This window comes from Rhinopithecus bieti, unplaced genomic scaffold (genome assembly GCF_001698545.2).
Source record: "Rhinopithecus bieti isolate Rb0 unplaced genomic scaffold, ASM169854v2 scaffold_3734, whole genome shotgun sequence".
NCBI classification, from domain to species: domain Eukaryota; kingdom Metazoa; phylum Chordata; class Mammalia; order Primates; family Cercopithecidae; genus Rhinopithecus; species Rhinopithecus bieti.
The window spans coordinates 4,198,546-4,269,263 of NW_016804423.1; the positions used below are offsets into that span (position 1 = coordinate 4,198,546).

Sequence of the window (70,718 nt, forward strand, 5' to 3'; positions counted from 1 at the left end):
TGAGGATACTAATTTTCTTACAGGTTGGTAGGATAATCATTATAAAGTTAGGATATTCGCCTTTTTTCCAGATGTGTTGCAAATATTTTTAAAAAACTGAAAACCTTTTCGAGTATAACTTTCGTAAATTTTGTGGAAAACAGTTATCTGACAAGAAAACGGCAGATTATCTTACTTGTCACTTTGGTTGAGTTGACGCCTGCGTTCATCTTGCCAGTCGCACTAGAGGCCTTTCAGGTCGGTTGTGAACTGTTGTGCGTCTCTTGACAGGCACAGCTGCTTTGGAAGAAGATGCTCAGATTCTGAAAGTCATCGAAGCGTACTGTACCAGCGCCAAAACAAGGCAAACACTCAATTCAAGTAAGTTTAACAACAATGGCCTGGAAATTGTGATGGTTTATTCTGTGTAGTTTCAAATTACAGTCTGAAGGAACCTGTTTTGGTAGGCCCCTTGCACAGCCCATCCGCCTGACCTCCCAGGAGCGATGTTTCAGTCAGGGGTGGCAGGCAGGACAGCAGCTGAGCTTCAGGTCCCTCAATTCACAGAGCTGGGTCTGAGCTGTGGGCACAATTACTATGTGGTTTTCTAGATAAAATTGTACTAGGAAATATTTAAATATAACCTATTGCCAGAATTCATAATGCTTTTGCTAAGAGAAGATGTGTTTAAAAGACAGTGGAAGATTAGTTGAGTTATTTCAGCTATTTAAGCTATTGGTGTGGTACTGGAATTTTTCATTTTTATTATTTTTTAGTTTCTTAGAAATATCCAAAATATAAACTTTGAACAAGGTTTCTTTTAGTCTTCCTAAAAAATAATTGCTTTTAAAAATTTTTTGGAAATTTACAGCTAATTTATTCAGTAGATTTCAGAACCACAGGATTTACCTGTGTCTGGTGTATGGTGTCTTAAATGAAAAACTTTTTTTGTATTAAGGTGNGGAGGCCCAGCAGCCATCCCACACACTCTCTGTGCCGCACCACTGCTGGCCTCCCCTCACCCCTACCTTATCAATCAGCCCAGTGAGGTGAGCGTGCTGGAGTGTTCATTATATTCTTGTCCTTGTCACCTGATGTCCATGGCAATATAAGTCACCATCCTGACTGTCTTCCTCCCCAGGTGGTCCAGGCCTCTGACCACCAGGGCCCCTGATGAGATGGTGAGGCCCTGGGGTCTAGCTGTTGAAGCGGAGCTGGTGCTGGACGCCTGCTCTGTTGCTTACTGGCTGTGCTGGGGCTTCTCTTTGAGCAGACTGTTCTGTGGGCCACTTCCTTCAGCAGATCCAGGGGCAGCACTGAGCTGGGCGTGGGGCCGGCTGCAGCTGAGACCATCGTTCTTGGGCGCGTGCTTCATCAGCACCGTCATGGGCTGGGCGTGAAGGATGCGGTGTGACCGAAAGAGATCCCTGTTCTCATAGAGCCTGTTTTAGTAGAAGGATACAGACAAACAAAACAAGTGAACAATGTGTGGGCCGTGGAGTGCTGCAGAGACCCAGTAGGGAGGAAAGGTGGGAGATTCGGTGCCAGGGTGCCATTTGAGCAGCTTCCTGGGGCCGAGGAAGCAGGCCATGCAGGTGTCTGGGGAGGAGCTCTCCAGGCCTGCTCGCAGAGACCCTGGGCGGGAACCCCAGGCTGTGTGCAAGGGACAGGGGCCAGAGCTCCCCTGCAGAGCGGTAGGTAACACAGCGCCCTGAGCAGCAGGCAGTCCGAGTCCGGTTCCGTAGAGATGATGATGGGGCCTGGGCTTTCACAGGACCGTGGGCAGCCGTGTGGGGAGCAGACAGGCACAGATGCCCACATCGACACTGAGAGTTGTCGGCCTTCTGTTTTGTCTGGCTGGCATGTGGAAACACGAAAATGTTTTAATTTTCATTTCTTGTTTCAGTGAGATTAGACATCTTTTCTTAGAACTCTTTGTTTTGTGACTTGCATATTCCTATCTCCTGCCCTTTTCCAATTTGAGAGTGAGGATACTAATTTTCTTACAGGTTGGTAGGATAATCATTATAAAGTTAGGATATTCGCCTTTTTTCCAGATGTGTTGCAAATATTTTAAAAAACTGAAAACCTTTTCGAGTATAACTTTCGTAAATTTTGTGGAAAACAGTTATCTGACAAGAAAACGGCAGATTATCTTACTTGTCACTTTGGTTGAGTTGACGCCTGCGTTCATCTTGCCAGTCGCACTAGAGGCCTTTCAGGTCGGTTGTGAACTGTTGTGCGTCTCTTGACAGGCACAGCTGCTTTGGAAGAAGATGCTCAGATTCTGAAAGTCATCGAAGCGTACTGTACCAGCGCCAAAACAAGGCAAACACTCAATTCAAGTAAGTTTAACAACAATGGCCTGGAAATTGTGATGGTTTATTCTGTGTAGTTTCAAATTACAGTCTGAAGGAACCTGTTTTGGTAGGCCCCTTGCACAGCCCATCCGCCTGACCTCCCAGGAGCGATGTTTCAGTCAGGGGTGGCAGGCAGGACAGCAGCTGAGCTTCAGGTCCCTCAATTCACAGAGCTGGGTCTGAGCTGTGGGCACAATTACTATGTGGTTTTCTAGATAAAATTGTACTAGGAAATATTTAAATATAACCTATTGCCAGAATTCATAATGCTTTTGCTAAGAGAAGATGTGTTTAAAAGACAGTGGAAGATTAGTTGAGTTATTTCAGCTATTTAAGCTATTGGTGTGGTACTGGAATTTTCATTTTATTATTTTTTAGTTTCTTAGAAATATCCAAAATATAAACTTTGAACAAGGTTTCTTTTAGTCTTCCTAAAAAATAATTGCTTTTAAAATTTTTTGGAAATTTACAGCTAATTTATTCAGTAGATTTCAGAACCACAGGATTTACCTGTGTCTGGTGTATGGTGTCTTAAATGAAAAACTTTTTTTGTATTAAGGTGGCTTTTTTTTTCTTTTTGGAGACGGAGTCTCACTGTCACCCAGGCTGGAGTGCAGTGGCGCAATCTCAGCTCACTGCAGCCTCTGCCTCCCTTGCTCTGTCACCCAGGCTGGAGTGCGGTAGCGCGATTTCAGCTCAGTGCAGCCTCCGCCTCCCAGGTTCAAGCAGTTCTCCTATCTCAGCCTCCCGAGTTCCTGGATTACAGGTGCGCACCACCACGCCCAGCTAATGTTTTTGTGTTTTTAGTAGAGATGGGGTTTCATCATTTTGGCCGGGCTAGTCTCGAACTCCTGACCTCGCCTCGGCCTCCCAGAGTGCTAGAATTACGGGCGTGAGACACAGTGCTCAGCCCTAAGGTGCCTTTTTTTAATTTACATTTTTCCTGTGGTGTTGCAAGTGAAGCGCAGCAGGGTGGTGGCTGAGGCAGCGTGCCTGTCATTTACCCACCCTGCTGGCACGCCGTGGCCCAGACATGATGTGCCTGCGTACGGGCCCTTGCGTGCAGGGCCTCGACCCACAGGGTGGCCGGTGGGCGCGCTGCCTATCATTTACCTGCTGGCTCTGCGGTGCCCAGACAGCTGATGTGAGCACATGGTGCAGGACCTCAGGCCTTTTGAGAACTGGATGATTCTGTATTTTCTCAGCACAGAAACTGATTTCTCCTCCATTTTAGGACTTGGTGCCCTTTCCAGCTCGACTGTCACTTATCTCACTTGTTCGTTTTGTTAGTCGCCTGCAGCATGGTGGTTCCAGTTAGTGTCATGTATTGTTTAACGCTGAGAAAAGGAAAAAGAGGGAAGAGGACTTCTCAGCTGCTTTAGCTTTTATCAAAGACTGCTACAGCTGTGAAGATAGGATGAGCAGGGTAAATCCTTTGTGGAATCTCGATTATCCAGAAGCTTCTTTTTTTCACCATTTTCAGTATTTTACTGGTATCGCACCATGTCCCATCTATGACATTAAGACTTTTTGCCAAGGGTCAGCACTGTTGTTTTTTTTTTTTTGTCCATACTTTAGTGAAAAATACCCATTCATAGTGACTGCTTCTCAGAATAGGAGAGAAACAGAGAAACAGAAAGGCCTGGGTAACCTGTCAAAAGGTGGAATAAATACATGTACAATCACACAATAATGTCTGAGTATAGATTGTTGTGATGAAAGGTACTACATTTTTATAATTCAATACTGATCATGTTTTAAGTCATAGGCTACAAAATGTGGCCATAAATTTTTGGATTTTGAATTTGAGATTTTTGTTGTCATCTCAATTTCAGTTACTTGAAATAAAATTTTAACCCAGTAGTCTCAGATGAACAGAGCAGGTTCAGTTGGCCGCCCATCTGTGTCTGTGAGTTCTGCATTTGTGAATTCAACCAACTGCAGATCAAAACTACTCAGAAAAAAAAACAGTAAAAAGTAACGATATAACAGTAAAAAAAAATACAAATAAAAAATAATTATAACAGCTATTTCTATGCTATTTACATTGTATTAGGTGCTATAAATAATTTAGAAATGACTCAGAGTATAGAGCTCTTCCCCAAAGTATACAGGAAGCTGTGTGTAGGTGAAATGGAAACACCAAGCCATCTTATATCAGGGACTGGAGGCTCTGAGGACTTTGGTATCCGAGAGGAGCCCTGCAGCCAATCCCCTGTGGATGAGGGCTGACATAGTGCCCACCTCGTTTCTTCATGACCAGGGTCCTGTGATATGCTGTGGCTTCACGGCCCCTGACTGCCTAAGGGGAGTGGCCCACAGTTCCTTTTCTTGTCACATTGCCTGTATTCTGTATTTCCATTTCTGCTGTGCAAGAAAAGCACTGAATGATACATTGATTTTTGTTTTTAATTCATATTATGGGCAGACCACTCTGGGGCTTCAGGGAGCTGATAGTCATGTACACCCTTAAACCGAACACTCAAAACTAGGGAGTAATGGGAGAAATTGCTCGTTTGTGCAGGGAAGTTGGTAGACTTAAGATGCTTGGAAATGGGATCATAATGAAAGCAGCTCTTTTTACATTAAATGCTTAGTAAAACGGGTTTTAGAAGGATAATATATTTTACCTAAAATGCAGCTCTGTTCAATACACACATCTGGATGCCAAGAAGATTTTGTAAACCAAACTTCCTTGAAACTGATTTCTAACTCCAGGAAGTAATGGCCCTCACAGCCGGTTATGACGTAGTTCTTGCAGTCTGGGAACAGAGGTCAGTTTGATAGAAGCAGGAGCAGGGAGGGGCCGGGCTACTGTGGTTTGCCTTCACTCAGCAAGGGGCACCCCTGCCTTTGCATGGAGGGAGACCCTGGCAGCCCGGCCTGCCTCTCAGCCCAGGTGCCTGGCCGTGCTCATAGTTGCCGGCCACTCATGATTATTTCTCTCCTTCCACGTTGTGCCACTTCCTCTGTCATTTTCCTTTTAACACTGGGGTATTGCCAGTTCACGTCTCTCTTCCTGACAGCAGAGGGTCTGCATTGGGGTGGCCGGCATTGCCAGCAGACCCAGCTTCCCACTGCACCCTGCCTGCGGGCTAAGCTCTGGCGTGCCCTGGGAGCAGAGGGTGGGTTCTGGGGCTGTGGGCCCTGACCAGTCCTTTTCTGCCCTCTGAGTTCTCACAGTGATTGTTGATTGATCAGGTAAGTCCAGACCCACTCTCAGATTTATGGTCTTGGCAAAGTGACAACTGAAGAAACCCGTCAGAAATCCTTTGAAATTATTTTGTGTTTGATACATCTGTTTATTGATAGGAAACAATATTTAATTAGCCATATAAATGGTACCTTTCCCAAATGATGTCCTAAATGAGACTATTTGTTAATTGAATGTGGAATAGAATTGGTTAATTACCTCATGTCTATAGAATCATCTTTTGGACATGGGTGTAATTTGTAAAAGATTTCTTAAATGGGGGCTTTAGAGCAATATCTTTTTTTAAAAGAGCAGTTTGGAAACATTGTATATTAATTAGGCTTAATTAGATAATAATCGATCTAGTTGTATTCTAAGAGTTTTGCTAAGTTTGTTATTAAAACCCAGCCATATGTAAGGAGAAACATGCATTGTTGCCAATTTTTAACAATATTTTCTCTTTTCCTTCTCTTCCCATCACCTTTTGCTTTTGTTCCATGTTTTGGTTGTGGCTCTTCCTGTCGTTCTCCTCCTCACCCCCTGCCTGTCGCGCCTGTCCCTCCGCCCGCCCGTCTTAGCATGGCAAGGCACTGACCTGATGCATAATCACGTCTTGGCTGATGATGACCAACCAAGCCTAGACTCCTTGGGTCGTCGCAGTAGCCTTTCTCGTTTGGAGCCTTCAGACCTCTCGGAAGACTCTGACTATGACAGTATATGGACAGCCCATAGTTACAGAATGGGTTCTACATCTCGTAAGAGCTGTTGCTCATATATCTCTCACCAGAACTAATGCACTTCTGAGCTTTTCTTAACAAATGCTTGTTGTATCGCAGCCTGCTTTTCTTAGATGTTTTCTTGCTGTTCCTTGTCTCTTTTATGTGATATTTTAACAACTTTTGAGAGTGTTCCTGATATTTCCCGTTGTACTTTGTGGAGGCTTAACTGCCGATGCGAGTATACATTCGAATGACTATTGGAGGGAGGTGGTGTGTTCCCGTGAGCCTGCACCCGAGGGTGCTCTTCGTAAGGGGTAGTTGTTGTTTTAGAGCTCCAAATGTTTTTTTATTCTCAGTGTAGCAACTGTTTGATTGATTTCTGGATACAGCTGTATGAACACTTTTCTATTTTATACTGAAATCACACAGGTTTGCGATCTAAGTGCCAGAACCATGGAGGAGACTCTGGCCTTATCTGTAAGGACCTAAATTTGTTAAGTACTGTGACCACTGATGAAGTAGTTGTGGAGAGATGAGAAGAATACATGCAGCAAAGGTGCTGTGAGCCCAGTTCCAACAGCTGTGTTCTGGTAATTGTGCCGAACAGCATGTGGGCTCTGGGCCTTGGCAGGTGCACAGACGGGCGGGCGTCACATGTGTTCAGAGCTTGTCTCCACCTCACGGCTCTGTGCTCTTCCGTGTGCTGCATTGTGGCCATGAAGTGGGAGCTCTCCTTTCCAAAGGCAGAGCTTACTGTCATGGCTCAGATGTTCACTCTCATCTTCACACCAAACTTCCCTGAATTGCAGTGATTTCTGTTATATGGCACTTAGCAAGCCTACACCACTCTATAGTAAAAACTCTACACTAAAAGTTTAAAGCCCAAAATCTGAAGCATTCAGCCTCTGCAAGTGTAGACTACTAGACTGTATCTGGAGAGGCATTTGGAATACTTAAAAAGTCAAGTGCTGTGGCTTCAGTCCCCCCGGCTCCCCACCCCTGACATCCATATTTAACGTTGTCTGGAAGAGCCATGGACACATCATTGTTTTCAGCAAGCAGCTGCAGTGAAACTCCGTTTACAGCAACCCCATAGTGTAAAACTGCAATGCCTCGTTGTAATGGGATATCGAAGTTCACTGAAGAATTACTAGGTTGCCATGTAGCTCACTTACTTTAAAAAAAAAAAAAAAAAACTCCCCCATTTTCCTGGGATTTGTTGTAAGGAGTTTTCACTGGCCTCACTCAGACCAATTTCTGCTTCAAAAAGAACTGAATGTGACCTGTTGCATTCAGTTGTGGCATCAAATCCACATCTAGTCATTGCTTGAGGGGCCAAACTGTGTTCTCTCCCATGCACGCTCTATTTGGTGTTAAAATGGAACCTTACGGTTGTGTTTTAAGTATTCATTGAAACCAGCTTCAGAAAACAAGATGCCATAATAAATTGAGAATAACATTTTTTCCTTCTTCAGGGTGGCTGTAATTCCAGGTGGCCGTGATTTCTTTCCTCCCCCCCGCCCACTCCTTCACCAAACCCACGTATTCAGTGTTCTGATCTTGTTTGTGCAGAGTGAACTCTCTGATGCAGCATCAGTCTTGTCCTGGGAGCCGGGTCCTGCTGCTCAAGCCCAGAGCTGCCAGGGAGCTCCTGGCAGTAGCACGTTGTTTAGAAAGTTGGGTGGCTTCATTCAGCATGGAACGAGCTAATGGCACAGGAGTCATCAGGGCAGCTGTTAATTCCAAATATTTGTCTGTTCCCAAGTAGCTACTGAAGTGCTCATGCCATCGGAAGAGTTTGTATTTTCATACCAATTAGTAAAAATAAGAATGTTGAGGAGCAGTCTTCTAAAATCAGTCAAAGCTCAGTGTTAATCTCCGGCAGAGATGGGGTTTATGTATGTTCAGCCAAATAGTAAATGGAATTTTTGGAGAAATAAGATAAGTACAAAGTTTCTATACTTACTGTAAGTGGATTTAGAGCGATTTTGGTTTTGTATTACATATGGTAGTCCTCTGAGTCTGGGAGCACCTTTTTGTTTGCCTCGACTACTCATTAGTGCATTGGCTTAGCTGCCTTTGCCTTCTCGTAGGCATGGATTGCCTGTGTCATGGGCTGTGTAGACCACAACACTCAAACACAGTTGCTGCACTCGGATTTTCCTTTAATATCAAGTATCATTTGGTTATCTTACTGGGACATTTTCTTTGATACTCTCTACACTAAAGTTTTCACATTTACTATCATTCAATTTTGTACCAGTTAAAGGCATTTTGATGATGCTTTTTCTTGATGCTAAGATCACTGCAGAAGAATAACCTGACCTTTTCTTTGCATTTGTTTTGAATGTCTAACACCATTAGCTTTTGTGACCTGGTTAAGAAGTATTAGTGCCACAAGCCCGAAAAGACAGTTCTCATGTGGCAGTGGTGATGTGGCATCCAGAGGGCCAGTGTTTCTACTTTTGTGGGACTTCAGTCATGCTGATAATAGTATCTTCTGTTCATACAATTCTGTAATATTTATGTGTACAGTTAGTATTCTAATGAAAGAATGAAGAGTCTGAACTAGAAGGTAGGTTTAAGCCATCACCAGGCCTTTGCAAATGGCCTAAATGGTGTTCCCTTTGAAATAACACTTGCCACAAGTATATAATCTATATTAATTGTGTTTTGCATAAAATTGCCAAAACACAGTAATGTGTATATAGTGGTATAAGATCTTGAAAATAATCTCTATAATTGTGCTCTTTATCTGTGAATGGGAAAAGCCATTTTTAATAGGTGACTACCATTTGAAAAACTAAATTGGATGTATATCTGAATGTTGCATTGTATTGTACAGTATGCATATTATTGTTTGTGGTTGCATATGGCAATGAAGTGTTTGTTTTATAAAAAAAAAAAACCTGTTATGTACAGTTGAAATAAATTTTGCATTTGCTAGCCCGTGGCTTTTAATATTTGTTACATGGGGGAGGGGAATAGCATAGTTTGCAGTTTAATATGATTTGGCTCTTCCACCTGAACGGAACATCTTCCAAAGGCAGGCAGGTGATAGATAGAACCCTTCTGTCTGCCCTGATGGAAAAGCTTGCACTCTCTTAAGTTAGCTGTGTTCTGGACAAGACAAAGTCACACCTTGTACGTTTCTGATTTCATCTCTTTCCCGTTTCTTAAGCTTTCGGTCACTGGCCGGTTTGTCTTCAGAAAGAAGCATTATTTTTTGTTTGTGTGCATAAATGGGAAAAAGCACAACTTTAAAATTGTTTTATTTAGACTAAGGCCAGTTTTTAATTTTTGTTTTATAAAGTGCTTGTCCAGCTAAGAAGAGAGTAATGAAGCAAAATAAAGGGAAAGGAAACGAAGTACCTGGTGGCAGGTATAGTGTTAGGACAAGGTGCAGACAGTAAGTGCAGAAAACTCTGTCAGCACAAGATGGGAGTTTTCCTAAGAAAAGGAAATTAGACCCTTAGAGCCATAAATAACAAAATGGCCTAGATGACTTTTGGAGAGATCTTACTAAATCGTTTTTCTTTAAGTGTAGTTGTAGTTTGCTCCACTGTGGATGTTACTTGATTTTCAGTTGATTAGAGATGCAGATTTTAGAAAAGATAATGAATTTAAGAAGAGGAATTATCCTGCCCATGTCCTAAATCACTGGTCAGATAGACAGGTGTTCTTTTCTGATGAACTTACCCTGTTTCTAGGCGTTTGGTACAGGCAGGCCTACACATGCATGCCTGCACACCACGCCGGTGTCTGGACTGGACAGTTGCACTGCATTACTCCTGAAGCAGTTAGTTGTGTGTCGTCAGATAAGGCCCCAGAATGGTGTCTAACAGCCAAGCATGGCAGTCGCGAGCCGGCACTCGGGGCCCCAGGGGTTGATCACCACTGTGTTGCTGCTGTGGCAAGTCGTCTCGTCTATGGAATGGAAATATTGGATTAGATCTGTGTTTCTTAAACAAAGCTCCATAGTTGTCTACAGATGTGTGACTGTTTGGGGTGGGGGTGGGTCAGTGTTCTCAGACATCCCTAAAATGTTAAGTTTTGTGCTCATGTTAACACACACTTGGACCAGGCTTCTCTGGATCACACCTCTGAGTGAGTGTTGCTGTGGGGTCCCAGTGCCCTCTGGGGTCTCCAGTCATGTGGCGCACAGCAGCCCCTGAGAGTGGAATGCTTGCTGCAGAATTTTTCAGCCCGGGGCAGGCAGACACCGAGCATCTACAGGCACATTCTTGGGTCCTTGAGTTTGAGAAGTGCTGGATTGGTATTAAGTATAAATTATTTCATTATATTCATGTTTTTCTTATTCCCACCTCCATATGGAAATAACCAACCAGCTGTTCTCTGTGTGTGGTTATGGAAACAGACAGATTATAAGCTGATCTAGCACTTCTCAAAATGTTAGCCACAAAACCACAAGATGTTAATAATGATGTTTAAAAGAAAAAAAGTTCACTCAAATGCATTTCAGAAATGCTGAATTAAAGTTAAGTGAGTATTTTTATGGCAGACTTCATCAAAGCCTATATTGTGCTAAGGGTGCACTGTCAATCTCCAAGAAGTGTAGCCCACTAGCCCACAGCATTTCCCGAAATGATGTGTTGTGGAACGCCTCTCATCTCCCAGAAACAAAAAAGTTTGGGAAACACAGATCTTGACTGTGCTAGAACCATCATGAATGTGTTCATCTATGTCTGAGCCTCTGTTACGGATTTTAAATAAAGTGAGAGAACATTATCTGATAATTCTGCTGTTAAATTGTTTTTCCAAACTAGGTAACTCAGGGAAAAAATGTGCTACGATGCCACTAAAAACACTTTAATAATTTCTGAGATAACTTGTTGTATCTGCTTTCTAAAACGTTGTTCTTTAAAGAAATAGTCAACTTATGTAAACCTGGCCAGAGAACATTTCTTTGTTGTTGTTTGAAAGGCAGTAAAAATTTTTCAATCATTTTAGAAAAACTGTATATTGAAAACTAGGCAGATTATTAGAATTGCATGATTTCTAGGCATGTTAATAATCCTCATTTACAAGCTTCCTAGTTCGCCATCAGATCCATAAATGGCATTTTTCACATTAGTGCATTTCAGGAATCAAGCAGTACATCCTGTCTGTGATACGTTTTCCAGCTTACATTTGTGTATCACTAAATCCTTCTCACATGCTTTAAGTGTAGCTGTAGAAATAAGACCTGTGCCATGCATATACAGTAATTGTACCAGTTCTTACAGGCTTAGTTCCTCAAATTATGCTACATAATGGAAAGACTTTTACCTTTATGACCTTTATGGGTTCATCTGTTAAAAGATATTTACAAAATATAATATTTAAATCCTCAGAACAGCTCTAGAGAAGTAGATTTGTTGTGCTTTGTAAGTAATGAAATTGAGACTCAGTGCTTAAGTGATGTGCCCAGGTTAACTTAAAAGACTCACCACTAGGGGTGTCCCAGCTCTGGCTGCAAGCGGTGGACACGTGGCTCATGGCCTCATAACTCCTGTACGGAAGTGGACCCTGTGTCTGACCCATTTCTTTACAAAGTTGACATTGTTTGTGATCCTATTTTATGTCATTCGGAAATGTTAATGCTGGAAAGAGATGGTGTAAACAGGTTGTCTAGGAAGCTAGAAGAGGCAAAAATAATTGAAATCCAGAATTTAATCTGCCTGATCCGCAGTTACATGACTTTTTCCAGTGTGTCCCATTAGCAAATCCATTTGAAGAAATGTGTTGCAAACAATGTGAGATATACAAGTAATACTTTTGTGAATCTGACTCTGAAACAGTCATCAGCTGTCTGGGCTCAAAGCGGGACAGCTGGATAATTGGTGGGAAAATTAGTTGACTGAAATGTGGGACCTTACCAGTGGGCTTCTCTTTGCGGGGAAGAGTAAGTGGAGCCATTTAATTTCTTCACATGTGGTATAAATATCGGAATCTTTATGAGTATTCTGGATTTTCTTTCATTATTTTCTCTCTTATTTTCTATGAAATTCTTTTTCTATATCTTTTGGGCAAATAGCACATGAATTAACGTTTTCTGGTAGGAACAAGGGTACCCTTTGCGTTTGTGTGAGAAACACTGGCAGCTTCTCCCCCTGGCTAGCACTGCACGCTCTGCTGTAATATCCCTCACACATCAGTTTCCTTCCTAAGCAGTATCTTCCCGTGTGGCCCACATGTCTCAGCAGCATTACCCGTTAGCCAGGAAGGGCCCACCACCCTCAGGGTCCTCTCCTGTGGCCTCTTGGAGCACAAGCACAGGCACCTGGAGTGGCAGGAGTCCTCGCAGCCCAAAGGGCCATCTCCGCCCTTGTCTCCTGGACCTGTGGAGATTCCTAGGGCTGATACTACCAGCCTAATGTTTTTAAAAACGTCTTTCTGAAATCATACCTTGCAGTCCTGTCTGAATCTTCTGTCTGAAAAGTTATTCCCGAGACATCGGTCACTGTGTGTGCGGGTGGGTGGACTGTGACCCAGGGGATGCATGTGAAGAGCTGGGCCCCCGCTCCTTCCCTCCCTGACAGTGTCAGGTCTACTGCTGCCAGCTGGTAGCACAGTGGAGACATAACAGTATGAGGGGGAGGGATGGTCGCCTTTGAAGGGTTGCCCACTTTAACACAGACACAGGTGTGCCAGCCATGGCTTGTGACTGCATTTTAAGTGCTGCATTTGATCCTAAGATTCTGCAGTTATCCTCATTTCCCAGTATTGGTATGGCGAGTATCTCCTGAAGCTTGTGCCAGGTGACAGAGTGGCACTTAGTTGCTTTCCCAGGACTTAATCTTATGCCTGAGAGAATGAAGGAGCAGTGTCTTGATTTTATTCAGTCCCTCAATTTCCAGTTTCCCAGGGGTGCCATTCTGAGGGGTGGAGCAGGTTTTGCACATGCACGAAGGGCAGCACCTGGCCAGTGACCTCCAGTCCTGGTTCCTGTTGCATGCTGCTGTGAAGATAGCAGCAGTGCCCTCGCGTGTCAGGAACGTCTTAGGAGCCATCTTAAGCTTTGGCATCATCCTTAACCTTGTTCCGCTCAGAGGAGCCTAAGCATGCGGTAAAATGCAGGTGAAGCCATTATTTAAAATCCTGTCTTCATAAAACTTTCATATTGTATTGAGCTTTCCTGTAACAGTGAGGCTGCGTAGCACTGACACGCTTTTAGGAACACGCAAAAGGTGCAAAAGACCCAGCAAGCGCAAGCACCGTGTCCATAGTTAGCATGTCTCAAACACGCGTCCCTTTTTCACGGAGAGATGTTTATCACAGTACCGCTTACAGGCGTTTGTGTTCTGTGATAGAGTATGCCTTCTGATTTGCATCTGGTGTAATTTTTCAAAAATATAAATGGTACACGTTATACTGTATGACCTTCAAGAAAATATTTTCTTTAAGGAAAGATTTTCTCCCTGCATCATTAAATACAATTTGATTCTCTTCCTCACCTTTTAAAATGAGTATTTTGATTTCCTAATTTCTAAAGTACGTATTTTGCAACATTTATTGAGGACCTGTCTCATATAAACTCTTGTGCAGGCGTTGGTTAAATGACACAAATGTTCCTCTGACATTGTGAGCAGTTTGCTTTCATTTAGAAAAATGTTTATTTTATATTTTAGGAAATATAAAGTTTTTATAAAGGACCAAATGTTATTTTTTCTAAACCGTGTGCTATGATGCTGTAATATCTTGATTATTAAATGTTGCTGTAGAGTCAAATGTTTGTATTGCCAGATCTTGGATTTATAAACACTCACTGTGTATGTTCTGATAGGTCTCATATGTCTTTGCTGAAACTCTCGCAACAGTGGCTCAAAATGGGATGAATAGCCAGAGCAGTCCGGTCACAACCTTTAACCTCCTCCCTGTTGAAAATGCTAAGGTTTAAACAATCCGTAATTCAGATTTTAAAAAAGGCTACAGTTTCCTTTCCTCTCTACGGCTTTGGTCACGAAGAGGCCTGGGCTCAGTAGACAGGGGTGAAGAAACCTGGTAAAACATGCCCTCCTTTAGCCTGGATGCACATTTTTAAATGCGTAGTTGATAGAACTTAATATTTAAGTGATGTTGTATAGTCATTTTTCTTCATTCTGCCATGGTGTTCGCCCAAGGTTTATTGATTATTTTTTCATGATCCTAGGTTCACGCAAAGAATCTGCTCCACAAGTTTTGCTTCCAGAAGAAGAGAAAATTATAGTGGAAGAAACTAAAAGTAATGGTCAGACAGTGATAGAAGAAAAGTAAGATGTCTTCCAGTATTCTAAAGCAGGCATTCGACCCCTGCAGTGGGGCAGTGGGGTTCAGACAGCTCCCTGAGGGCGGGGCTGTGGCTTCAGAAGCTTCACTTTTTTTTTTTTTTCTTTCTTGAGACGGAGTGTCACTCTTGTCACCCAGGCTGGAGTGCAATGGTGCAATCTCAGCTCACTGCAACCTCTGCCTCCCAGGTTCAAGCGATTCTCCTGCCTCAGCCTCCCAAGTAGCTGGGATTACAGGCCTGCGCCACCATGCCTCATTTTTGTATTTTTAGTAGAGACAAGGTTTCATCCTTTTGGCCAGGCTGGTCTCCAACTCCTGACCTCAGGTGATCTGCCCACCTCGGCCTCCCAAAGTGCTGGGATGACAGGTGTGAGCCACTGTGCCTAGCCAGAACCTTCACTTTTAAAATGTCTTCATAGACTGAAGCTGCCCTTGACTAGGCTTGAACCTGCCGTGCACAGAGGTTGACAGTTTTTAGTTGTGAATGTAGACAGTACACGGGTGAGGCAGAGCAGCCCCGTGTCCTCCACTCAGCATCGTAGTGTCTCCTGGTAAGTTTCCGTGTGTCCTCTTCATGCCTCACCCTGTTCACACGTGTGCTCTGTTTCCTGTTTCAGGAGTCTTGTGGATACCGTATATGCATTAAAGGATGAAGTTCAAGAATTAAGACAAGTACGTCATAATCCATCTTTCAATCTTTTTGTTTTTCAAATGGGAGAAAAGAAAACGATATTAAAATAAGTTGGCCGGGTGTGGTGGCTCACACCTGTAATCCCAGCACTTTAGGAGGCCATGGTGGGCAGATCACCTGAAGTCAGGAGTTCAAGACCAACCTCACCAGCGTGGCAAAAGCCAATCTCTACTGAAAATACGAAAATTAGCCGGGCATGGCAGCAGGTGCCTGTAACCCCAGCTACTTGGGAGGCTAAGGCAGGAGAATCACTTGAACCCAGGAGGCGGAGGTTGCAGTGAGCCGAGATCGTGCCACTGCACTCTAGCCTGAGCGACAGAGTGAGACTCCGTCTCATATAAAAATGAAAAGCTGATTGTGCATAAGCAAAAACTAAAAGGAGGTCGCGTCTTTGAGAAGTCCAGCAGATAAAACGGTTGTCTATAAAGTGACTTGTTTAAACTTTTTTTTTTTTTTTTTAACAATACTGATTTTGATGTCATAAACCATCGCAAATTCTGTTGGAAGAATAATTTAAAATATCAAAAGTTCTGTCTGGTGACAAATCCTGCAAGGGGCCCTGAGATTAGCCTCTGCCACTGCATGGTCCTTGGCTCCCGAAGCCAGTTTAGTGAGCCAGACGTGGCGACTAACCAAGGGTGTTCTGGTCAGTGCCCAGAATGTGAGTATGAGTGGCTTTGGTACCCTGCCCAGCTAGGTGAGGGAAGGCTGGGGTGTTCATTGCACGGAATGTGAGTAGGAGTGGCTTTGGTGCCCTGCCCAGCTAGGCGAGGGAAGGTTGGGGTGTTCTTTTGGCCAAGGAACGGCCTGAGAAGAGTTGTGGTCTGGGATAGAGAGCCGAGAGCAGGTTGCCGTGTGGAACTGGACGTGAGCTCTGCATTCTAAGCAGTGTCCGCAGGGCTTCCAGGTACTGCTTTGCTTGGCTGGCAGGCTTCCATGTTCACACTTTGCCCCAAGTGGCAGCAGGCGTCCGTTTGTGCCTGCCTTCTGCGTCTGAGACATGCCTGGGTTCAGTGGCACAGAGCAGGTGCTCGCCCACTTGCTCCCACACCCATCAGTGGCTGTTACTTCCAGTCCTTTCTGTAACTCTGGAAGGTGGTTATAAATGGACAGAAAGGCTGGATAGGAGCTGTCCCGTCTGCAGTTTCCAGCCATTTTCTTACAGTATGTTCTATAGAGATTCATTCATGGCCTTAATAAGAGCCATTAGGACCATTTCCATCCCGGGAGTGGCAGCATAGTCAGGAGCACTGCTGCCACCCTGTCCAGGTGGTTGAACTTTGCGGACCCCCATGACCTCACAGCCCATAGGCAGCTCACATGGGATTTCATGAGTCGAGGCCTTAGCTCCTCAAGGATACCCATTTGGGGAAAGGAAGTCCTATGCAATGCCAAAGATAGTGAACATACTGTGGTCTGCTTAATTTACAGGATAACAAAAAGATGAAGAAATCTCTAGAGGAAGAACAGAGAGCCCGCAAAGACCTAGAGAAGCTGGTGAGGAAAGTCCTGAAGAACATGAACGATCCTGCCTGGGACGAGACCAATCTATAAGGGACGTCCTTAGTTCTGTCGATGACCAGTTCTGAGGTGAAGCTGGGCACCCCTGACCCACGTCGGGTGCACTCAGGACCACAGGGCAGGGCTGGGTGGGGCACCACCTTGCTCTCTGTACATAGAAAAGCTGGAGCTTATTCTGCGAATGGAGACGATCAAACCATGACTGATGAATCCAGACAGGGGGGATTGACTCGGAGGACCTGAGCTGCGTCAGTCCCACTCTGTGAACATCTCAGTTACCTCATTCTGCAATAAGTTCAGTGACTGACTAAAAGTCTTGTTTTTCCAGACTTTGAACTGAATATATAAATATTATATATACATGTTTTCTTGTAAATATCCCATTTTGAATGCATACCCGTGGTGGTTCTGTCCGGGCTAATCCCCATGCTAGAATGTCCTTTCCAGCTACGTGAGTAAGAAATCCCATGCCCGCACCCACCGGAAGCGGAAGCCTGGTGGATGCCTGGTTTGTTCTGCAGCACCAGGGCCTGCACCATGCTGTGGCGGCACCCCCCATATCGGTATTTCTGAATAATCTTATTTATACCTGCAGAGATACACGTCAGTCCCATTTGGTTAAAGCAGCGTTCCAGTCCCAGACCTGCGGGGTTCCGAGGGCAGCTTGGTGGTTGACAGACTCAGTCTTGACCTCAAGGAAGGCCCATATGGCACCACTGCATCCACTTAGAGGTGTTTGCTCTTGTCCGCTGTCTGAGTACTGTGATTCTTAGATGGATTTGCTGTGTTTTGGGAGATTACACAGACGTTTCTGTACAGGCTAGTTCAGTAACAACAAAATACACTGTTTTGTCTTCCCTTAAAGAGAGCTCTTACTAGAACCTGTAAATAGAATGTATTATTTATTGTAGGTCACTGCAGCTGACGAGAACAGATGGAGGCCATGCTCCAGACTGATACTGATGGATGGAGCTTTGCGGTCAGGCCAGCCTCATCCTGAGGTCTGCTCCAGCACTGGCTGCAGCCAGCAGGCTTCAGTGCTCACCGAAAGTAAAATCCCCTCCTTCAGCAAGAATACAGCAATATACACCTTAGGTTCCACTAAGTCACGTAGGCGTAAGCAGGGAACGTTTCCCCCACTGTGTTCCAGTGCGGAGGAGACGAAGGAAGCCTGTCCTCACCGCGGCTTGCTGGGCCCAGGCTGGCTCTGGAAAGCCTGTGCGGTCCTGGGCAGGAAGCCCAGCCCGTGGGGCAGGTTTTCGTTCTGCTTCAGCAATAAATCAGGGTGACCACAGGGACTTTGCTTTTGGTTTCCCTTCCCGTGAAGAGGTTGGTTTTAAAGTGAGATACACTTTTCCGTAGAACAAGTGTTCTATCTTTAAAAACCAAAATTGCAACGCCATGGATTACTGGTCTCAGAACAGCTCATTTTGCATCAGATTTGACTTCCTGATTTTCCGTCTATTGGCCAAATTGCCCTTTAACTGCACCTGAATCCTTTGGATACTGATGCCTTTGAGCTGGGCACCTTGGGAGAGTGTTCTGTTACTGTTTACGGTTCTTCCTTGCCCTTGCTAATTACAGTCTCTGGTGCCCAGCAAGCCCCCTTCCTGCTTCCTTCCCTGACTCTGGTCACGGGGTCTGCCTGGGCTCAGCATGGACCTGACCCGTGCTTGCAGAACCTGGCCTCACCTGGACTTCTCACTAGAATTGCCAGCTTCCTCAACTTAGCAGGTTATTCACTCATGCAGGCACAAGCAAAGATCAACACTTTCTTTTTGGGTAAGCTTGAGTTTGACAAGTTATTTTTTGGTGATGCGTAAGACATTGCAGTGGGAAACCATTCAACTTGAGCGTATTGGAGTTTGCTGTTATAGCAGGTTTTAACTCAGGAACAACTCTCCTCTGATCTCTCCGCCCCTCTGCCGGGAGGCGACGTTAGCCGTCCTCTCGGAGCCGGTAGCGTTGCTGTCCGAGTCCCCAGGACGGATCTCCTGCAGACCTGCCTTAATGCTCAGATCGAAGTATTTCACAAGAATACTTGTGTTTTTAACAGCCCTTCCCCTGGACGGTGCGGCCGCGAGGGCCTCCTGTTACTGCATTGCCTTTTCTTTCTGTGGATCCAGTATCTTCCTCGGCTTTTTAGGGAGCAGGAAAAATGTGTCTGAGAGCAAGTCTTTAAAATCCCGCCCTGTTGTATATAACTGTATCTGTTTCACCGTGTGACCTCCCGAGGGGGTGGGAACCTGATCTAAACATTTTAAAGGGGCCACGATCTGCCCAAGGGTTACCCCTTTGCTCTCACCTTGTATGGATGAGGAGATGAAGCCATTTCTTATCCTGTAGATGTGAAGCACTTTCAGTTTTCAGCGATGTTGGAATGTAGCACCCGAAGCTCGTTCCTTCACACTCGGTTGCGTCTGTGCTTGTCCACATGCGCTGGGCGCCTGGGACCTTGATACCTGCCCTGGTTGTGTGGACTCCTTAATGCCAATCATTTCTTCACTTCTCTGGGGCCCCCAGGGCGCCCGTGGACAAGTGTGGAGAAACTCCTAATTTAAATGTCACAGACAATGTCCTAGTGTTGACTACTACAATGTTGATGCTACACTGCTGTAATTATTAAACTGATTATTTTTCTTATGTCACAGAATGTGTCGCTTCATCTTCTTTGATGTGTTTTCTGTGTGCTTGTTAGCTTTACAGTTTCTTTGGGCTGTTTTAGATTTGAAATTCTGTCTTCGATACTGGAAGATAACGTGTTTCCTTTGAAGTCTAGAGTTTGAGAAAATTTGAAGATTTTTTTTAAAAGACAAGGAAAAAACACTGGAAGTCTTACGAACAAAAACTAAAGTAACGGGTCACGGTGGTAGGCACAGCCCCCAGGTCCTCGCCCATGCCCGGAAGAATGGCCTGCATTCTGGAGGGCACTCAGGACAGCGTTTGTGAAGCGAAACTTCCTTGAAGGTATCTGTGGGGTCCCTTTTAGGAGCTGTCATAAGACAAACGGAAATCGCTCGTGTGTGTCCTCGTGTGGTGGTGGTGTAAACGAGGGTGTCTTCCGGAAGGGTGGCTGGGAGGACCGAGTGGGGTCCCCTGTCCGTGGTCCGTATACCTGGCTCAGGTGTGTCCACAGCTCCGCTGCATGCCATTTCAGCCAGCCAGAGGTCAGGCAGCCACACGCAGTGCCCAGCCAACTGGCTTACTGTAGGAGCTCAAAGGAAGTCAAGATCTGCACTTTCAAGGACTTTAATCATTTCAGGCTAAAACAAGGAGACGTTCAAAAATCCATTTCTGTTGGTTTGCATTGTGACAAGAATGTGTGACGCATAAGACACCTAATGTGAAGTGTTCATCTTATTGGTGGAGTAGGTAGGCATTTGTACTTGGTACCTCACCAGTAATTAAAAACTAGCATGTGCCTGAGCCGTGTATACTGTTTTTTAACTGTACACTTTAAAAATTTAAGGGTATACTGGGCCATGTATACTTTATTTTCTTGCATAACTGTTTAATTTTCCCGTAAGCAGGTATTATTTTCCTAATTAAAACTAGCATGTGCCAGAGTTTTAATTGTGAAAACAATACCTGTTTATAGGGAAAATAGAAACAGTCTGCCAGGATATAAAGTGAAAAGCTTGTATTCCACCTCCCAGTGGACCCTATTCCCCAGAAGTAGCTCCTGTTCTGTGTCAGGGCTCTTCTGTTCCTTCTTCTGACCAAATGCCAGTGTGCGGTGTCTGTGTTTCACTGTTTCCCAGCAGGCGAGGTTGTACTGAGTACATTCTTTCCTGGCTTGCCTCTTTGAGCCTTATCTTAGGTACCTTTCCATATGGGTGTATGTGGTTCGAACCATTCATGGTTTTTGACCACTGCATAAATATTCCCCTGATTGAATGCACTGCAGTGTGTCACCTATGCGTAGATATTTGGGAGGAAGCATCGCTATTGCAGAAACGCTCTACTGAATATCCTTATGTATACAGCTGTGCAACTGCACATGCAGCTAAATGATTAACTTCTGGGAACGTCTGTGCGTTTTTAACTTTGATAGAATTTGCCATGTTTTTACGAGGTGTTTTGGAAATGACGACCTTGGCAGTTGTACAGTTCTAGTTTCTCAGAAGGAATGGGGCCATGATGGCAGGGGAAGCATGCTCTTCGTTGCGATGCCTTCTCATGGAAGCCGCTGACTCCAAAACATGCTCTTCGTGGTCGACGCCTTCCCAGGGAAGCTGCTGCCCTCCCACGAGCATGGCTTTGGAAGTGGGGAAGACTGGGGTGGGTGGTTCTTTCCTGTGCCAGGCTCCTTGCTCATCTTTCTAAGGCGTATCAAACTCGCCCTTGTCTAGGGTCATGACCTCCTGCCTAGCCTGGCCCCTTCCGCTCCACGCTGCTCTAAAACATGGGTGAGTGGGCGGGGCCTTCCTGCCAACTCCTGGGTGCTTTTAGAAAATGTCAGTTCCTGTGCCCCCCACCCTAAGGAGCTGATTCCTGAGGGTGGAATCAGGAACCTGCATTTTTAACACACCCCAGTGCTGTTAGTGCCTGTAGTAACAGTGTACTGATGCCCATGTAGGTGGGCTGCTCAGTTTAGGTCTTTTGCATTTCTGTGCATGATGGTTACTTAGTGTCTGGGCAACCACAGGAGAAGGGCGTGTGGCCGGCCTGTGTGCAGGAATAAGCCCGGCACCCCCAGCACTGCCACGTCCTAGTTAGTTAGGAGGCCACACCTTCTTTGCCATATCTCTAAGAGCAGCTGCTGCCTGTCGTAACTGGAGAGGGTCATCCATTCTCAAACATGTTCAGGTTTTACAGGTGTGAAAGTGCTTTGCGAATCGGAAGAGCTGAGATGGACTATCACTGTGGGGGTCAGTCCTGTCTCCAGCTCTCCACAGTGGCTACATAGGGTCTCGCAAGTGCAACCCCGCTTCCTCCTCCCTGGCCCTCAGAGGACGTTGGACTGCTTACAAAAAGGTGCACCCCACTACGAGGGAACTGCCTCCACCTCTCACCACACTTAAAAACCTGCTGCCTCCATGTGCCCCGCTGCTCTGTCTTGTTTCAGTGGAAGAATTCCCCCAAGCCCCCAACCCCATGGCTTCCTTGCTGGCCTGGGAGCCTGCATCTCCTCTCCTGCCTTCCTGAAAGCCAGACCCTTCTCTTGGCCGCTATGTTTGTTGTGTTTGTTTCTGATGGAAAATGTCATGCTTATACAGAGGTAGGATAATGAGTGATGATTGCTCTCCGAGATTTGTGAACATTCCAGGCCCTGTGACTCCTGGTCTGTTGTAGAATGAAGGAAAATAGCTGTGCCCACCCAGGGGAAAATGCTGTGTTCATATGATGAATACATTTAGTTACAGCTCAGTACCCATTTGTGGAGATCAAACCAATTGCAGACCAGGAATAAAAGGGAATTTCTTTAGTCTGATTAAGAACAGTTACCAAAAACCCTATCAATATACATATAAGAAGGCTAGTAGCTCCCACCGGCTATTCCCCAGGCAAGGAAAAGGGGGAGGGGAACAGGTTGTAAAGAAACAGCTACAATTGCCACGACTTCCCAACTATACTGTTGTTTATGTAGAAATACAAAAGTATCTGCAATTAAATAGAATTAATAATGCTGCCAGATACAAAATGTAGCAATTTTCTCTAAATCAGGAACAAATAGAAAATATAAAATATCATTTCAATAGCAAAGATATCAAGTAGGAATAAAATGAAAAATATGCAAGACCTTCATGCAGAAAACTACAAAACACTGTTGAAAGAATTTAGAGAAGGTCTAAATTAACAGAGCGATACGTTGATGGTTAAAGGACTGCATGGAGAGGCGTCAGTTCTCTGTGTTGATGGTTAAAGGACTGCGTGGAAAGGCGTCAGTTCTCTGTGTTGATGGTTAGAGGACTGCATGGAAAGGCAGCAGTTCAATTAATTTCTTGGTGGATTCCGTGCCAGCCTTTCAAGTCCTGTGAGTTTTTTACCCCTTTTCTGGATCTTGAGAAACAGGTTACGTGGAAATGCAAAGTGCCAAGAACAGCTGAGAGCCTCGTGCAGTTGCAGAGCAAGGCGGGAAGACATGCCGGGCAGGATGACGAGGCTTAGGCGGCCAACCCAGTGGTGGTGCCCAGGGAGGGACCGTTGGAGGTTACATCAGGGGTCTTGCTGCAGAGCAGTAGGGAAAGGACAGCGTTTTTAGTCAGTAGTTCATTTTGGCCAGAAGTTTTTCCACGGGGACGACTGTGAACCTTGACTCCTCCCTCACACTGTGCCCATTAATCCTAGGTGGATGTTAAATTTAAATGTGCATGGGAAGCTGAGCGTGGTGGCTCATGCCTGTCATCCCAACACTTTAGGAGGCTGAGGCAGGTGGATCGCTTGAGCTTGGGTTCAAGACCCCGTCTCTACCAAAAATCCACACCAAAAAAACCAGGCATGGTCATGCATGCCTGTGGTCTCAGCAACTTGGGAGGCTGAGGTGAGAGGATTGCTTGAGCCCAAGGGGCGGAGGTTCCAGTGCGCCGAGATTGCACCACTGCACCCCAGCCTGGGCGACAGAGCCAGACCCTGTCTCAAAAACAAACAAAAATGTGCAGGGGAAGCGAGAACCCTTTAGAAAATAATGTAGGAGACCATCTTCATGACCTGAGAGTTAGGAAAGATTTTTTAACAGGACACACAAAGCTCCAATCACAAAAAAAAGTTAATAACTTTGACTGAAATGAATGTAACCAATGATAAACTGCTTAAACCACTGAGAAGATGCAGCCGCACCACGTGGAGTGAGAGCACTGCACGCCAAGCGCCACACCCAGCCTATGTAGCAAATCAATAAGAAAAAGACAATTGAGACAAGGCAAAAGATTTGAAAGACATGTCACAAAGAATATCCACAATGGCCAGTCAACAGAAAAGGTCTTTGATCTCATTTATAATTGGGGAAATGCAAGTTCAAGGTAAAAATTATACTATTAAAATCTCACTAGAATGATGAATACTGTCAAGGATTTCTGAAGGTGTGGACCCTGTTGGTTGCAGGGTGACTTGTGTAAGCACTTTAGAAAGAGCCGAGCGTTACCTGCCGCAGATACTTAGCTCCCACATGCCTTCACTTGCTGCTGCTGCTGCTGTGACCAACTGCGTGCCTCACCCAGCACCCCAAGTGTGTCTCTGTCTCTGTGGGTCAGGAGTCTGGTCACGGCAGAGCTGCAGGCCCTGCCTGGGGCCTCCCAGGCGGACATCAAGGTCTCAGAGGGACCAGGTTCTCCTCTGAGCTCGGGGCCTCGTCCAGGCACGCACACAGGTGGCTGGCAGCGTTCACTCCTTGCTGTGGAGGGATGGAGGCCCATTTTCTTGCTGTCCATTGGCCAGAGATTGCTTTTGCTCCTTGGCTGCTAGTCATTCTCTTCGGTCCCTGCCCCCTGGCCCCTCACACACTCCAAAGCCAGCAGGAGAATCTCTGACTTCAGCCAGGACAGAGTCAGGAGTTGCGCAGGTTCGTGCCCATAATCCCCACCAGTAGCCAGGAATTCAACGCCCCCCCACTTTTGCCCTACGATGCAAGGCCTTGATCCTGGGCGTGACCCCATCCTAGTCACTGGTCTTCAGGGTGACCCCATCCTAGTCACGGACCCCAGGGGCAACCCCATCCTATTCACGAACCCCAAGGGTGACCCTGCCCGATTCGCAGATCCCGGGGACAACCCCATCCTATTCACTGGTCTTGAGGGCAACCCCATCCTCATCGTGGATCCCGGGGGTGACCGTCCTGATCCTGCCTGGACCTCACAGGGTCGGGGGTGGACACCAGGGGCAGGGATCTTGCGGCATCTTTGAATTCTGCCCACCATACCATGCAGTGCTGCTCTTGGAGTATGCCCCACAGAAATGACCGAGATCATGTGAATGAAGGTGGTGAAAATGCACATGTGAAACCAGAGCTCTGCTCCTCAACATGGGTGACGCTCTGAACATAACATGAATGAAAAAGGCCAGATGTAGAAATACACTCAATGATTCCGTTTATGTCAAGTTTTTCAAAAAGTTGAACCATAGTATATAGTGATACAAGCTTAGGTGGCAAAAGTGTAAAAAAAAAAGAATGTGATTCCCCTAAACACCAGGGCTGCTTTGAGCTGGTGGAAAATGCCCTTGGGATGGAGTTTTCCAACTTGGAGAGGTGAGGGGTCATGGCAGACACAGGACTCATGGGCCTTCCCTGTGTCATGGGGGGACCTCCCACCCCAAAGGGCTGCCACAGTTAGGAACCTTTAAACTTTTCAAGAAGGCGGGCACGTCACCACTGCCGTTCTCTGAGGAACACGTTGACAGAAGTGGGTTGCCCAGATATGATCAAAGCAGGGGTCAAAATGGACCTCCTGCTGGGAAGTCCCTCCGGGAGGAGGGTCAGCTCCCAGGCAAGGGCTCGCTTGGCCCCTCCATGGCACCGACCTGCCCACGGCCTCAGCCACCGTGAGTGCTGACTCTTGGGAACTTTGATTCTGGGAGTGAGGCTGCCTAGACCACAGCATTGCTTTTGTTTACGGATTTGGGGAGAGCGCTGGACTCTGAAGCTGTGTACATGAGAGCCTCCTGGAGCATCTATGGCCCCAGAGGAGCCACACGCATCCGTGGAAGGGTAGAGAGGACACTGGGGCCCCTCTGGCTGAGACAGCAGAACAAGAAATGGGGAAAACAGTCTCAGATTTGGTTTTTGGGTTGTTTTTTGAGATGGAGTCTTGCTCTATTGCCCAGGCTGGAGTGCAGTGGTGCGATCTCGGCTCACTGCAAGCTCCGCCTCCCGGGTTCAAGAAATTCTCTTGCCTCAGCCTCCCGAGTAGCTGGGATTACAGGCACCCGCCACCACACCTGGCTAATTTTGTATTTTAGTAGAGACAGGGTTTCACCATGTTGGCCAGGCTGGTCTTGAACTCCTGACCTCAGGTGATCTGCCCAGCTCGGCCTCCCAAAGTGCTGGGATAACAGGCGTGGACACTGCACCTGGCCGAAACTCAGATTTGAATTTAGTTTTATTTCTTTGGGCCTCAGCTTGCAAAAGCAGGGAGATTTAACTTGCAGACATTAATTTTCCCAAAAGTTCATCAAGCAAGAGTTCATATTAGCGTGTGTGGTGTCTGCGTGTCGATGACACTGCGTCATCAGAGCATCTCAGTCTGACTTGTCACGTCCTTGTAGTTAGAAAGGGTCCCACACACATGCCAAGTATCCTATATTTGCTCCTAAGAATGAAAATGGGTTACTTTTGTTCCTTGGTGTGTTCCTGGACACTTTACATCAACTCTGGATTCCAGAGGGCGGTTATTGGAGTTTTGTTTGTTAACATGTCTGGACGAAATCTGTGAAGTCTGCTCCCCGTCAGTGTGGGGCACACATGTCAATTTTTGCTGGGAGCAGAGCGGGGATTGTTTTAATTCTGAGTTTTGGTGGGTTTTGTTCTTTGCCTGCATGATTGAGCTGGAGACTGGGCTGAGGCTCGGTTGGAGCTGGTGCTCCCCACACAGCACGGCCTCCACTCTGCTAGGGCTCTGTGCGTGGGCTGGGGGCACATACACCTCTTCCTCCAGCTCTCTGAGTGTGCCCTCTGGGCATGTCCCAGCAGCACCTGGCCAGGGAGGCAGGCTTGGGCCCTCCAGTGCACCCACCTGCGGCTTCCCCCAGCCCCTCCTCCCTGTCAGCACCGTGCAGAGTCCTGCAGTGAGTCCCCACCTCTGGCCTGGCAGGGCCCCCATGCTTCGCCAGTCCCGCTTTTTGGACACCGTGCAGGGAAGCACTCCCAGTGGAGAGCTGGGCTCCACCATGTTTCCACCCCTCAGAGTCCTCGGCTGTGCTGTCTTCTCTTCAGTGCCTAGAAGCAAGAACCATGCTCCTTCCCCGGGGTGGCCCCAGCAAAGCCCCACAGACTGCGTGGCCTAAACTGCAGAAATGTGTCATATCCTGGTCTGGAGCCCAGGGCCTAAGCTCAGGGTGTCGGCAGGGATGGCTCCCTCCGAGGCCGTGCAGGAGAATCCGCCCAGGCCTCTCCTCCAGCTCCTTGGTTCGCTGCTGTCTTTGGGGTTCCTTGGCCTGTAGACACCTCAGCCCTCTGCACCCTGTGGGGCTGGCCCAACTCGCCCACTTCAATAAGGACACCAGTCACATTGGATTAGGGTTCCGCCATCTGACCTCACCTTAATGCAGCACATCTCCAAAACCCTCTTTCTAGACAAGGCCGTGCTGAGGTACAGGGGTCAAAGCTCCTGGGACTCAGGGTGGGGGCCACAGGCTTTGGTCTGACCCCAGGCCCACCTCCAGTCTCCAACGTACAGACCTGACTTGCTCCTCAAGCCTTCGTCTTATTTGATTTGAGGTTGTTTTCTAATGGGAATACTGGACAGGTGTTGAAGGTTTGGAAGTATCTTTGCTCTGTTTATTGTCCCAGTGAAGTTGTCAACACGGTGTGTTTGCTTCCTGCGGCTGTTTTCACACAGCAGCACTGACATGGCGCCAACAGCAGAGCTTTCTTCTCTCTGGCTCTGTAGCCACAATCTGAAGTCAGGACGTGGGCAAGGTCCCCGCTCCCCTGAGGGTTCTGGGGAGGGCCGTCCTGCCCCTCCCGCCCCAGGGCTGCTGGCAGTCCTCCGTGTTCCTGGGCTTGCGGGCACCTTGCTCCATCTTCACCTCTGTCGCTGCGCAGCTGTCTGTCCCCTCCCCGAGCCTCTGCGCCTGCACGTGACACCTCCTGGTGTCTCTGTCTTCTCATCTTAATAGGACACCAGTCCTGTTGGACAGGGCCACGCTCACAGCCTCAGCTCGATTACATTGGCAAAGACCCTATTTCCAAATAAGCCTCATCCTTAGGTCCTGGGGGTCAGGACTTCAACACCTCTTTTTTGAGGAAACAGAGTTCAGCCTGTAGTGATGGGGTAACGGGACTCACACCCGTCTAGGAGCCCCCCAAATCCCCTGCCCTCAGCCTGGGAGAGCTGCTCTGCCAGGAGTCAGGTCTGAGTGCTTTGCTCAGGTTGTTAGCCAAGTTCGTTACAGGGTTAATAGCTTCATAGTCGGGGTCCTCAGAAGTAGTGGGTCCCTGTGGCACTTGTCCTATTTCCAAAGAACCCCACAGCAGCTCCTACACGTTCCCATGGGAAGCCTTCACAGTCTAGCCCTGCAAACATCTTGCTCTTAGCTAACATTGTGTCTGTCAGTGTCATCACTGGTTATCACGTGGGAACAGGACTCAGGACCCGTACAGGCAGAGCTGAGTCCATGCAGCCTGCTCCGTCCTGTGGCCCGCTGGATTTCACTCTTCCACGGCATGGCCTGTCCCTAGAAGCCCTTGGTGTACACCCCTCTCCCCACGAGTCTGGGGCAGTCCCTGCCGCCCCCAGCCAGTGGCTCCCGCAGCTTCTAGGTGCTGGCTCAATCCTGGCAATGACCACACTGCAGGCTCATCTGTCTCCACTCCTTCCCCAGAAGCTCGTTGATGACGTGGTTCTCCAGCTGACTGCTGCCCAGGTGGTGCCTGCTGTAGGTGACAGTTCCCAGGAGAGAGAAGCACCGTGCCTCTGCCTGGGAGCCCGCACGCAATGCTGGCGGGAACGTGGAATGGTGCAGCCACTTTGTAAAATAGCCTGGCAGGTCCTCAGAGGGTGAAACAGAATTCCTGTATGTCATAGCCCATCTGGGCTGCTGTAACAAAAATGCACAGCCTGGGTGGCTTATAAACAACAGACGCTTTTCACTCACAATTCCGGGGGCTGGGAGTTCTAGATGGAGATGTGGCAGATTTGCTGTCCTCCGAAGGCCCTTCCTGGTTCACACTCAGTGCCCTCTCACTGGGTCCTCACATGGAAGAAGGGGCGAGGGAGCTCTCGGGAGCCTTGACTCCCATTCATGAGGCTTCACCCTCACGACCTTGTCACCTTCCAAGGCCTTGCCTCCTAATCCCATCACCTTGAGGGTTGGGAGGACACAAATATTGGGTTCTTCCCACCGTGTGACCCGGCAATTCCACTCCTAGGGATATACCGAAGAGAAGTGAAAATATACGTCCACACGGAACGTATATTGAGTGTTCCCAACAGCATTATTCATAAAAGCCAAAATGTTGGCCCAACCCAATGCCCATCCACAGATGAACAGCTAAGCGAAATGTGGCATGTCCCTGCAGTGGAATATTATTCAGCCGTGAGAAGGAATGAAGCTCTGACACGTACGACATGGCGGGTGAACCTTCTGCAACATGGAAAATTCAGACACACAAACCCACATCGCATGTGACCCCATGGATGTAAAGTGGCGGAACAGGCAAATCTGCAGAGACAGAAGGTGGACCGGGGGCTGCCTAGGGTGGGAGCATGTGGCTGCCCGAGGTCCAGGCTTCCTTTGGGAGGATGAAAGGTTCCAGTGTGGATCATGAAGGCTCACATCAAGGACACAGTAAACACCGTGGAACTGCACGTTGGATGGGTGAGTTCATGGTGCATGAAGTATATTTAAATAAAGCCATCATGAACATCAAACAGAAAGACAGCCTCGTGTCCTGTGCACGGGTGAAGCCTAGTGTTTGCTGCATGGTGGATGGTGGCAACCCTGCCCAGGGCATTCCTGGAAACCCACCGTGGCCCTCAGGGTCACCTGGTCATGGGCACCGCTGTGTGCTGGGCATCGGGCATGAGGGGGTGCTTGCCGGGGAGACTTCGTCCTTACCCTCCTTTAACACCTGGGAAGGGCTGGTCCCAAGGGGGAGGTCACAGGGCTGGTGAGGTGAGGGCCAGAGCCCTTCCTTTATCTCATTGTGCACAGGAGGAGGGACCCGAGACCCCCCTCAGGCTGCACCCCAGAGCCTGTGACGCCTGGACCATGGGCTCCGTACCTCTGGGGCTGACCGCCTCCTGTGCCCCTGCCCCCGGCTGCTGCTGCCCCTCATTCTCAAGATCCTCTCTCCTTCCTGCACCCTTGGCCCTGCAGCCTGGCCCGTCCCCTGGGGCTCCCCTCCCTCTGGCCTGGAGGTGGGGCCCCCCAACTCCAATTCCATCTCCACGCAGCCCGGTTCCTTGATCCCTGCTTCGGGCAACCTCAGCTGCCTGTTCCCAGGGCAGAGCCGTGACTTCCTCCTCATCCAGAATAGCGCATGCACTGCCCCCTCACCCTCAGGACCCCTACTCTGATCCTGGCTTTGTTTCCACCTCGCTCCGTCCACCAGGGGCTTAGCGTCCCACATCCTCTGCTCTCCCCAGGATGTCCTCATGCTCTTTCCCAATTTAAAGTCCATCAGCACCGCCACCCCCTGCAAGCCTCAGCCCACTTAAATCCAGCACCCCAGTCCTGCCTCGGTGGCCGCCAGGTTTGACAGGTGGCAGGTCACCCAGCAGCACACTGGCACCTGGCCCCTTAGTCACACCTCTGCCCTTGCTCTAGTGGGTGCCAGCTCTGGCTGGACAGCCCCACTCCACTCACCCTCCTGACAGCACCGACCCCTCCTCCACTTCACTCCCTGAAGCGCCCCCGTTTTCGCAGGCTCATCTGGCCAGCCCCCACATGGCACCCACTGCCTCCACATAGCCTCTCTGGCCTCTGCAGCACCACGGCTGCTGGGCCCCGGGCTGTCCCCTGCTCCTGTCACTGGCCCCGGGCTCCTTCTCCAACTGTTGCTCCCCAGGGTGCTCCGGCACCTGCTGGTGGCTTTCACTACCAGCTGCTGCTGTCCTCGTCCACCAAGCCCTCACCCTGAGCCCCCTCCTGGGCATGTCCCCTGGATGCCTCTGTCCACCTGACGCCCACAGCACCAGCCTCCAGTCCCTCAACAGTGTCCTCGGCTCACCATTGACTGTTCCTTCTCTTGCTCTCCATATCCAAGCTGTCCGCCACTCTTATTAATTGATTGGTTGATTGACATAGTGTCTCCCTCTGGTCCCCAGGCTGGGGTGCAGTGGTGCAATTACAGCTCCCTGCAACCTTGATCTCCCAGTCTCAAGCGATCCTCCCGCCTTGCCCTACCAAGATTCTGGGATTACAGGTGCACACCACTATGCACGGCCCACTCCTTCAACTCAAACAACAAAAAGCAGCAGCCCCGTCCGGCAGCCGCCTGCCTTCCTCCTCACAAGTATCCCGTCCTTCCTGCTCACTCACCTCCTGACAGCCGTTTCCAGCACAGCAGAGTGATGCTGTGAAAATGATTCCATTTCTCTGCACAAAATCTGCTAGTAACTCCCTACTTTGCTCAGAATAAAGGCCACCATCCTCACTATGACCCACATGGTTCCATGCCCTGCCCTCCTGCGGCATCTGGGCTCCTTGTGTCTCTCAAGTCGCCACACCAGCCTCCAAACCCAGGACCTCTTCGTGCTCCCTCGTCAACCCCAGACACACCTTCCTCCCTGGAGGCCGCCTGCCCACACCGTGGCAAGGGGCAACCCCTGCCCTGATCCACCTGGCCCGTGGCCCGGGTCTGGTCTGAGGCAGCTATGTCACTCTGTCCCCTCCCCAGGAGGGAAGGGATTTGGTTTTGTTCTCTGCTGCACCCAGTGCTGGCTGGCAGAGAGGGGCGTCCCAGGAGGGACCAGGACAGAAAGGAAGGGAGGGTCGGGACTCAAGCGCCTGTACCCACAGACTTGGTGGGCAAGGGGCGGGGGTGTCCCGCAGGGAAGGTGGGACTCAGCCCGTGGCGTCCCCAGCAGCGTCTTGCCCCTGGAACTCCCTCCCTACATCTGTTCATGTGAGAGGCCTTCGTCCTCGACGCAGCCAGTGTTCAGGTGGACACGCGCATGGCTCCGAAGTCCTGTGTGACGCCCACGTGACCTCATGGGGCTGTGTGATGTCACCGCGGGCGGGGTGGGGTGTGCCCGGCCTGGTCCCACCGTCCACAGCGAGCGGCAGACGGAGGGGCGGCAGCTGGCGGTTCTACCTAACAGGTGTTTCCCACGTGGAGTAGGACTGAGAGGCCCGGGTGGCTGAGGGGACGCGCCTGGGGCGCGGGGCGCAGGGGAGTCGACGAGCGCCCCCTCCTGGCGCGAGCAGGCGCCTCCCGGAAGTCCAGGACCCGCCCGCGCTGACGCCCCCGCGTCCCGGGTGTGCTCGGCCCGGTCACCTGCCCGCCAGCTGCGGCGATGAAATATGTGCCGGAAGCGAAGAAGTCGTCGCCGCACCTGCTGAAGCAATTCACAGGTAGGGAGGGAAGGCGCGCGGTGGGGGCGGCGCGGGGAGGAGCCGTTTCAGCCCCTGGCGCGGACAGGGGGTCCCGGTCCCAGGCCTGGTTAGGAGGGAAAGGCCGAAACATGCGTGTTCAGAAAATAACCTGGGAAAACGCCGTGAAGTCTTCATTTTTGAAAATTTTATTACAAAAGACACCTGAATCGGAGGTTTTCTAGGTGAAGAAGTGCATTGAACTATTTCCAGGGGTTTCACGGGTCAAAGGCATTTCGTCCATGAGGTGCTGAAGATCCACTTCAACTAACTTCATACCTGTTATTGTAGGAGTGACTTTTTTATTAAGGAAAAATATTTATCAGCAATGAAGAAGCTCCCCTTTCCCTTTCCCCACCCAGGCGACTGACTCAAAGGCAGGCACTCACCACTGGGGCTGGAAGGAACCACCAGTGTGGGATGTGACTTATCCCACATGTGCTGTTACTGTGCATAGATGGGGGGGCGGTGACAGTGACTTACAGCCAGGAAGAGGAAGATTCTGGAAGTTCCAGCCTCCCCAGGAGAGGTGGGAGATGCCACCTTCTGTGGCTCAGGTTTACCTGCTACTTGAACGTTTTTTTCTCAGTTGAGCTTGTATTCATGAGATGCTTTTATTATAATAATAATTAAAAAAAAAAAAAAAAAGACAAAGTCAGGTGTGGTGGCCTGTAGTCCCAGCACTTTGATAAGCCAAGGCAGGTGGATCATCTGAGGTCAGGAGTTCCAGACCAACCTGGCCAACGTGGTGAGACCCTGTCTGTACTAAAAATACAAAAATTAGCCAGGCATGGTGGCGGGTTGCCTGTAATCCCAGCTACTTGGAAGGCTGACGCAGGAGAATCACTTGAACCTGGGAAGCAGAGGTTGCAGTGAGCTATTGTGCCACTGCACTCCAGCCTGGGCGACAAAGCGAGACTCCGTCTCAAAAACAAACAAACCGAGAAAATGGAAGAAAGAGAAAACAAAGTAGGTTATTTGGGGTTGTTACCTCTGTTGGGAAGGTAGGCTAGGGAGCGCCTCTCAGGCTGGCCAAGATGCTGGCAGCTGCTGAGCACTTGCCCACAGCAGCACCCGGCCCTGCAGCTCTCACAGAGGGAGAGGGCAGCCCAGGTGCCAAGAATGTGTGGCAGCTGCCAATCTGTGAGGCTTTCCAAGGCCACCCGGCCACCAGGCTTTGTCACACCCGGGGGGCAGCTGCTCTTTGGACAGGAAGAGGGGTGTCCACAAGAGGGGTCTTTGCAGTTCCTGATCCAGATGCACCCAGGGCAGAGTGGGAGGCCTGCGCCTGGGGCCCCTGAGGGAGCGGATGTTCTTGTGGCCGGCTGGGGTGGCCCCTCTCATCTTCTGGCAAGATGGCCCCGTAGCCAGGGCAAGCACAGGGGGAGAAAGCAGTCCCTCTTTCAGGCCTTTGGGGGTCACCCTCCTGGTCTCTGCTTCAGGGCTGCAAGCATTGCAGCTGTTGTGGGTACAAGCTGCTGCTCCCGGGCCTGGCTACCCTGTCTCTGAGGGGCTGCCAGGGGCTGCTGGAGGCTGACGCCCCTTCTCAGGGAGCATGGGGCTGGTGGAGGTCATCTCAGGTGTACCAGGTCACCCAAGGCACAGCTCAAGCTGACCCTGGGCTGGAGTCCTCTCACCTTGCCATGGCCATGCCCAGGCCCCAGCATCTGGCATCTGCATGTGACAATCCTGTGTGGTCCCCACACAACCTGTCTTCGTGACTGAAGGACGCATGCAGGTTAATGCAGGATGGTCAGCATTGTCCTTACCATCCTTTGCAGACTGTGGCGTGGCTGTTTTGTGACTGTTTCTGTTCCTTTAGGGGTGTGGGGAAGCTGTGAAATGACATGGCCGGCGTTGTCCTGGCTTGGAGCTGGCTCAGGTGTCTGCGCCACTGGTGGCCTCCGCGGGCAGGTGGGGAACTGGAACCTTTAGCTACAGTGGCCGGCCATGGCCCTGCTGCTCAGGCCCTCTCTGCTGCCCACCCCTGGGTCTGAGCCCAAGAAGCAGCCTAGAGGAATTCCTCCTGTCCTTCTCTGCACAACTTTGCAGATGTGGAAGAGGCTCTGGTCGGCTGCAGTGCAGACTCTGGCCTCCAAGCTCACCCGCTCCACAGCCTCTCCCCATGTGACTGCAGAGCCCTGCATGCCTCCCCTTCCCTGCAGCCCTGCTCCTGCAGCCCATGTCCACACTCGCTCATCCTGGACAGGAGGCAGCTAGGCCTCCAGACAGCCCCATAGCAGGTGAGGGCCTGAGGCTGGCTCCCGGGGCACCATGTTCACATGGCCCTGGACAGCGGGCGACCTGGGGGTGAGGGAGTGGAAATGAGGATGGGAGGGTGACATGCGGCCCCTGGGGAAGAGGCGTGGAGGCTCTGCCTTCCTGGGCTGATGCAGCCTCAGCTGCTGTCAACTGCTGCCTAAAGATTAATGTCAGCTCCCTCCCTAAATAAAATAGTTTCTGCGAAAGCACTTTTTTTTTTTTTTTTTTTTGTGAGACGGCGTCTCACTCTGTCGCCCAGCTGGAGTGCAGTGGCGCGGATCTCCACTACTGCAGCTCCACGCCTCCCAGGCGGTTCACACCATTCTCCTGCCCTCAGGGCCTCCCTAGAAGCTGGGACTACAGGCGCCTGCCACACGCCCAGCTAACTCTCTTGTATTTTTAGTAGAGACGGGTTTCACCTTTTCGCCAAGACTGGTCTCCGATCCGCATGACCTCGTGATCTGCGCCGCCTCAGCTCCCAAAGTCTAGGATTACAGGCGGTGAGCCCGCACCCGGGCCGCGAAACACTTTTAAACTGTGATACACTTTCCACACCAGTGGTTCTCTCCGAGCTGACTTTTATGAAAGAGTGGTGACTCGAAGCCACTGCTTCTCCTCAGAGTCTGTGGACATATTGGACTCTCTGTCTCCGAATCCTGGGATCCGGTGGCCCTGCACACCGCGATCCCCACCATGGTTCGACACGTGCTCCAGCAGAACCGCCTACACACATGAGCCTCTACACAGCAGCCAGCTCCCCGACCTGCTGATCCTCTGCCCAGCTTCCTCTCCTCCTCCTCCTCTCTCCCTCCTCGCCTCCTCTCCTCCCTCCTCCCCACCTCTCCTTCCGTGTTCTGATGCTCAAACTCTGGGAGAACTGGCATCTTCTGTCCTAAGATAACTTGATATGCAGCTTTAAGCTCGGTGTCAAGAAAATGGGTCTCCAGTTTCAGAGATTTTTACGTTGTTTATGACATGTGCTGTGAAGACACATTCAGCCAGATTCCGGGTGGTCTCACAGCTCACAGACAGAAAGGGGTGTGCAGGCCTGGCCCGCTGAAGGTCCTGGGTGCTGGTGGCCGTCGTGACCGCAGGCATGTCTCTGGAGTTCCCAGGCCACATTTCCCGTCACCGCTGTACTCAGAATCTTGTCTTTTCTTCCCGCCTGGACTGTCTTTGGAAACCTGTCTGTGGTTGGGTCTTGCTGTCCGTGGCCACGCTGCCAGGAACCCTGAGCTGGGACATTCTACTGGGTCACTGAGCAGTGTGGCTTGGAGGTGTTCCCTGGAGGCCAGCCCGATGCCTGCCTTTCTAGGGAAGCAGCTCCCAGCAGGGAGGCTGAGTCTCAGGAGTGCTGGAAGCCTCCATGGTGCCATGAGGTCATGGCTGCTGAGTCTGCCGGCTGCTTCTCCAGGAGGCAACCATGGTCTGTCCCCTGCTAACCGACTGCCTCTTCGGGAAACCAGGTGGCAGAGGGACTTTGATGGGGAGTTAGATCGAGGACCTGGCGCTGCCCTGAGAGTCTCTGGGGATGGCTCCTCTCCTAGGAAGAATTCCTGCAAGTGTGCATTTCACAGAGAGCGGGGAAGGGAGGTGGATGGAGCACAGGAAGTAGAAACGCCACAGAATTGTCAGCCACATTTAAAATGGTGACGCCTCCCCGCCTGGATCATCAGCCACATTAAAAATGATGATGCCTCACTGCCTGGGTTGGAAAGCCCTGGCCTCAGATTTGTACCTCTCTGGGCATCATGCCCCTCCTGATCCTTTCCTCTCCTGTTGCAGAAGCAGCAAAATGCGGAGTGAAAAGACTTTCCATGGCCTTAGAGAAACAACAGAACATTGGCCACTGTGCTGGCGTGGGCATGTTAGAAGCCCCAGGTGGTGGCCGTTGGGAAGTGGGATGAGCGAGGGAGTGAATGGCAGCCCCACTGTCCCTGGGGAGCGGTGACTTCCCTGGGCTTGCTCTCCATGCAGATGGGGTGACGGGACAGACTCGTGGGACGAGCTTTGAAACCTCACTGCATGGCCCCCCATCTCACCTGGCCCCCCTGAGCCAGGATGGCTTCTCCCAGGAAGCACTCTGCTCACTTTAGATTGATTGATTTAACCCCAGTCTCATTTCAGTAGATCAGGAGGGACGCGGTTGCCCTGCCATCCTGAGGCAGCGCCTCCCGGTTCCCACAGCCCGGCCCAGCCGATGGCTCCTTTCCTCCTTCCCAGCTGCACTGTCATGACTCTGGGAGAGCACAGGGAGAGAGCCAGGCAGTGAGCCCCATGCTCAAGTTGCCCTGGCTATGGTGTGGGGGGCGTGGAGGGCCTGCTGGAGACACCACTGATGGTGCCAGTGGCTGGGTGTCCAGTACCTGTGCAGTGGGTGAGCTGCCAGTGATGTTTCTAGAGGGACCGGGGAGCTGCATCAGCCCTGCCGACCCCCCACCACGTGGAGAGCCCACCTCGGCCCCTTTGGCAGCTGTGTCAGCCCTGCCGACCCCCCAACATGTGGAAAGCCCACCTTGGTCCCCTTGGTGGCTGCGACCTGGTCCCTGCCCAAAAAGCCTCAGCTTACTCCAACCTCAAAGCCTGTTATGGGTTGTGGAGGAGGGTGGAGGGCCAGGCTAGGAACGGAAATGTGTGAGAGACTTTTCAGGGGCCAGTGGATTTTAAAAATGCGTGGCGACATCGTGGAGGTGCATGTGGGAAAATAACGGTGGGTGTGGAGAGAAAACGGGACTCAGGGAGGAGGCAGGGAGGACTGACCGGATTTGACAGCTGGGCGGTCAGATGCGATAGGGACTGAATTTTTAAAATGAGAAATAATGTATGAACGTTTGTGGAGTGATATTGAAGAAAACAAATCACTTTATGAATAAAAATAATGCTTCGTTCAGTGGCATATTTCCTGCCCAGGCTGTTTGCTGAAATTAAACATCCGCTGTCACCGCAAGTCTTTAGAAACCTTTGTTCTCTTGGCTTTGTGAGCAGACGTCTCTGTGCTGCTGGGGCTTCTTCTCCCACGTCTGGGGACGGTGGGGAGAGTGCTTGGCACCGTGGTGAGAGCAGGACCCTGAAGCCAGAGGTCACTGTGGATCCCGGCTCCGCTGCACCCAAGCTCGTGGGATCTTGGGTTTCATCTGGATCTTCCCAGATGGGGTGTAAGGGCCTTCGGGCATCACGAGCTGGGCACTGGCGGGTGTCTGATGGGGTGGAAGAGCCTGCAGTATCCTGAGCCGGGTGCTGGTGGGTGTTTGGTGGGGTGGAGGAGACTGTGGGCAACGTGAGCCTGGCGCTGGCAGGTGTTTGGTGGGGTGGGGGAGACTGGGGGCAATGTGAGCCTGACGCTGGCAGGTGTTTGCTGTGCCGTTGCTGTCATCATCCGCGTCAGAAAGTGGAGGCAGTGGTGGACTCTGAATTCTCCGGGAGCTGCCTGTGGGTAGTGTCTGTGAACTTCTGGCACTGTGTCCATCCTGGAATTGCACTCCAGGAAAAAGGCCGTGGTACCTGGACGCCCTGGGAGCAAAGCCCTCCTAGTCACCCGCTGTAGACACATGGGCTGCTGCATAGAGCGTGGGGGACCATCTGTCCAGCCACAGCCCAAGGTCAGTCACCCATCTCAGGCCCCTCTGAGCCTGGCTCTGTAGGACCTGCCTGCTGCTGTGGGGCCTCTCCCGGCCTCCCCCGACTGCTGCCCACGTGGCAGGTCAGCGCAAACCACACACAGCCACCCTATGCAACTGAGGGAGGATAGGGTGGCAGCAGCCGGTGACTTTGGCCTGCCCTGTGCACTCTACCTTGGCAGGGGTGGCATCGCCTCGGCAGGGCTCCCGTGTCCAGGACGCTTCTGACAGAGGGTGAGGGCTGCAGCCGCAGCTTTTGCAAACCTGGAATAGGGGTGTCTTCGGAAGGGGAACCTGAAAGACTAAATCAACCCTAGGAGCACAAATGAGGTTCCTCAAGGGTCAGGAAGGCCAGGCAGCTTCCCTCTCGGCCCCTGTCCCGGAGGAACAATTTACAGAGGTGCCAGGGAAGACCTCCAGTGGCTTGGGTGCAGCCTTGGCCTGGGGCATGGAGCCCGGCTTTGTGGGACTGCAGTCCACCCAGCAAAGGTCTCTGTGGGCACCCTGGGCCCTCACCTGCAGGAACCTCCTTCATCATCCAGCCCAGTCCCTCAGTGGCCCATGGCCGATGAAGGGAGCCGCGTGCCTCGGGGCTGAACATGTGTGAGGCTGCTGAACTCCGCTGGGAAGGGTCGTCTGCCAGGAGCAGTCCCCGCCCTGCTTCCTTTGCCTCCCAGAGTGCGCCACACACTCATTGTCTCCCCTTTGGGTCAAAACCGGCATTAAACTTTCTGTCCTTTTGATTCAAGTTTTAAAATTCTGAAATAATCCTCAGCCCATGCTGCTAATTCTAACTCCCGTATGCTTAAGTGTGAAATAATTACACGTTCCCTCCCGAACTCCCAAGTACCCATTGTGTGGGCCCCGCGCCTTCTGTGGGCTCTGTCGTGCATCGTGCCTGGCGCTGCTGCTCGGAAACGTATTATCTCCTAATCGTTAGAGGGCCCTGCATTATTCTGTGTAATTAACTTGACATTATTTTGCTCAGAAATTTAATTCATTCTGGATCTTAGTTTCAAATAAAGATTTGCATGATGCATAATTTAGAAAATAACAAAACCACAACACAAACCCACAGCTGCTCCCCACACTGGTTCCCAGGTTCTTTAGCGGAGAGCGGAGTGGCTTTGTCTTCAGCAGTGACACATGTGTGTCTGTGCTTTTGCAGTGTGTGACATTCCTCTGCATGACATTTGTGACTACAACGTCTCCAGGGACCGATGCAAGGAGCTCGGGTGCTGCTTCTACAAAGGCGTCTGCTACGAGAAAGCAGTTCCCAGTGAGTAGCCATCCTGGCCACCCTGCGGCGGAAGCCGAGGGAGCTGGTGACCATGCTGACCGCTGCCCTGCCTGTCTCCCTTCCGCGGGGTCTCTGTTTGCTGGAAACACCTTTGTATTGTTCTCTGGCCACACTCTTCTGCTGCGTCTTAGTGGGGGCAGTAGACTCTGAGTGGGGTCTGAGCTGGAGGGCCTGTGAATGTGAAGTAAGCCACCAGAGGAGTTCCATTCCCAGATGGGCTGGGCAGGGCATGGACGGGGACGGATGGAGACCCCCTTCGTGGAGGAATTTGGCCATTCTGGGTGGTTGCAGAGGCTGGATTTGAGGAAATAGTGCTGCAGAAACATGTGGTGCTGGCAGGGCCCAGGCCAGTGGCCAGGTGTGGGATGAGCCCATCAGGGTGGAGTGGACCTTGCCCACCACAGGCTCTGTGAGAACAGCAGAGACGCTTAGCCCTGACTGGGGAGTCCGTGGGCTGCTTCAACGCTGGACTAGAAGCCAGACCACACACGAAGATCTGCTGGTAGCCCCTCAAGCCCCTCAAGCAGCAAGGGGGTGAAGTGAGGACCACAGACACCCAGTGTGTGGGGTGTGGGGGCTGGAGGCGTTGCCACTCCCCCTCCCCATGAAGGCTTCCGGAGGGAGGCGTGCCGTTCAGGGGACCGTGGCTAGTTGTAAAATGTGTTTGAAGGGAGATGGGAGGAAGTTAAGAAACCAGGATGGCGTGTGCGTGAAGGGTGTTGGGCTCCTACCTCCTCGGCGTATTCTCGCCTGTGAGCACGCGGCCTTCTGCGCTGCTGAGGTCTTCTCATTTCCAAACTCTCATCAAGGCTCACGGGAAGCTTCGTGTGTTTCCTTGTCCTGTGGAGGCCCCTCTTGGAAATGAGGGTAAAGGGCTCTTTGTGCTGCGTGGGGAGGGGCGGACAGCAGCACAGACGGGATCGGCCTGCACAGCGCGCCCTTGGGAGGGAACACTGCAGCCCTTGACGATGGAGACGCTGGATGTGGCCGATGATCTCTCACGGCTTTAGGCTTCCTTGGAGATGAGTTCCAAACCCTCCCTGTCCTACGCCACTCTTTTCTCCACCCCCAGCACCCCGAAGTGAGCAAAGGCCCCTGACTGTGCAGCTCAGGGCCATTTCTTCTTCCTTTTACTTCTTTCTCCTGCATTTCCGGCTAGACTGAGCCCTCAGAGACCAGGCACCAGGCCCTCTTCACTCCCTGTACCTAGTAGGGCTTAGAAAGTCAGGAAACGTTAGTGACTGATGGGAATGAGTGACTGATGGAAATTTCTGAGCCCTGCTTATGGAACCAAGCGTGAGCTTGGCTGCTCACCGCTTGCAAAACCCATAACAAATGAAGGGAGAGTGACTTTATTTCCAAAGCTAGCAGTGGGGAAGTGGCTGACTTGCGCTTCCAACTTTAGGCTGGGGAGAGGGGCTTAAAAAGAGGAACTTAGAATGGGAGGCACGTGGGAGGGGTGCTACTCGAGGTCTGAGGGTCTCGTTCCGGTGGCTGTCTCAAGCCGTGGCCCACCTGGAGCATGGGGTGGCGTCATCTTGATGGCTGGTTGTAGACTCATCACCTTCAGGGGATCTTTGGCATTTTGCAGCTGGGTCTCTATGCTTGGTCTATCTCAAGATGAGCCCCTAGAACTTGTAAGTAAGCCCATAATTAAATACCAGCACACAGTTAGATAAATGTGCATGGGGCTAGGGGGTGCGTGGTGAGAAAGGGAGACCATGGTGTTGAAAAGAAAGTACATTTCAAGGCTATATTTTAAGACTAAGGAGAACAAAAATTTTCTGCTGTAAGCTTTCTGCATTGTGAGACTAGGGGAACAAGAGAAAAAGGAAAAAAAAGTTTTAAAATTCATTTTCAGGCTAGACCGTTTGATTACATGGGGACTGCCCAGTCCTACAGACATAAAGCTTTAAGCCAGCTCTTCTGAGATGAAAGGGATATTCTGGGCACAAAATCAGTCAAGAAAGAAAGTGCTGACGGGATTCTGGCTTGCTGCAGGGAGGGTGTCTGTCCTGCTTCGTGGTGAAGATTTGGCACCTCATCAAAACAAGATGAATTTTGGCGCCTCAGAGGCAAACGAGAGGTCACAATGGATACCACTGATAGTTGGGAAGGTTTTCTGACCAAGACAGCTCCTGCAGATCTCGGCTTTAGAGACTCAGGACCAGACCCCTTGCTGTCCCTGCCTCCACTTCCAGGAGCCTCTGGGATTCTCGGGATCCCACGCCTTCCTCTGACTCCAGATAAAATCAGTTGGAAATTGCTTCATTTATTATTTTTACTAAGATACTATGCCATAAAATTCACCTTTTAAAGTATACAATTCAGTGGCTTTTAGTATACTCACAGTGGTGCGGTCATCGCCATTAACTCCAGAACATTTGCACCACACCAGAAAGAAGCCTCAGGTCCATCAGCAGTCACGTCCCATCCTCCCCTCTCTCTGGCCCCTGGCAGCTACTTATCTCTCTATGGACTTCCGTGTTATGGACATTTCATATAAATGGAACCACGTGACTTGTGGTTCTTTCACTTACATAGTTCTCAAGGTTCGTTCATGTTGCAGCAGCTGTCGGCACTTCATTTCTCTTTATCGTTGAGTAACTGTCCACTGTATAGATGTGCCACATTTTGTTGACCCCATCTATCAGTTTATAGACATTTGGATTGTTTCCACTTTTTGGCTATTATAAATGATGCTGCTCTGAACATTTGTATATAGGTTTTTGCGCGAACATGGTTTTTATTCTCTGGGGTATATTCGTAGGAGTGGAATTGCTGGATCATATGTTAACTCTATGCTTAAATTTTTAAGGAACTTCCCAACTGTTTTGCAAGGTGGCTAGACCGTTTTCCAGGCCAATCAGCAACATATGAGAGTTCCGGTTTCTCCACATTCTCATCAACACTTGTTGTTGTCCTTTTGTTTATAGCCATCGTAATGGATGTGAAGTTGTATCTCATTGTGGTTTTGATTCATATTATTCTAATGAATAATGATGTTCACCATCATTGCATTTTTTTTGGGGGGGGCTATTTGGATATCTTCTCTGGAAGAAAAGTCTATTCAAGTCCTTTGTCCAGTTTTAAATTGGGTTGTCTTTTTATTATGGCGTTGTATGAGCTCTTTATGTATTCTGGATGTTAAACTCTTATTAGAAATATGACTTACAAATACATTCTATTATTCTCTTATGTCTTTTATGTTTATTAAGTTTCTGTCCATTTTCTCCATTTTTCCTATTGTTGCTTGTGCTTTGGTGTCACATCTAAGAAACCATTGCCTAATCCAAGGCTGCAAAGATTTATACCTATAATATCTTCTAGGAGTTTTATACTTATAACTCTTACATTTCGGTCTTTTGATCCTTTTTGAGTTAACTTTTGTATCTGGTGCAAAGAAGGTTTCCAACTTCATTATTTTGCATATGGATATTCAGTTGTCCCAGCATCATTTGTTGAGAAGATTCTTTTTCCCCCATTAAATTGACACTGTTGTTGAGAATCAGTTGCCCATAAAAGTGAGTTTACTTCTAGATTCTCAATTCTATTCTGTGCATCTATATGTCTATCCTTAGTCAGTACCAGTTTTGATTACTGTAGCTTTGCAGTAAATTTTGAAATCAGAATTTGTGAGTGCTTCAACTTTGTTCTTCTTTTTCAAGATTATTTTGGCGATTATGGGTCCCTTGTATTTCCATACCAAATTTAGCTCGTCAGTTTCTGTAGAAAAGAGGTCCTTTGGCAATTTGATTGGGGTTGTGTTGAATCTGTATATAATTTGGGAAGTATTACCATCTGAACATGATATTAAGTGTTCTGGTCCCTGAACAGGAGTAGTCTCTTTATTTCGGTCTTTAATTTTTTTCAATATTTTATAGTTTTCAGGGTACTGATCTTGAGCTTCTTTAATTAAATGTATTCCAAATTATTTTATTCTTTTTCATGTTATTATAAATTGAATTGTTTTCTTCATTTTCAGATTGTCTATTGCCAGCATATAGAAATGTAATTGGTTTTTGTATGCTGATTTTGTATATGTCAACCTCGTTGAACTTGCTTCCTCTATTAGTTTTCTAGTTGATTCCTTAGGATTTTTTGCATACAAGATCATGGCATCTGAAAATATAGTTTTACTTCTTTTTTCCTAATCTGAATGCCTTTTAGTTCATTTTCTTGTCTAGTTTCTGACTAAAACCTCCAGTACAATGATGAATAGAATTAGGAAGGGCAGAAGCCTTGTCTTTTTCCTGACCTTAAGGAGAAACTTTCAGTGTTTCACCATTAAATACAGTGGTGACTGTGGGTTTTACTAGATGCCATGTATCTATTAATAGTAAATGCAAGAAACAACTTGGAAACACACAAGTTGAGAAAGCTCCCTCCTCTTCCTGCTTTGTTGAGTGTTTTTATCACGAGAGGGTGTTGGATTTTTTTTCAAATTCTTTTTCTGCACCTATTGAGCACCTTAATGGTGACTTTTATTACTTCATGTGAATTTGACTTACTGTCTACTCTTCTTTCATTTCATCCTAAAGGACTCCCTTTGGTATTTCTTATAAAGAAGTTTTGCCAGTGATGTATATCCTGACTTTGTTTATCTGAAATGTCTGAATTTACCCTTCATTTTTGAAGCATAGAGTTGCTGTATATAGAATTGCTGGTTGATAGGCTTCCTGACAGCCCTTTGAATATTTTTTCTCATTGCCTTCTGGCCTGCATGGTTTCTGATGAGAAACTGCTGTAAATCTTAAGGCTCTTTTGTATATAATGTGTCACTTCTCTCATGCTGTTTTCAAGATTCTTTGTCTTTTGCAGTTTGCCAGGTGTCTGGGTGTGGATCTCTCTGAGTTTATCCTACTCAGAGTTCACTGAGCTTCTTGGATGTGTAGATTAATGTTAACCAAACTTAAGAAGTTTTTACCATTATTTCTTCAAATATGCTTTCTGTTCTTTTATCTTTCTTCTCTCCCTCTGGACTTTCATTACGTGTATTTGGTAGACTTTATGGTATCCCACAGACCTCTAAGGCTGTCTTAGTTTCTCTTGGTTATATTTTCTTTCTGTTACTTAAATGGATAATCTCATTGACCTATCTTCAAGTTTACCGATTCTCTTGCCTGCTCAAATCTGCTGTTGAGCATCTCCAGTGAATTTTCGTTTCTATTGTTGTGCTCTCCACTCCATCATTTCTCTTGGTTGTTTCTTAATAATGTCTGTATTTCTATTGATATTTTCTCTTTGATGAATGCATTAGTCATGTTTACAATGCTATAAAGAACTACCTAAGACTGGGTAATTTATAAAGGAAAGAGGTTTAATCGACTCACAGTTCTGCATGGCTGGGGAGGCCTCAGGAAACTTACAATCATGCCAGAAGGCAAAGGGGAAGCAACACATATGTTACATGGCAGCATGGTTGTGGGGAGTTAACTGCCAAACACTTTTCAACCATCAGATCTCGTGAGAACTCACTCGCTATCATGAGACTATCGTGGAGTAAACTGCCCCCATGAGCCAACCACCTCCGACCAGGTCCCTCCCTTGACATGTGAGGATTACAATTCAAGATGAGATTTGAGTGGGTCACAGAGCCAAATCATATCAATGAAATAGTATTCTTATACTTTTATTTAGTTCTTTAGACATGATTTCTTCTAGTTCTTTGAATATGCTTAAAATATTTGATTTACAGTCTTTGTCAAGTAAGTCCGACATCTGTGCTTCCTCAGTGATGATTTCTATTAATGGCATTTTTAATGTGTATGGCCATACTTTCTCATTTCTTTGTATGTTTAACATTTTTCTTTCTTGAAAATAGGACATTTTAGGTCAGATAATATAGCACCTCTGAGAATTGGGTTCTTTCACCTCCTCAGGTTTTATTGTTGCTGCTGTTTGTTGTGGTGGTTGTTTGATGACTTTCCTGAACTAAATCAGTAAAGTCTTTATTCTTTATGGTGTGTGACCACTAAAAACTCTTCTTGAGTAGCTACTAGTTAGCTAATTACCAGACAAAAATTTTCTTAGATGCCTGGAAACACAAGCCTCTCAGACTTTGCAGAGGAGTTCTGTGTGCATGCTGAGGCACACCTTCAACAAACTAAGAATATTTCTAGCTCTGCCTTAGCCTTCACTTCCTGCTTATGCAGATCCTTAAGTCAGCCAGAGGTGAGGTCCCAGGGCCACCATAGGTCTTTCCTTGCAAAGCCCACAGCAGTGGACATGTCCATGACCCTCTAGATTCCCAGGAATGTGTCAGAGCATTTCAAAGCTCTCTATGCACATCTCATTTCCCAGATTTTCATGTTAAGCTTGTTGGTTAGCCTCTTGTTTTCCCCCAACTGCTACCCACCACTTTAGCCAGTAAAACGATGTTCAATTGCTTCTGATTATTTATAACAAATGCCTGGGGAAAAAGTTGTTCTCACCAAATGAGCTCAGATCAAATAAAAATGATATTCCAGGGAAGCACCAGACAGATCAAATCATGACAACTCTCTGGCAATGAGGCGTTGAAGGAACTCCCACCCTGTTCTGCCCCCTGCAGTGGCTGCCAGGCTGCTGGATTTACCATGATTACAGGCTGCTGATTTTCAAGCTACCATGGAGCTGGAGGGTGGGCAGGAGAGATGGGAACAAGGCTAGATAAAAAGCCCAAACTTGCTCTTTTACTGAGATTCAGCTGTTTGCCTCAAATAAACAGATTTCCACAAGCTTTTGGTTAATTTCTAGACTTCTGAAAACTTTCATTTGATGATTTTACCAGTGTTCTCATTGTTTTATGGAGGAAGAAATTGGTGGTGGTGGTGGGGTCCTTGCTTTGCCATTTTTGCTGATATCACCTTGAAAATTAATTATGGGCTTTACTGAAGCCCTAGTCCAGTTGTACATAACCAGTTAATGAGAGTTACAACACGAGGTAGTGCTTTTTCCTGAAGGAGTCCATTATCCTGCACCTGACTCACCTGTCTCATTGTAAAACCCATGCCCTTTAGCCAGAATCTTACTTGAGAGATCTTTTTGGGTTCCAGGCCTTCCGGTATGGAACAGCGTCTCATACGGCTTCATTCCAGCAGCTCGGCCTCTGGGGCATGTGGCAGTACTCCTGAAGCCAAGCTCATGGCAGTGGGTGCTGACTTGGCCATGATTTGCTGCACTGGCACTTGTCATCATTTTGTTTTTGTTTTGTGAAATTGGGGCTTGCTGCTCACATTGCATATGCAGAGAGCAGCAGATGCTCACAGTCGCACTCAGTTCATTTCCATCATAGAGTTGGACTTCTTACAGAACTCCAGATTCCAAGGCACTTATACCACTTAGTTTTTCTGAGAAGTTTACCATTTAAGTCCCCTAAAAGTGGCAAACATTGCATCCAAAAGGTATTTAAGTTTATTCTTTCAGTCTTCTCCATATAATAATTAATGATCCCAATTTCCTCACATCCCAATGAAGCAGAGATCCAACCGTGTAAAGTGGTGTAAATGCATCACTCCAGGAAGATCACAGCTAGGAAGGGAATGCACGTCCAAGCTGCTACTGCTGCTGCTTTTGCCATCTTTCCCATCCTCTTGAGCACCTTTTCATCAGTACCGTGCAGATGCTGGCCTGTTTGTAAATGTTGGCATGTATGTCACATATGGCTTAAGTTAGAACAATCGCCGCATGCCTGTCATCCATTTTTAAAGTGAGTCTTAATCCCTATAGCAGATTCATGACTGGTGTTACGAGGAACCCAGAAGAGAACACAGGCCCTCAAGAATGTTTTTGACTTAGAGAGGGCTCACTGTTTTGCAAGGGAGTGTATCATTTTTGCATGGAAGCAGCCATTAAGTTCTTTCCATCATTCTAACTTTAATAGCTGTGTTGTGTGGCTGTGCTTTTTTTGACTCTTGACTTCTTTCGGGCCTGTAGGAAGAGCCTGGGCAGTGGGCCCTGCCTTGGGGCTCTCACTGTGCCCTCACATTACTTTTCATTTCTTTGACATCTTTCTCATTCAAAATGACGAATGAACCTTTGTACTGTGCAAGTTGTAGTATTCAGTGACAGGGTATTATGAGCTCTTTGTGCACATAATTCCATGTTATGAAAACCTTTCACCAACTTCTTAAATTGGCTGGTTTGAAGTGCACATTGTGTTATGGCATAATCTGTATTATTAAGAATATGAATTGGGAATTCGCATTAGATCTTTCAGAAAGAATTGGGAATTCAAAGAGAAAGACTTGCCTTCATTCTTCAGTCTTGATTAGGGTATGTTATTTAACATGTCATTTCTTCTAAGTATCTGACTTCAGTTTCTTCACGGGACTTGCTGAGATGATTTCAAAACTTTTGTTTAACTATATTTTGGGAACATTTACCAAGACGTTTCTTAAAGACAATAATCCTTTCTTCAATTGCTGCTATTTCTGAAAGATAAACCAGACTTTGTGGTTTATGATAAGCCAAAGACATGGTCTGTAGTAAATAGTGTTGCTAGACAGACACTGTACAGAGCACATCATTGAGGTTGAGTTTCTATCTTTAGGAGCTTGGCATCAATGACAAAGAACATGAGCACATATGAAGATATGGGAGATATACTGACAGTGGAATACTAAGACACTGACTACATATGTGTGTCTCTTCAACAGGACTTCACTCATATAATTTTGAATTTGTTCCATGAACTAAGACACAAAGTCATACTAAGGAATAAAACATTTCCTGGAGTTCAGGAATTTCAGGGTTACCTTCTTGCCTCATGAACACTCTTAATTCACCCTTTCACTTTATTTGTGCATTTTGATTCAATCAATTCTGTTTGTTGAACAGCATTTAAGTGCAGATTCTCTGGGCAATCTCTAGGCTGCCTCTCAGATCCATCCTCTATTGCTGTGTGACAAGTTACCCCAAAACTTTGTGGCTTAAAGCAACTTAGAGGTTTTGCTGGATAGTTGGGTTTGAGTGTCTCATGAGATTGTGGTCAAGATGCCAAGTGAGGCTGCAGTCACCTGAAGTCTTGCTGTCTCAGATGACTCACTTTGCTGGGAAGTTGATACCAGATGTTATAGGAAGATGACTCACTTTGCTGGAAGTTGGTACCAGATGTTGTAGGAGGCCTCTTCTCCTCACCATGAGGGCTGCAGTCTTTCCCAGAGCAGTGGCTCAAGAGAGATCAGGGCAGAAGCACAATGTCTTTTTCACCTGGCCTCGGGGGTCAGACTCTGGCATCTCCTTTGGCTCCAGGGATCAGCACTGTTCAGTGTGGGAACATCTATCTAGGGTATAAATACCAGGAGGTGAGAATCCGGAGGCCATCCTGGAAGCTGGTTATGGTAGCCCCGGATATTTGGAGGTGAGTCTGCCCCACTGTTTCCCCTCCTCAGGTAAGCAAGTTTCCACGGGACAGTCCTCATTTAAAGAAATAAGCCAGTTGATTGGGAGAACCTTCGACAAGCAGTTTCCCAGTGTGCTCCTTGGTACATGCACATGCCTGTTATCTGACGGCTTGCAACCCCAAGCCTCACTCCTTTCCTCCAGCCTGTCTGTGAGAAATTCTCATTGAGCGCCCATTGTGTACTTTACCGTTCCTTACCGAGGTCACCTCGGTATGAGGAAAATCAAAGATCTGGGTTACCCTCACGAGCTGGCTTCAACCCCTCTCAGTTTTCTGACTTCAGTCCCCATGGAAAGAATCCTGGACACCTCACCCATTTCTGGTGGCCCTGCGATGAGTCCAGGGAGTACGGATCCCATCGGAAGCTGGCTCGTGTGCCCAGGAGGCCGCTTTCTCTGCACCTGCGGCCTCGCTTCTGGGGTGGGTTGAATTGGGTACACCCAATGCATATGTTGAAGTTCAGATCCCTGGTACCTGTGAATGTGACCTGATTTAGAAAAAGGGTCTTTGCAGGTGTAATTAGGTAAGATGAGATCACAATGGAGCAGAGTGAGCCCTCCATCCAAAATGACTGGTATCCTTGTAAAGAGAAGAGACACGAAGACAGAGGAACACAGAGGAAAGACAGCCACGTGACAATAGGGGCAGAGACTGCTGTGATGCTAGGAAGAGGCCAGGGAGGACCCTTCCCAGGAGCCTTTGAAAAGAACATGGCCCAGCAGACACTTTGTTCTTGGACTTCTGGCCCCCAGAACCATGAGATGATCAATTTCTATTGTTTTAAGTCCCCCATTGCATGGTACTTTCTTACAGCATCCTTGGCAAACTCACACACTATCCAGGAAAATTATATCTGATGGTGTTGTTACTGCTTCACGACTCTTGGGAGCGGTTTAGCGGGAGGGGAAGGTGTGGGAATTGAGGGAAATCATGTCACCTGCACTAGGCATTTGCAAGTCAGCCAGTTTCTTTGAGAGAGTAAGAAAGCAATTAGAGAAAAGACTAATATTGATAATAATAACAACAATAAGAATTACTGTGTATATGTGATTAGTCAAGCACTTAAGAACTTTAGTTGCATTCATTAAAAAATTCCTTACATCAACCTGATGGAAGGAATGTAGAAGAACAAACAGTAGATGAGGATATTATTTGACCAAGGACTCTGAGAGGAGTGATGCTCATGTACAAATATTAGGACTTGAGGGGTCCAAGTCCTGAACCAATGAGCCAACGGAGATCCAGATATCAGCCCTCGGTGCTGGGCAGTGCTGCGCCCCACAGGCCTCTTGCACAGACAGGGCCCTGCCTGCTGAGTAGTGGGCAGTCCCCCAGAAAGAGGCTCAGGAGGGGGCTGAGCGGTTCCTCCTCCCAGTTACCCCTGCCTTGGAGAGGCTGGGAGTACACTCACACAGGGAAACCCAGGGTGGTGGGGCTGCCCCTCACGGCCACCTGGGGAGGCTCGACTTTTGCTGAGGGTGGGTTGGAGAAGGCACAGGAAACTTGGGGATTGCAGGAGACTCTTTTTTTTTTTTTTTTGAGATGGAGTCTCGCTCTGTCCCCCAGGCTGGAGTGCAGTGGCACATCTCAGCTCACTGCAAGCTCCGCCTCCCGGGTTCACGCCATTCTCCTGCCTCAGCCTCCCAAGTAGCTGGGACTACAGGCGCCCACTACCACGCCCGGCTAGTTTTTGTATTTTTAGTAGAGATGGGGTTTCACGGTGTTAGGATGGTCTCAATCTCCTGACCTCGTGATCCGCCTGCCTCGGCCTCCCAAAGTGCTAGGATTACAGGCGTGAGCCACCACGCCCGGCCTAACAGGAGCCTCTTTTAATACAAAGAAGCCCAGTCAAGACCAGTGGGATTTGTCTATGATCCAATAAGTGTTTCTTTGTATTCAGTTTAGGGGAGGAATTGACCTGGGCATTGAGGAGCCATTTCCAGGGAGCTGGGGAGCACAGCAGGAACAGAGGGGCCAGTGCCATCTATCTCTCAGTGCACCCCTGGGGGTCAAGAGCCAGCACCATCTCTCCACGCACCTCCGGGGGGTCAGAAGCCAGCACCATTTCTCCCCCATGTACTCCCGAGGGTCAGGAACCAGCACCATCTCTCCATGCACCCCAGGGGGTCAGGAGCCAGCGCCATCTTTCCACGCATCCTCCGGGGACGGGAGCCAGCACCTTCTCTCAATGCACCCCTGAGGGTCAGAAGCCAGCACCATCTGTCCATGCACCCCCCGGGGGTCAGGAGCCAGCACCTTCTCTCCACGTACCCCCAGGGGTCAGGAGCCAGCGCCATCTCTCCACACCCTGCCGGGGGTCAGGGTGGTCACAAGGTGTCTTCTGGGTGGCACTGACCACCACCTGGAGCTGCCTTTCACAGGGAGCCCTCATCTGCCTGCAGGGGCCTTTGGAGATGTCCACAGAGCTGTCTCCAGGAGACGCTGGGGAGGGTGGGCGAGGAGGGCTGACCGTGGGCAGCAGTGCCGGGAGGGCCTGCACCCGACTCTGGGAGAGTTGCCTTTTCTTCTTCTTCTTCCTTATCTATTTACCTGGATTGAAATGACTTCGAATCCCACCATTTTTCAGTTTACGTCCACGTGTTCTCCGCCTTGATTGTGATCATCGCTGGGGCCTTCGTCATCACCATCATCTACAGGTTGGTCCCTTTGTTCTTCATCTGGAGGGTGGGGAGGAGGGGACTCACCTCTCCTGGCCACAGCCTCCCGCCCAACTGGGCTCCTTTGGGCTTGGTGCTGCTGGGGTGACTGAGAACAGCTCTCTGTGAGCCTGGGAACGGGAACTGGCCAGGCGGGGAGGGCCCCACTGATCTTCTCCAGAGTGCTTCTTGATGACAATCTTAACCCACATTTAGTGAGCACCTAAGACTCTAAGCGCTCTGCTCAGCCTATTCAGCCCTCGCAGCCACGGACGATGTAAGTCCTCTTCCTGTCCCCAGATTGGGACGATTGACGCAGTATCGAGGGGGTCCCAAGGCTGATGGATGGGGCAGTGAGGCTCTAACTCAGACTCCCAGTTGTCTCAGAGCCCCTGAAGCCAAGGCTGCCTGCACCTCTTGGCCTGTGGCCTTCATCCTCATTGCAGGGTGTCAGGGTTTGGAGACGTCTCAGAGATGAGTCTACTCCCTCTCCTTTTAATGGTGAGGAAATGCAGACCTTGGGGGCCAAGGCAGCAGGTGGCTGTCCCCAGGGCAGGGCTGGAATCCAGCATCTCACGCCCTGGTCAGTCACCTTTGCCATGAGCCCACTCTGTGACGTGCGTACAAGCCCCTGAGATTATTCCAGTTTCTTTGTCTGGGAATGAGTAAAGCCATTTTCCTACCATGAGTGGTGCTATATGCTGTCTTATGTGTGTTAATCATGAAGATGAACCGGCAGTAGCCTGCAGTGCAACACACACCTTCCCCTGCCTGGAGCTGTTTTTGGGAGTCTAGCTGCCTCATACAATCATCTGTTTGGAGCCTGCACAAGAAACTAAAATGAGGCTGGATGTGGTGGCTCATGCTTGTAATCTCCCAGCACTTTGGGAGGCTGAGGTGGGAGGATCACTTGAGCCCAGGGGGTGGAGGCTGCAGTGAGTCGTGTTTGTGCCATTGCACTCCAGCCTGGATGACACAGCAAAACTGTCTCAAACAAATAAATAAAAAATAAAAATAAAAAAATAAAGAGAGAGAGAGAGAAAGAAATGAAAATGAGAACTATTATATCAAAGCACTTACCTTAAAAAATAAGTATGCATGATCAGGAACCTGTGTTTTCAGAGAGATGTCCTGGCAGGCAGGAGGGGGACCTGGAGAGTTTTCCATCTGTAACTTCCCTGACTGTGATCAAACCCTCTTCCCATTAGAGTCGTTCAGGAGAGCAGGAGACAAAGGGCCATCCCTACGGATGTCGCGCTGCCACAGAAGTCCGGTGAAAAGGCGGAGGTGGCCTCATCCAGCAGCAAGTTAGGGCTGAAGCCTCCGAGTCCTGGGCCTCCGAGTGCTGGGCCCTCAATGAAGAGTGACGCGGACAAGGATGATGGTGAGAAGCTTCTGGAATGTTCCTCAGCCTAAGGTTGCAGGCACGGTTCTGTCCCCTCGGGAGACCTTCCCTGGAAAAGGGCTCGGCATCTACACAGGCCCTTCAACCTCAGCGATCAGTGTTGCAGTTTGTTCAAAGTTTGAGTGTACCCAACACTGGAGGTTCAGGTTTGCAGGTTTCCCTCTGTGAGTGTTGTCCCCCCTTCCCGCCCCTTCTGCCTCCCTGTCGCTTCACCCTCTGGCGGGGCCCCCAGTGTTAGTGCGGGAGGCTCCCGGGGAGGGGCGAGCGTCCTGCAGAACCTGCGCATTTGATCAGGTGACTTCCTGCAGGGAGGCTGCCAGGTTGCCGTGGGTACTCTCTGTGCACCCTGGCCGCGTGGTGGTCGTGGTTGTGAGGGAGGCTGCAGGGCTGCCGTGGGTACTCTCTGTGGCGCCCTGGCCGCGTGGTGGTCGTGGTTGCGAGGGGAGGCTGCAGGGCTGCTCTCTGTGCACCCTGGCCGCGTGGTGGTCGTGGTTGCGAGGGGAGGCTGCAGGGCTGCCGTGGGTACTCTCTGTGGCACCCTGGCCACGTGGTGGTCGTGGTTGGAGAGGTGGATGATCACTCTATGCCTGCCTTGGTTTCCAGGAAGGAAAGTCGCTCGTAGGTTGATTTACCTGCTTTGAGGGCCTGGGGAGGTTTTTGGTTGCTTTTCCTAGATCAGCACCTTGCCAGGTTAGAGAAACATCTCAAATGGTAATCCTTATCTTCAGAGATGTTTGCACAGGAATACGAATGGCCTGGACTTATCCATTGTTACCAAGTAGACTTGGCTTTACAGGGACCATCAGGAAAAGCAGGCGGCAGGGTAAGAGGGCGACCCACACTTGATTTCAGATCTGGAATGCCTGGCCCCTAACCGAGGCTGCGTCTGTGCAAATGAGGCTTCCCTGCAGGACAGATGTTTGCCTGGTTAAGGGAGCCTCGAGATGATGTGGGAGGAAGAGTGTTTTACTGTCTTAAGATGCTTCTTCCCTGGAATGCACTGAGAAACACGGGGCAGCATATTGCCATCCCCAAAACTGGCTTTCGAGTCAATCATTGCCATTCGGACACCTTGTGGATGGGTTCAAAGACCCTGATGAAATCTTTTTGGGACTGCTGCATATTCCATTTGAAAAAACAATTCTTCTTTTCTAAAAATCTAGTAACAGTGACAATAGCAGAAGCCGAAGAAACTGAGGACTGACTGAAACGCATAAAGAAGTGGAGATTGGCAGAATTATCCAAATGAAATGGTACAGCAGGTGCACTGTTAACAGTGTGATGGAATGACCACCCAATGAGAAAAAAATAAAGGTATTTTGAAAATTGCTTCTCATCTGATGTTGCTTATCCATTGCTATTTTTTTTTTTTTTTTTGAGATGGAGTCTCGCTCTGTCGCCCGGGCTGGAGTGCAGTGGCTGGATCTCAGCTCACTGCAAGCTCCGCCTCCCGGGTTTACGCCATTCTCCTGCCTCAGCCTCCCAAGTAGCTGGGACTACAGGCGCCCGCCACCTCGCCCGGCTAGTTTTTTGTATTTTTTTTAGTAGAGACGGGGTTTCACCGTGTTAGCCAGGATGGTCTCGATCTCCTGACCTCGTGATCCGCCCGTCTCGGCCTCCCAAAGTGCTGGGATTACAGGCTTGAGCCACCGCGCCCGGCCCATTGCTATATTTTTATCTTAGGAGAGAGAAAGCCTGTGGGGTAGGAGAGTGGGAGCCTGAACTTTCAGTTTTTAATGGCACTGCTTGTCACTAATATTATCACCATGGGGGCTCACAGCACGGGCTCAAGGTGGTGTCGTTGCATGGTGGTCATGGTTGTGCGGGGAGGCTGCAGGGCTGCCATGGGTACTTTCCAGAAGGCAGGCTGCACTTTCACCAAGAGTGGGCTGCCACACGGACACAGGCGGTTCAAGACTCTGGCATTTGGCTTTGCTAGGACTTGGTCATGCTGCGAGGGAGGAGCAGCGTTCGGATCTGAATCTGATAGGTCCCAAAGCATAGGCCGTAGCTTCCTGAGAGCCCCTCATGCAAGGCAGTGCGCTCAGTCCCAGAGTGGCCGACGGACGCTCACAGGCACCCCAGGCTGGCCCAGGGCAGCCCACGGATGTTGGAGGCTGCATTTTCTCACTTCGAAAATGTGCATTCTACACAGGAACTGTGGCCCTTATGTCCACGCATTGCAGCTTTGAAAAAGGATAATAAACAATCCAGATAGACCAGACACATCCTGCTAAATACAAGGAGTATTTAGATGAGAAATCAGTTTGCATGAGCCCCTGGAAGCCCCTTGTCTGCTTTCTGCCTGGTCAACCTTATCAGCTGCTGATGGGCTTGGCCCAGGGTCTGCACTGCTCTAGGGCTTCCTGCGGGGGGAAGTTATGGGCCTGCTGTTAGCCCCTTTCTTCTCACGGGCACCTCACCGGCTTTAGGCCAATCGGGCCCTTGTATTGGTGTAGATCAGGTGTCAGCACACTTTTTGTAAAGGGCCAGAGAACCGGTATTTCGTACAGTGCACCTGTGTACTCTCTGTGCACCCTGTGTACTCCCTGTGCACCCTGGCCGCATAGTGGTCATGATAGAGCTGTGCAGATGGGGCTCGGTGGCCCTACCTGGCAGAGTCTCTTTGCACGATGTTTCCAGCGTGGCCTGGACCATCCCTTGCAGAGATGAGGCAGAATGGATGCCCCCCAAAAATAACACTTAAAGCCCCAGGTTTGTTGGAGGCACGCCTACTTCAGAGCTTTCGTCCTTAGGAGGAAGCGGTGCACAGAGCGGCCTCCTGGCAGCCACGCTTCCTGGACAGTTGGGTCTTTGCTGCCTGTGGCTTCCTTGATGACTCCTCAGTCACTGGAGAGCAAGTTACTGGGTGGAAGACATCCACCTTTGTGGGCCCTTTTGCTGAAGCCCTCAATGCTGCCCCCTTCCCTGAAAACAATCACAATCCAGCCTGAAAAAAGTGCCCCGTTATTGGTGGACTGGATGCTCGTCAGAGACGTTAGGGGTCACCTGGGGTCTCTGGTTTGGGAAGCCCCTGTGACTCAGTAGGGTACGGGTGGGGGGAAGGGCTTCCCCACGTGAGGTTTGGGGACTGGCCCTGCTGAGGGTGGTGGGATAGGGAATGAAGGAAGGGAAGCAGTTCAGTGTGCAGCTGGGAAGAGGATGGGGACCTGGGGACTACTCCTGCCAGGGACCCCCAGGAGAAGGGCCAGAGCTCCTAAGTACAAGTGAGGCTGGTGGGCACGTGGCCCCATGAAGGACAGCCAGCTGTGGCCTGCATGTGTGACGACTCTGCACAGGCCAGGGCCCCTGCCCTTGCGCAGGCGAGGGCCAGACAGAGCTGCCAAGGAAGTGCCTCGCAGGCAGTGACTTTTCATAGAACCCCTGGCCGGCACTCATGGGCACAGCTAGTCATGGCCAAGCTCAGAGTCAGTTTCGGAGAGGACAACCCAAAGACACAAACAAACAGGACTGGTTTGTTGGGGTCACCAGATAGGCTACCATAGTCATAAAATGTCTCCCTTGGTTAGAGGTGACTTTGCTGGTGTTAGCAGAAGTATTGTGAGCAGGGAAGGCAAATACACACCCGGGATATTGTCTATGGCTGTGAAGATTCAGTGTTGTCCCCTTTGTGATGGAAGGGCCCAATGTACTCAACCTGCTAACAGGTGGTATCCGGCTACCCTGAAAAATGGTGCCACATTAGTCTCTGCTGTTGGGAAAGGTAGGCGGTTGACTGATCAGCCCTGAGAAAGGTCGGGCCACTGAGCCCATGCACAGCCTTTATCCCTGCGGCTGCAGCCGCTCTGTGCATGAGACCTTGGAGCAAGCCTCAGGATAGCTGAGGGAGGGCTAGTTGACATTCACAGGATATCAGATTGTCCATATAATTGTTAAATGCCTCCCTGCAGTGGACGTCTTGTGGTGGACATAGGTCCTGAGAGGTTCACACATGTGTTTCTCACCTTAACCCCTGATAGAGTTTGGATACTTGTCCTCACCCACATCCCATGTTGAAGTGTGATACCCAGTGTTGGAGGTATGGGACCTGCTGGGTGGTGAGTGGGTCACGGGGGCAGACCCCTCATGAGCAGCTTGAGCCATCCTCTTGGTGACAAGTGAGCTCTGTCTCTGAGCTCACGTGAAATCTGGTCGTTTGAAAGTGTGAGGCACCTCCCCCAACACCCTCCCTCCTGCTTCTGCTTTCATCGTGTGATGTGTCTGCTCCCACTTCTCCTTCTGCCATGATTGGAAGCTTCCTGAGGCCTCACCAGAAGCTGAGCAGATGCTGGTACCATCCCTTTGCAGCCTGCAGAACCGTGAGCAAACTGAACCTCTTTTCCTTATAAGTTACCAGTCTCAGGAATTCTTTCTGGCAGTACAAGAACAGCCTAATACAACCCCCTTGACACTAATTTCCCAGTCTTATTCTCTTCAAGCCCATGGCCAGCTGGTCAACCCATGAGCCACTGCCCACAAGTTGATATGAATCAGCACCCCAGGGCATGTCTTCTTCCATAGAAAGTGGGTGGTAGATCATGCCACACAGTTTTCTCACTGGGAGGGTCTCCTTTTATCACTGGGTTTTGTGTGAGGCCACAGCACAGGATCTGCCTACTTGCTGCAGGGCTGGGGTACTGTACAGGTCCACCCATGAACCTACACTTTTAAGAACTGGTTTCTACCGGAGCCTAATAGCAAGCCAAAAGCTGCTTTTGGAAAGGAGATTTGCCAACAGAAGAGGGGATAACCTCACTCAAAACATCAGAGATTTGTGCAATGATTCTCCTATTAGAACTTGCCAGGTAGGTCCCTACAGTTTCTCAGTATGATTCAGACTATTCTCGAGGTCTTAGGCCTGCAGGACAATGCAGAAGACTTGGCATTGTTCTGAATAAGGTGGTTGTATAATTTATGATCCAAACCTGGACTTTTGAAAGTGAAAGGAAGTGCTATTGATAATTCTGCCAGAACAACAGGTGTACCTGGGCCTTGGCAACAAGCAACTCATCAAAGGCATATTGCTGTTGCTGCTACATGAAGGCAGTTTCTCATTTTTCTTTATGGATGCGCTGGAATAAAATATTTTTCAAATTGACAGCTGCAAACTGGTTGCGTACCAGCTGATTTATCCTAGTAAAGGTAAATGTACAATTGCACCTGCCATTGTCATCAACACCTCACTAAATCTGCGTAATTTACTGTTACTCTCCAAGACTCATGTGGTTATTGTACTTGCTAAACAGGTGAGTTAAATGAAAAGTGTGACAGGAATCATCACTACATTAGTCCATTTTCACACTGCTGTAAAGAACTACCTGAGACTGGGTAATTTATGAAGAAAAGGGTTTAATTGACTCACAGTTCCACAGGCTTAATGGGATGGATGGCTGGGAGGCCTCAGGAAACTTACAATCATGGCGGAAGGTGAAGGGGAAGCAGCAAAGACCTTCTTTGGTGGCAGGAGAGAGAGAGAGAAATGCCACACACTTTTAAACCATCATCAGATCTCGTGAGAACTCACTATAGCAAGAACAGCAAGGGGGAGGGAGATATCTGCCGCCATAATCCAGTCACCTCCCACCAGGGCCCTCCTCCAATATGACATGAGATTTGGATGGGGACACAAATCCAAATCGTATCAATCACCCAGGCACCAGGTCTTTGGTGGAGGCACTAATATTTGAAATCTTCTTGGAATATGAACCACTTTTTCTTCTTAACAGCTTTATTGAGGTATTATTGGCATATAACAAAGTGCACATATCTAAAGTATACAATGTTATAAGTTTGGCATATGAATACACCCATGAAATCATCACTACAATCAAATTAATGAACACATCTATTACTCAAAAGTTGAGTCAGGCTCCTTTGTGATTTCTCACACCTGCTCTTCTTCACCCTTCTTATCGTGCCCAGTAACCGTGGATCTGATCATTGACACCAGAGATTAGTTTTCATTTTCTGTAATTGAATTGTAAAGTATGTGTTCTTTTTTGTCTGGTTTCTTTCACTTAGCAGAGGTATTTTGACATTCAGCCATGTTGATGTGTTCATCAATGGTGCATTGCTTTTTATTGCCAAGTAGTATTCCTTCATGCATATACCACATTTGTTTTTTCAGTCACTTGTTGATTGACATTTAGGTAATTTCCAATTTTTGCTTATTACAGATAAATCTTCCATGAATATTCACATACAAGTTTTGTGTGGACATATGCTTTCATTTGTTTTGGGTAAAGACCTAGGAGTGAAATGGCTGGGCCACATGGTAGATGTATATTTATTTTATTTTATTTTATTTTGAGACAGAGTCTTGCTCTATTACCAGGCTGGAGTGCAGTGGTGTGATCTCAGCTCACTGCCACCTCTGCCTCCTTGGTTCAAGTGATTCTCCTGCCTTAACCTCCCGAGTAGCTGGGACTACAGATGAGCGCCACCATGCCCAGCTAATTTTTGTATTTTTAGTAGAGATGTGGTTTCACCATGTTGGCCAGGATGGTCTCGATCTTCTGACCTCGTGATCCACCTGCCTCAGCCTCCCAAAGTGCTGGGATTACAGGTGTAAGCCATGATGCCCAGTTGTATATTTAACTTTTTAAGAAACTGACAACCTGTTTTCCATTTTCAATTCCTAGCACCAGCTGAGAGTTCCAGTTGCTCCACATCCTTGCTGAGATTTGGTCTGGTCAGTCTTTTTAATGTTAGCTATTCTAACAGGTGTACACTATCATCACATTGTGATTTTAATTTGAAGTTCCCTAATTCCCCAATTACTGATGATATTGAACTTATTATGTGGATATAGTTTGTTTGCCTTTATTAGCAAAGTGTCTATTAAAATCTTTCGCCTATTTTTTATTGAGCTGTTTTCTTATTATTGAGTTTTGAGACTTCTGTATATATTTAGGTACAAGTCTTTCTTTTTCAGACAAATGACTTGCAAGTATTTTTTTTTCTCAGTATATACCTTGTGTTTTCATTCTCTTAACAGTGTTTTTCAAAGAGATGTTCATAATTTGGATGAAATCCAATATATTCATTTTTCATTTTGTAGATCATGGTTTTCTCTCTCTCTCTCTCTCACTCTCTCATAGTCTAACGGGTCTTTTCTGAATCCGAGGTCATAAAGATATTGTTCGTTGTTTAATTCTAGATATTTCATAGTTTTGCATTTTACATTTAGGTCTATGATTCATCTTGAGTTAATTTGTGCATCAGCTACAAGGTGTGACTTGAACTATAAATTTTGCATGTGGATATCCAGTTGTTCTGACACTACTGAGAAGTCCTTTCTTTCTCCACTGAATTCCCTCTGCACCTGTGTTGAAAATCAATTGACCATATCTATCTGGGGTTATTTCTGGACTCTGTTATGTTTCACTATTTTGTCTCTATCTTGATGATGCCATCCCACATTCTCCTTATTACTGTAGCTTCATGATAAATCTCGAAGTCAGGTAGTGTAAGTCTTTGTGAATGTTTTTCAGAGGGCTTTTGGCTACTCAAGATTTTTCCATTTTCATATGAAATTTAGAATCAGTTTGTCTGTCTTTGCAAAAAGCCTGCTGAGATTTTGATTAGGTTTGCATTGAATTGGTTGCATTGTACATTGATTTGGGGAGAAATGGCATCTCAACAATACCAAGTCTTCCAATCTATGAATACACTGTAGCCCATTTATTTAGGTTCTCTTTAACTTGTCTCAGCAATGTTTTATAGCTTTCAGTGTATGTATCTTGAACATTTATTTGTACATACGTTTTATGTTTTGATGCTATTATGAATTGTAGTTTTAAATTTTCTGATTTTTTATTGCTAATATATAAAATTGATTTTTGCACAGTGATTTTGAACTCACAACTTTGCTAAGCTCACTTATTAGTTCTAGTAGATTTTTCTTGTAGATTTTACTGAATTTTCTGCAGAGACAATCATGTCATCTGAATAAATACAGATTCATGTTATCTAAATAAAGACACCAATATGAGTGTCTCTTATTTCTTCTTCATGCCTTAATGTACTGGCTGGACCTTCCAGTAAAGTACTGAATAAAATGGTGAGAGTGGGCATTTTGCCTGATGATTTTGGTGGAAAATCATTTAGTCTTTAATCATTAAATAAACTATTAGCTGCTCTTTATCAGGGTAAGAATGTTTCTGTTCCTAGTTTACTGAGTGTTTATGTCAGAAATAGATGTTGGCAATCTGGAAGAGCATAACAAGGAAAAAAACTCAATGGTAAAAGTGAGTATACAGGCAAATTCGGAGTACTCTAACACTGTCATTGTAGTGTGTAAATCACTCATATCTTTAGTATGAAGATTAAAAGACAGAACTATTAAAGACAATCATAACTGCAATAACGGGTAGATAGGCGATATAAAAAGATATAAACGGAGACATTATAAAGTTAAAACGTGGGAGGGGATGGTGTTAAATCGTAGAGTTTGTTTTTGTTTCTTTTCTTTGCAATCAAAAGTATCCGTTTAAAATAACTTGTAACTATAAGATGGTTTTTTTCTTTTTTTTTTGAGACGGAGTCTCGCTCTGTCGCCCAGGCTGGAGTGCAGTGGCCGGATCTCAGCTCACTGCGAGCTCCGCCTCCCGGGTTCCCGCCATTCTCCCGCCTCAGCCTCCCGAGTAGCTGGGACTACAGGCGCCCGCCACCTCGCCCGGCTAGTTTTTTTGTATTTTTTGGTAGAGACGGGGTTTCACCATGTTAGCCAGGATGGTCTCGATCTCCTGACCTCGTGATCCGCCCGTCTCGGCCTCCCAAAGTGCTGGGATTACAGGCTTGAGTATAAGATGGTTTTTGTAAGCCTCGTAGTAACCATAAAGCAAAGACCTATAATAGATACACTAAAAATAAATAGCACAGAATCAGAAAATATTACTACAGAAAATAACCACAAAGGAAGATGGTAAGAGAAAAAAAAAGGAGAAAGGCTTTAAAAAGCAATCAGAAAACAAATAACAAAATGGAAGTAATAAATCCTTATCTACCAATAATAACCTAGAATGTAAACAGATTAAATTCTTCAATTAAAAGACATAGAATGACTGAATTAAAATAAAAAAGAAACCCAACTACATGCTGTGTACAGGAAACTCATGTCAACTATAAAGACAGGCATAGACTGAAAGTAAAGGGACAGAAGAAATTCAAACGGAAATCAAAAAGGGTAGGAGTGGCTCTACTTACGTCAGATAAAATAGACTTTAAATCAACAACAGTGAAAAAAAGACAAGACCATTATATAGTGATACAGGGGTCAACACAGCAAGAGAACATATCAATTGTAAATATATATTCACCCAACACTAAAGCACCCAAATATACAAGCAACTATTAATAGACTTAAAAGGAGAGATCAGCTGCAATATAATAATAGTAGGGGACTTCAGCACCCCACTTTCCACAATGGACAGGTTATTCAGACAGAAAATCAATGAAGAAACATCCGGGTTAAACTGCACTCTAGACAAATGGACACAACAGACATCTATGGAGTATTCCATTCAACAGCTACAGAATACATACTCTTTTCAACAGCACATAGAATATTTTCCAGGATAGACCATATATTAGGTCACAAAACAAGTCTTAACAAATTAAAAAATCAAAATGATATCAAGTATTTTTTTCTGACCACAATGGAATAACACTAGAAATCAATACCGGAAAGAATATTGGAAACTCTACAAATACATGGAAATTAAAGGACACACTACTGAATAACAAATGGGTCAATGAAGAAATTTAAAAGAAAAGTTAAAAATTCTTTGAAACAAATGAAAATGGAAATACAGCATACCCAAACCTATGAGATGCAACATTCTGAGCAGGAAGTTAATAGCCGTAAACATCTACTTCAAAAAAGTGGAAAGATCTCAAGTAAAGTTAAGATGTAACCTAATGTTACGTCTTAACAAATTAGAAAGCAAGAACAAACTAAATCCAAAATTAGTAGAAGAAAAGAAATAATAAAGATCAGATCAGAAATAAAATGGAGAATTTTTAAAAATATAAAAGATCCACAAAATGATGAGTTGTTTTATTTTAAAAGATAAAATTAATAAACCTTGGCTAGACTAAGATGAAAGAGAGAAGGTTAAAATAAATCAGAGATGAAAAATGAGATATTAAAACAGATACCACAGAAATACAAAGGATCATGAGACTGTTATGGACAACTATAAGCCAACAAATTGAAATATTTACAAGAAATAAATTCTGAACATATAGAGTCTAATAAGATGGAATCATAAAGAAATAGAAAGCCTGGATATACTAATAATGAGTAATGAGATTGATATGGTAATAAGAAGTGTCCCATCAGAGAAAATCCCAGGCTTCACTGCTGATTTTTTTTTTTGAAGGCTGCACTGCTGATTTTTTTTTTTTTTTTTTATAAATAGGGTCTTACTCTGTCACCCAGGCTGGAGTGGAGTGGTGCAACCACAGCTCACTGCAGCTTCAGCCTCCTGGGCTCAGCTGATCCTCAAACCTTAGCCTCCTGGGTAGCTGGGACTACAGACAAACAGCACCATGCCTGGCTAATTTTTTGTATTTTTAGTACAGATTGGGTTTCGTCATGTTGCTCAGGCTGGTCTCAAACTCTTGGCCTCAAGTGATCTGCCCACCTTGGCCTGCCAAAGTGCTGGGATTACAGGCATGAGCCATCATGCCTGGTCTGAATTTTACTAAACATTTAAAAAAGAGCTAATGTCATTGTTTTTCAAACTCTTCCAAAAAATTGAGTAGGAAGGAACACTTTAAACTCATTATACTAGGTCAGCATTTCCCTGATACCAAAACCACACAAAAACACAACAAAAGAAGAAAACTACAGGCCAGGATCCCTGTTGAACAAAGATGCAAAAATTCACAACACAGTACTAGCAAACCAAATTCAATGACACATTAAAAAGAGCATTCACCATGATCAAGTGGGCTTCATCCCAAAGATGCAGGGACAATTCAACATGTGCAGCCTGGGTGCAGTAGCTCATGCCTGTAATCCCAGCACTTTGGGAGGCCAAGTTGGGCAGATCACTTGAGCCCAGGCATTTGAGACCAGCCTGGGCAACACAGTGAAACCTCATCTTTGAAAAAAAAAAAAAAAAAAATTAGCCAGTCATAGTGGCATGTGCTTGTGGTCCTAGCTACTCCAGAGGCTGAGGTGGCAGGATCACCTGGACCACCTGAGCCTGGTGAGGTGAAGGTTGTAGTGAGCCGTGATTGCACCACTGTACTCTAGCCTGAGTGACAAAGTAAGACCCTGTCTCAAACAAAACAAAACAAAACAAAAAAGTAACTGTGTTATAATGTGGTTGAAGAAAACCATTAAGGCCACATTGTATTATAAATGGGGGGAGAGTAAGGATACAAAAACGAGGTGGGATTTCTACACCTTCCCTCACACAGGCACAGCTGCTCTGGAAAAAGTTTGGCGATTTCTTAACATTTTAAACATACAGTTATTATATCATTAACAATTGTACCCCCAACATGTATTGCATGGAAATGAAAGCTTATGTTTGCACAAAAACATGCACATAAATGCTTGTGTCAGCTTTCTTCGTATTAGTAATAGCCAAAACTTGGAAACACAGCCCTACAATAGCGAATAGTGAAATAATGTTTGGTACGTCCACGCCAAGAAACACCGCCGAGCAGCAAAAAGGAAAAATCAATGCATGCGATAGTTTGGACAGATCTCAAAAGTCATCAAACCGACCGAGAAAACCAATTTCAAGTCACATACGTAAGGTAAGATTCTCGAAGTGACAAAATGGTAGAGAAGGGAAAAATCAGTGGTTGCAGGGTGAGGAGTACTGGGGATGAAATGGGTGGGGCGTCTCTGAAGGGTGGCACAGTGGAGGTGTCCATGGTGACGGAGGGTCTGCATCTTGATCTTGGAGAGGTGGAATCTGCATGGGCGATGAACAGTACGGAACTCGGCGCACATGACGAGCAGTCTCTTGGCTTCGGTATGAGCTGCAGTCACGGGAGCTGTCACTGTTGGGAAGACCCTGCTGTACCACATGGGAAACTTCTATGAACTATGGTTGCTGCAAAATAAAAAGCTAAAAAGTGTTAAAAAAAAAAAAAAAAAAGGCTTTCTGATGTAAAACAGAGCCAGTGAAATGCCCATCCTACTTCAGCGGGCACAAGCCTGGTGTGCAGATATTACAACTGCGAGTGTGATGTTCCTCTTGAGGGTGAAGGAAAGTTCTAGTTACTGTGCAGTTTGAGAGATGCTGGTTTGAGGAGAATAATAATGATAATATATAGAATAACTATGATAAAATATAGACCAGCACCATAATTCCAATACATTACATACACGCACCTGGTAGCTACTCCATGTCTCTGTGCTTTCTGGAGTGAAGTTCTGATTTTCACCCTGCCCACGCAACCCTCGAATTTCTTTTAATCAACAATGAAAATCTTTAACAAGACACTGGGCTTTCTTCAATAGTTTAAGGTTTCTTAGTTATCCTGCATCTTTTCTTTTGTATTTTCTTTTCAGTATGATCCAATTTTGCAAACGGAAAAAAGAAAAGCCTTTCCACGTTTATGAGTATGAATATTGTGCTATCTTTTCATATTGATGAGGCTGATAAAATAGAAAATTTAAAAGACTCTTATATCAAAGACTGGGGACCTCCTGTGTAAAAGTTCCTTTGTTCTATAGCGTTTTCTCTTCCATATGCTCATCAACACAGATGATACCTTCATGCCCAAGGACAGAAAAATCTTGCATATCCCTTTTTTCAAGTCCTCTTTAGTTTCTTCCATATCACCTAAGTAACAATGGACATGTATATCCTTACCTTGTCTCTGCTTTCACTAAATTCGTGATGAAAATATCAACCTCTGCAGGGTGTGCTGAAGTTTGGCTGCTCTTTCTTTTTTCTTTCTTGGGCTGTGAACTGTGGGTTTATGACACGAAGTTCCCCCACACTTGTTGATCCACCCTTCCCCTATGGCTTGATTCAGATTCATTCTAAGCCCAACTCAGGTGGTTTGTCTTTCCCAGGTTCCAAAATTATTTCCAAATATTTCAGAATAAGTGGACTTTTCTTGTAATTTTTTTTCTGAAAAATTTTGCTTTAGATATTTTACTAATGAAGCATTAACTTTGCAAACTAAGATCTGCAAAATGATGGCAAAACCATAGTTACTTATTCAAAAAAAAGTAGCCTTTAAAACGACATTATGTATGAAAAAAGTATCAATAAAGATGGAGACAAGAGATTTTGCAAAGCCATTTTATTTGGGTGGACACACTTTGATATAGAAGTTTGCAACATGGAGATTTATGTAATAAGGATAAAAGCATCACTAACAAGGAAATATGCAGACTTCCTTGTGGGCGATTGGAAAGGTGGTGGGTAGACAGGATAGCAGCCACTTCAACTTGTCATCCCAGAAGACCTGGGGGAGTGGAGACAAAGAGCTAGAATCTCACTGTGCTCAAAGAGATATCCAATGGTTGGAGAAGGAAACTATGGCCACAAAATACCGTACATGACTGAATTTCTGAGTGTTTGGGGAGTGAGGAGATGAAGAGTTTTGTAAATCTTTAGAGTGAGGAGCAAAAGTTGGCTGGATAATGTTTTCTGGGCAGCAGTGTGGCTCTGAAGGTTGACTTCCTAGGTGTCCAGGTCCACTGGTCATGCTGGCATTTGAATCTGGACGGTGGAATATCAGCAGTAGTCCTGAGGGTCATGTTAGATCACCTGTAGGATTAGGAGGGACAGCAATTCCTCCCAAAGGTTGGAAATGTCTTGCAGTGTTTCATTTCCCACCTTGCTTTGATTGGCGCACACTCAAAGCCCACAGAAAGTTCAGTTATTTGAAGAATGGAGTGGCTAATAAGCCACGTTATTCACTCAACAGAAGAGGGGGAAGCTTGTGCAAAAGAGTTGCCTAGTCCCCTCAGCTTCCTCTGATGCAAGGAACGAAAACAAGGTTGATTTGATCCTAGAGGGTGATATGAGCTCTTACAGCTCACCTCCAGGACCTTCATATGCCCCTTTCATAACACAAACACCAGAAGCTCTGGAGGTGTCAAGACTGAATTGCATCGTTGGCCTTGTAAACCCCAAATCCATAAAGCAGTATCTCACATCACACCAGCTAGAAAGAATGATTACAAAATAATGTGCAGCCAGAATAAGCTCAGTAGGAAAGATGTTTCTTGATATAGGAAGGCAGTAATGTCTGATTTGAAATATTTTCCATGATTTTAAAAACATTTAATTTTCTAATTAACTTTAAATTATACTACGGCTACGTAAATTTGAACAAGTTTATATTCATATTGGCAATAGGAAGTGGAATGGAGTGAATTGATAATGCACTGTAGACTGGATAAAATTAAGACAAAGTTCTTACCCTTTTTGAACTCATAACCTAGGGAAAAGGCAAGAAAGTAAACAAGAGATTAATTATTAAAACCTGATAAATACTCTAATAAAGGTGGGGATGAGATATGGTTTGGAGAAGATAAAGCAATAATTCCAATGATCATCTACTGGCAAGATGTGAAGCTTGATCATCTTCTTCTCCTTCTCCTTCTCCTTCTTCTTGTTTTTGGAGACAGGGCCTTGCTCTGTCATTCCAGGCACCACAGCCTTCCACTCCTGGGCTCAAGCAATCATCTTGGACTTTTATCCAGAGGGAGATTCCCCAATGAAGCTTAAGCACCAGGGCTCTTTGTTAAATTTGAGAGTAGCCCTAGGCATTCCGTACTCATACTTTTGTATTCTGTTTCTCAGAGAGGGCTCTCATACTGTAAAGTTTTTGGTCCCACAAACCTGGTCCTCTCCCTGCCACCGAGCAACTCCCACAGTCCTCTCTAGAGGGGCCAGAGCCCAGCATTCAGCTGGCTTTCCTCAGTTTTGCTTCTTAGTGAATTGGAATATCTATTATACTTGTGGGTGCAGGAAAGCCCCGGTGGATGAGTGTGTGTGGTGTGTGTTGCACATGTGCTCTATGTGTTGCATTGTTTTGTGTGTTGTGTGTTGTGTCTATGTGTTCCGTGCTTGTTGTAACTGTTGCGTGTTCTGTGTATGTTGTATGTTGTGTGTTGCATGTGTGATATGCATATGTTTTTTGTGTTGTGTGTGTTGTGTGTACTTTATGCATGTGGTGTGTATTGTGTGGATGTGTTGGGTTGTGTGCGTGGTGTGTGTGGTGTGTGCTTGTGTGTTCTGTGTATCATGCATGCATGTATCCTGTGTGTGTGTGTATGTTGTGTGCTGTATGTGTTGTGTGTGTGTGTATGGTGGGGAATATGGGGTCTTTGTGAGGACCCACTTCCCCTATTTCCTGGCTTGACACAGGGATGGCTCCTCTGGGCACTGCTCACCAGGTGGGCAGGCCGGGCCCAGAGGCAACTGCGCGGGCCCGAGGCACTGCAGGTTGTGATGTGGGTCGTGAGGCCCCCCCAGTTCCTGTGCCATGTGTTCCCTGGCCAGAACTGACTGGGACGCTGCTTAGGACCCTGGTGCCCGAGGTGCAAAGTTCACGTGCTTGCTAGCATGGGGCTGTGTGAGAGAAATCACGGAGCCCACGTGCAGTCCTGTGCGGTCTCATCGCCACGGAGAAAAAGCAAAGCAGACGAAACTGAGTTTAGTGCCACATCCTGTTTAGCCCAGTATGTCCAAAACACTATCACCTCAGCATACAGTCAATACCAAAAACTGACTCATGAGATATTTTATGTTCTCCTTTTTGACTCTCAACATGCATTTTAGAGTCATAGAACATCTCGGGTCAGACTGGCCACATTTCCAGTGCTTGTCAGCAGCGTGTGGCCAGTGGCTGTGGAGCTGGACAGTGCTAGGGGTAGAGGAGGGGGCGGGAACTGCAACTCCAGGCAGGAACTGCAAACCCATCTCCACCTGCTGCCAGCCCTGGGGACGGCCAGCCCTGTGTTCTGTGTGTCATGCGTGCATGTATCGTGTGTGTGTGCATGCATATTGCTGTGTGTGTGTGTGTGTGGTGGACATATGGGGTCTTTGTGAGGACCCAGCAGTGTGTGCGGCAGGTGACCGTGGACCTCGCTGGACAGTCACTGGGCTGACTCAGACCCCTTTTTCTAGGAGCACATCTCTGTCCTCACTGTCCCTCCTTTTGTAGAAAAGACAACGTAAACTCTGGCTTTGTTGGGAAGGTGCATCAGCCAATCAAACCGAGCCACAGACGTCAGTTTATGAGACTGTGCGGCTCCTTAAGTTTATCTCCTTCTAAAACATCCTCTGTGAAAATATGAAAAATTCAGAAAAGAACAGAAAATAAATTGTGCACGCTTCCATGATCCCAAATGACCACTGTTGTTACTATTTGGTTGGAGTTGGTATTTCCTTTCCATCCTCTCCTAACTGCACAGCATTTGGAGTCCAGCCTGTCCTGTGGGATGACAGACACTTCTGCTTTGCCCCGTGTGTAAGAAGAAATTTGGTCTCAGCCCAAAGAGAGGTCTGGCCGTTGTCCCCAGTTCCTGGGAGATAACCTCTAAGGCCTTGGGACTTCCCAGCTGACAGGACTGTCTTTGTCACTCGTGGTAGGTCCTGATGGTTTCTGCTGATGGGGTGACTCACGGTGGGCCCCCAGTGGCTATGCTGATGACTCAGGATGGGAACAAGCCAGGCCGGAAAGACCGTTAGAGGGCTGGGGATTGGAATCATACATCAGTCCAAACTCCTGACCTTCTGAGGAGGGCCCAGGGCTGGAGCTGGAGTTCAGCCACACGGGCAGTGCTCCCCCAGGCATGCCTCTGTCATGCAGCCTCACCACGAACTCTGGACACGGAGGCTCAGGGGTGCTTTCCTGGTTGGCAGCACACACTGCGGTATTGTGGGGTGACGTGCCCCGTGTGGTGACACTCTGAGGACACAGAAGCTGCACATTTGGGACCTTCCCAGACCTCGCCCTGTGTGTCTTCATGGGCTAGTTCTAGCCTTCGTGCTTTTGTTAGAGTGAAAGTGTGACTGTAAATGTGGCACCTCTCTGAGTTCTGTAAGTCACTCTAATGACTTACAGTCTAGTCTGGGACCCCCAAATTTGTGGCCTCTCTCTGAAGCAAGGGCAGTCTCATAGGCACTGTTCCCACAGGCACGGTTTGCGGCCCCCTCCCATGGAGGGGATTTTGCTGCCTGGCCCCACCTGCTAGCTGGGGTGGGAGAGAGAGTTACAGGCTCTTGTGAAGACTGGCTCTGCTGTCCACAATGGGGAGAATCGAATACACTTTCTCCGTGGCCCTCACCATGCTGTGAGCGGACAGGCCCAGGTGTAATCACCTCTGCTTTGCAAATTCACAGAAGAAGTAAGAGGCTTGGCCAAGGTCATACCGAGGTGGGGGAGGATGAGATTCTTGTGTTAGGGGAGCCAGGCTGCTCTGCTCCTAAAGGAAGCCTGTGCTCTGGCCAAGAGTATCCCATCCGAAACGCACACTGGCAGCAAATGTTTTCTCTTTTACAGATTGCGTTTCTGACTTGTTTTTGTTCTTCCTTGCTGAAGCCTGTTGTGCTTTTACAATGGCAGAAACTACTCGATACCCCTCATTGCAGGGGAACAATACCCTTTCACAATGGGGCTATACAGTACCTGACAGATTATGTAATAATTTTCATTGTCCTCACTTGTCTAAGAATAAAAACATTTTCTTCTGAAAGTGAGGCGGCGTACACTATAATCTGATCTTTTGATGAAGCAAAGAAAAGCTGATTTATTTTTAGATAATGAACTTGCTGATAAGCCTTAATTTGGACCCAGCATGTTTGATTCCGCCCTGAGGCAGCGCAGCCCCTTCCCCCTTCCGAGGGTCCATGGGGACCGATGTTGCCTGTGGGCGCCACACCCTCCTGAGCCCACCCACGAGGTTGCTTTGAGTCTCACGAGGAACAGTAAAGTCAGAACATTTACTGGGGCTCAGAACTCTCCCTTCCCTCCCATGATGATTTCAAGAGTGTTTTTTTTTCTTTTCTTGTTTCTAGGTTTCAAGCAAATAGATTCTTAGAAATGATTCTTGATCTTTTGCTTTCATAGAGTGATTTGAGATATTAAATATGGGTGCTTAGAATAAAGGCCACCAGGAGCCGGGGGTCCCTCTGCTGTGGAGGGTCTGTCTTCCCCATCACACGGGGAT

The 70,718-nt window shown here is 47.7% G+C and overlaps 2 protein-coding genes across 12 annotated transcripts in view; both read left to right on the forward strand.

The window, feature by feature from the left end:
- Positions 1–19,381, forward strand: part of ARHGEF7 (Rho guanine nucleotide exchange factor 7) — a 146,588-nt gene extending 127,207 nt beyond the window's left edge. For 5 of the 10 annotated variants that reach the window (XM_017868234.1, XM_017868235.1, XM_017868232.1 and 2 more), the window contains 5 exons: positions 271–360; positions 6,111–6,287; positions 14,404–14,503; positions 15,137–15,191; positions 16,642–19,381. In XM_017868234.1, the coding sequence (XP_017723723.1) occupies positions 271–360; positions 6,111–6,287; positions 14,404–14,503; positions 15,137–15,191; positions 16,642–16,764 (545 nt within the window). In that variant the 3' untranslated portion in view covers positions 16,765–19,381. The other 5 variants (XM_017868236.1, XM_017868231.1, XM_017868241.1 and 2 more) reach the window with 3 other exon arrangements.
- A 12,175-nt stretch (positions 19,382–31,556) lies between these two features.
- On the forward strand, positions 31,557–53,878 carry TEX29 (testis expressed 29). Of its 2 annotated transcripts, XM_017868185.1 has the most exons (6): positions 38,989–39,081; positions 50,388–50,464; positions 50,622–50,689; positions 51,075–51,144; positions 52,353–52,528; positions 53,713–53,878. In XM_017868185.1, exons 1-6 carry the CDS (start codon positions 38,989–38,991, stop codon positions 53,751–53,753), a joined length of 525 nt encoding a protein of 174 aa, XP_017723674.1. In that variant the 3' UTR covers positions 53,754–53,878. The 2 variants fall into 2 exon arrangements, with proteins under 2 accessions (XP_017723673.1, XP_017723674.1); XM_017868184.1 differs by lacking the exons at positions 50,388–50,464; positions 50,622–50,689 and adding an exon at positions 31,557–31,905 and having other exon boundaries at positions 38,971–39,081.
- The last annotated feature ends 16,840 nt before the right edge of the window (positions 53,879–70,718 follow it).

Bases quoted from the DNA above. Each gene is read 5' to 3' on its own strand.
- TEX29 (XM_017868185.1), top strand. From the start codon at position 38,989: ATGACATTTGTGACTACAACGTCTCCAGGGACCGATGCAAGGAGCTCG. The intron at 39,082-50,387 runs GTGAGTAGCCAT...CTTTGTATTCAG, and splicing joins CTACGAGAAAGCAGTTCCCA to TTTAGGGGAGGAATTGACCT. The intron at 50,465-50,621 runs GTGCCATCTATC...GGGGGTCAGGAG, and splicing joins CAGCAGGAACAGAGGGGCCA to CCAGCGCCATCTTTCCACGC.